At 38.5% G+C, this 72089-nt stretch overlaps 4 protein-coding genes across 4 annotated transcripts; 2 read left to right on the plus strand and 2 right to left on the minus strand.

Moving 5' to 3' along the window:
• Nucleotides 1-24213: 24213 nt before the first annotated feature.
• LOC113303143 (histidine kinase 4-like) lies at nucleotides 24214-30830 on the minus strand. The gene is made up of 11 exons (XM_026552140.1): nucleotides 29481-30830; nucleotides 29048-29281; nucleotides 28790-28959; nucleotides 28115-28333; nucleotides 27830-28016; nucleotides 27677-27728; nucleotides 27338-27567; nucleotides 27011-27109; nucleotides 25986-26704; nucleotides 25097-25603; nucleotides 24214-24814 (listed from the first exon to the last, which is right to left on the minus strand). The coding sequence occupies exons 1-11, from the start codon at nucleotides 29820-29822 to the stop codon at nucleotides 24565-24567; spliced, it is 3009 nt and encodes a 1002-aa protein (XP_026407925.1). The 5' UTR covers nucleotides 29823-30830; the 3' UTR covers nucleotides 24214-24564.
• Nucleotides 30831-33858: 3028 nt separating this feature from the next.
• On the minus strand, nucleotides 33859-38853 carry LOC113306066 (pentatricopeptide repeat-containing protein At5g24830-like). The gene is made up of 6 exons (XM_026555053.1): nucleotides 38764-38853; nucleotides 38419-38624; nucleotides 38271-38322; nucleotides 38076-38111; nucleotides 36546-36956; nucleotides 33859-33987 (listed from the first exon to the last, which is right to left on the minus strand). The coding sequence occupies exons 1-6, from the start codon at nucleotides 38851-38853 to the stop codon at nucleotides 33859-33861; spliced, it is 924 nt and encodes a 307-aa protein (XP_026410838.1).
• Nucleotides 38854-45310: 6457 nt separating this feature from the next.
• LOC113306067 lies at nucleotides 45311-46384 on the plus strand. The gene is made up of 2 exons (XM_026555054.1): nucleotides 45311-45930; nucleotides 46015-46384. The coding sequence occupies exons 1-2, from the start codon at nucleotides 45311-45313 to the stop codon at nucleotides 46382-46384; spliced, it is 990 nt and encodes a 329-aa protein (XP_026410839.1).
• A 97-nt stretch (nucleotides 46385-46481) lies between these two features.
• Nucleotides 46482-48343, plus strand: LOC113306068. Its single transcript, XM_026555055.1, has 4 exons — nucleotides 46482-46964; nucleotides 47054-47290; nucleotides 47390-47854; nucleotides 47966-48343. The coding sequence occupies exons 1-4, from the start codon at nucleotides 46482-46484 to the stop codon at nucleotides 48341-48343; spliced, it is 1563 nt and encodes a 520-aa protein (XP_026410840.1).
• Nucleotides 48344-72089: the final 23746 nt, after the last annotated feature.

Genomic DNA, 72089 nt, shown 5'->3' on the forward strand with positions numbered 1-72089 from the left:
GTATGCTTTCTTGGGAGATGAAGATGAGCTTCCGGTGATTATTGTAAAGAACCTCACACCGGTACAAGAAGACCGTTTGCTTAGAGTTTTGAAAGAGCACAAAACGGCTATTGGGTGGACAATTGCGGACATCAAAGGCATTAGTCCATCCGTGTGCATGCATAGAATTCTAATGGAAGAGAACGTGAAGCCGGTACGTGATGCTCAACGTAGGCTTAATCCTCCCATGATGGAGGTTGTGAAGAAAGAGATACTCAAATTGCTAAGTGTGGGGTGATCTACCCAATATCCGATAGCAAATGGGTTAGTCCGGTACAAGTGGTACCAAAGAAGTCCGGTGTTACGGTTGTTAGAAATCAAGACGATGAACTTGTTCCTACAAGAGTTCAAACCGGTTGGAGAGTGTGCATTGATTATAGAAAGCTTAATTCCGCAACTCGAAAGGATCACTTTCCTTTACCTTTCATTGATCAAATGTTGGAGCGGTTAGCGGGGCATTCTCATTATTTTCTTGGACGGTTATTCGGGATACAACCAAATTGTTATTGCACCGGAGGACCAAGAGAAGACCACTTTCACTTGTCCGTTTGGAACGTTTGCATATAGACGGATGCCGTTTGGTCTTTGCAATGCACCGGCTACTTTCCAAAGATGCATGGTAGTATATTCTCGGACTATGTGGAGCGCATCATCGAGGTATTTATGGATGATTTAGTGTTTATGGCAATTCTTTTGATAGTTGTTTAGACAACCTTGAACTAGTTCTTAAACGATGCATAGACACAAACCTCGTCCTTAATTGGGAGAAATGTCACTTTATGGTAAACCATGGCATAGTACTTGGTCACATGTGTCCTCTCGAGGGCTCGAAGTGGACAAGTCAAAGATAGATTTAATAAGAACTTACAATATCCCACTTCGGTGAGGGAAATCCGTTCATTTCTTGGCCATGCAGGTTTCTATAGGCGGTTTATCAAGGATTTCTCCAAAATCTCCATGCCGATGTGCAAGTTATTACAAAAGGAGGTACCTTTTGACTTCAACAAGGAATGCAAGGATGCCTTTGACAAATTGAAGGCAATGTTGACAAGTGCGCCAATTATCAAATCACCGGATTGGAATCTTCCATTTGAATTAATGTGTGATGCTAGTGATTATGCGGTTGGAGCCGTTTTGGGTCAAAGAGTGGACAATTGTCCCATGTTATCTATTATGCATCGAGGACCCTTAATGATGCACAAATCAACTATTCTACCACGGAGAAGGAGTTATTGGCTATAGTTTTTGCATTGGAAAAGTTTCGATCATACTTGGTGGGCACAAAGGTTATTGTATATTCCGATCATGCCGCACTTAAATACTTAATAAAGAAGAAAGAAGCTAAGCCAAGGCTAATCCGATGGATCCTATTGCTACAAGAGTTCGACATAGAAATTCGAGACAAGAAAGGTGTGGAGAATACCGTTGCGGATCATCTCAGTAGACTTGTTATGTCTCAAGAAGAACTTCCATTACAAGACCGCTTTCCGGACGAACAACTTTTCTCCTTGGAAAATTCTACACCTTGGTACGCGGATATAGTGAATTACTTGGTGACAAGGAAGGTACCTAATACAATGTCTAACTTCCAAAAGATGAAACTTAAGAAGATAGCCAAGCAATATGTGTGGGATGAACCATACTTATGGAAATATGGCGTGGATCAAATGATACGAAGGTGCGTGCCTAATTCCGAATTTCAATCTATTCTCTCTTTTGTCACACTCTTGCTTGTGGTGGCCATTTTGGTTCTAAACGTACCGCTCTCAAAGTTCTCGAGAGTGGATTTTATTGGCCCACCTTGTTTGAAGATGCACATGTGTTTTGTAAATCGTGTGATAGATGTCAAACAACGGGCAATCTAGGTGCTCGAAATCAAATGCCACTCACACCAATTCTTGTCGTTGAGATTTTTGATGTGTGGGGAATCGATTTTATGGTCCCTTTTATCAATTCAAATGAAAATTTTTATATACTTCTTGCGGTGGATTATGTTTCGAAATGGGTGGAAGCTAGAGCCACCAAAACTAATGATTCTAAAGTTGTTTGTGATTTTGTAAGAGAAAACATATTCACTAGGCATGGTACACCAAGAGTGGTGATAAGCGATGGAGGCTCACATTTCAAGAAGGCTTTCCACGCTCTCCTCAAGAAGTACAACATTACACATAAGATTGGTACGCCTTATCATCCACAAACTAGTGGACAAGCGGAAATTTCAAACCGGGAAATCAAGTCCATTCTTGAGAAAACGGTGAATACTACAAGGAAAGATTGGAGCTTTAAGCTTAATGATGCACTTTGGGCGTATAGAACGGCGTACAAGACACCAATTGGAATGTTTCCATATCGGTTGGCTTATGGTAAAACTTGTCATCTTCCGGTTGAACTTGAACATAAGGCTTGTTGGGCGATAAAGAAATGCAACATGGAGTATGATGAAGCGGGGAAGCAAAGAAAGTTACAACTACATGAGCTAGAGGAGATACGTAATGATGCTTACGAGAGTGCCCGATTTACAAGAAAAAGACCAAGCTTTTTCATGACAAGATGATTTCTCGGAAAAGTTTTGTTGTGGGGAAAAAAGTTCTTTTATTTATTACTTGTCTACGTTTATTTCCGGGTAAGCTTAAGTCCCGTGGGGTGGGACCATTTGTTGTTACTAATGTTTATGATTATGGTGCAGTTGAAATTGTTAGCGACAAAACAGGACAACCTTTAAAAGTCAATGGCCATAGGTTGAAGCCATATTATGAAAACTTTCCAATGGAGCATGTGGACGTGATTGGACTTCGAGATGTGCTCCCTCTGGAGGAGTAATGTGAAGCAAAAGCTAAATCGGCCGTCGACTTTAAAACAAGCGCTTAATGGGAGACAACCCATAGGTTTTGTATTTCTTACCTTTTACTTTTTATTTTTTTTGTTTTTTTTATTTATTTTTTTCTTGTTCCATATCATACTAGGATTTCCCACCTTGACTTTACTTAGACGATTCAATTACATTGAGGACAATGTAAGGTTTAAGTGTGTGGGAGTGGTTATGCATATTAAAAAAACAAAAAAAAAATTGGAGTCACTAGCATACTTCTAGGTATGTTTACATAGAGAATTCTGACCGACATAATTGAACTTGGAAGTGTTAGGGAACTACGTTCGGATTTCTTGCTTGTTAGAGTGTTAAATAATGGATTTAATCATGCCAGTGATGCAGATTAGGAGCAGGGATACATGCCTTATTAGAGTTGCTGATCAATCATTAGTGGAGACTACCCTATTTATATCATGCGAGGCACCGACCAGATTTTTTTATAAATAACTAAAGAGATTTTTTTTGACTGTGTGTCACCGTACGTTAATTCCGGGTAGAAAGGTGAGCTACCCAACCTCCCACCAATAGAAGCACTATTCTTTGATCTCTTGAGTGTTAATTTTTTCAATCATGAGAGTGACGTCTATAGATGAAAGCCTCCTTCTTGTAGTTCGATTTGCAGTTAGCACCATTCTCTCTCTCGACAACAACGGATTCATAGAAACACCATCATCATCAGCAAGGGAGCGATATCAAAATCTACAAGGAAAGCTGAAAAAGTTCAAGATTTACAAGCAACGGAACAAGAAAAGAGAAAATTTCATATCCAAGTAAAGCAACATATAATGAGCGGATTTTTATATATACATGTTGAAGACTTACATATGAGGAGCATAATTTTATATACATGTTGAAGACTTATTTACAAGACCAAAGAAAAGCAAAAGGTGAGAATTATTGAATTTTATGATTTCGAGACGATACAAGTTGTGCAGAATCAAGCGGTAAAGTACTTTTCCCACGGCCATGGTTTGTTTTTCTTTTCACTTTGTTTTGTATTTTATTTTTCTTTTCACTAAAAAAAAAGGAAAAAAATGATGGCAAGAAAATTCTTTGTTTTTATCTTTTATTTAATAAGTCGTGGGGAAGGAAAATCTATAAAGAAGTTTCAAGCGACAAGGACTTAAGGTAAAGAGTTACAAATTGTCAAGGATCTACGAAGTTCGAGAGTTTATCATCAATAGTTGAAGCCGAAGACGAAGACCAAAAAGATAAAGACGAGGAGCGAAGACGTTTCTATTGGATGCCGTGAGAGTGGTGTTATCATCATTGGCGATCGGATGTGAAGGTGAGTAAGTAATCTCATCCTCGATAATAGTGGTTGATTTCCTTTCTTAGAGATCGTCAGAAAAATGGTTTTTCAAAACGTTAAAAGATGTGGGTTTTTAAAATATTTCGGAAGTTGTCCTTCCCACCATTCAACGTGTTGCAGGAATTCTCTCTTCATTCCTACCTGCACACATGTGAGAACCATAAAAAGTACGTCTTTTGAGGGCAATTTCATAAAACCCTTTTTGGTGAGGCATAAGTCAAGGCGAAATGCTTATTGATCGCTCTCAAACATGCGTTCTCTCATTATGGTGTGGTTATTTCTCACTCAACATTTAAGAATGAGAACATGTTCTTTGGTATTTCTAACTTATTATTACTAGCATGCAGAAAGTTTATGTCCTCATAACTCTTTGGATGCTTGCGGCGCTGGAAAGATTTGAAGTTGTATGTTTTAGTTTAATTTGCTCGAGGACTAGCAAAGTCTAAGTGTGGGGAAATTTGATAGGGTGTAGAATACACCTTATTTACTATCTGTTGGTTATGCTTTCTTTGTTACTTTTCGTGTGAATTATGTATATTGCGTGTGTTTTTGAGTTATTAGGTACTCTGAAGTCACATGGAAGAAAAGAAGAAGAAATCATCCAAAATTGAAAAAAGAAAGGACAAAAAGGTCATTTCACTGCGAGCAATATTGGCAGCCCATCTAAGGTAAGGGGCAACCCACATAAATGCTAAAAGCACCCAGCAAAAGACTATGAGACACCCAGTCTGGGGGAGGATCTTATCCCTGGGGTGTACCAAATCCAACCCACCTCATAACCCTACATGAGAGACGACTTTCCTCTCATTCATCACATTTCAGTTTCTCTGAAATTGAGAAAGAACAGTCCAGCGGCTGCTATTGCCGTGAGATTGAGATCCAGGGAAGAATCAGATCGAGAATTAGAGTGGGTTTTGGTCAAGTTTTAAGCAGAAAAGAAGATGGTGGAATTTCGTTGCTACAATTGTCCGAGAAGAAAGAGTTAATGGGTATGAGGTTGTGGTGGAAGATTGAGATCGAGAAGTGGAAGATTTGTAAGAAGACATCGATGGTGTTGCTGCCAAGATTCAGAGAAGAAGAAATTGGAGATTAGAAGGGGGATCTGGTGGCTGTGATAATTAATGGGTAATGTTCAGATTTCGATTTGGTTCGAGATGGGTTCTGTTGGTATGATTTTGGGATTAAAAAGATTGAATCTGGCAGAGAGATTAATAGAAGAAGCAGCTGCTGGAATGGTTTCTGCTGTTGGATTGAAGGTTCAAATCGAGAATTTGTAAAGAAATTGGAGGTGTTGGGAGGCGATGGATTTGGATCTGAGATATGAATAAATGGGTTCGAGTGAAGAAGGGAACCTGCAGGTCTGAATTGTAGTTGAAGGAGATGGAATTGGTGGTGATTTCTGGTGAAGGTTTACACTCGGATTGGAGTTTGGCCGTAGTGCTGAAGCGTAGAAGAATTGATAAAATGGGAATGGTTGTTTGTCAGCAAGAAGTGGAGTTAGTGTTTGAAGGGTTAGCGGTGTAAAGGTTGCAGGGAAGTGAAGTTGTAGAATGGAGTGTATGGCGTACATGGAAGATGATGAACCTGTTGTTGCTCAGCAGTAATGGGTGTGCTTGAATAATTAGATGTATGCTAGGATTTGTTACAGGGAGAAGAAAAGAAGGGCCTGAAATTGGCCGGGAATTGACAGAAATACAAACAGAACTCTGCCCAAATTTCTCCTCCAGCGAGTCGATCCAGACGAGTCCGATGACCGATCCAGCTTGTGGCTCAGTTGAGTCAGTATCCAGTAAGACCGAGTAAGATGATGACTCGGTGTCTGACTTCCTCTTCCTTGACCCGGTTGACTAACAGAGACTGTTAGTTTGACAGTTATATGGAACAGTGCCGTGATGGAATATTCTGTGGACGAAGAAGAAGATTCCAGCGACCGACAGGGAGATTTCCGGTGTCGTATTCCGATGGTACCCGTGAAGTTCCGGCGACGCAGTTAATGAAGAATTTTTTAGACTCATGGGTTTGAAGAATTGGGCTTGGATTTTGGAAAGAGAACAAGGAGGAATTTTACAAAGACAAGAATTTGGAATGTTGAGCTACAAAGGGAAAGAGATTCTGTTCCTAAGAGGAGTTGAAGCAATTTGAAGCCTATAAATAGAGAAGCTCTCTACACAACTTCCACAACTCTACACACACAACACTTGTGTTTTTTGCTTGCTTTCAAAATTCTTCTTTTAATTATTTGTGTGAATTTTAAAAATTCTCCCTTTAATTATTTGTGTGAATTTCAAAAACATGAGTAGCTAATTTTCTTATTGATTGAGTGCATATTTCTATATATTTTTCTTGGCATTTAACTCATCTTTTGTACATTAATTCTACATTTTCTCCCATATTCTGTATTTTCTTTGTTTTCAAGAATAAATATTTTTATTAATTAATTTTGCATTTTTAGGTAATAAATAAAGTTTGGATGAATAGCGGAGCGGAAAAGAGCAGAAAAGTAGTGAAAAGCCGGGAGGAATTACACAAGGAAGCCGCGAAGAATGTTGTGCACAAGACCAAAAGGCTAGAAGTGGGCTTGAAGAAGAAGAATTGTCCTTAAAGAAGATATGGGCTTGGCATACCCAAGGCCCAAAACCCTTACCCAAACCCATTTTCTATATCCATAACCACCTCCATTCTCAGCCGTTAGATGGGACTACATCGAAATCCTACGGTCGCTCCTTCGTAGAGCATCAAAATCTGAAGTCTCTGCAAAACACCACAGCGCTTAAATTCCAAGCCTTCAGATTAGATTGTAGTTGAATCCAACGATCGCTTCTTTGCCTGCGCATCAAACCTCGATACTTCCGCTTAACACTACAACACCTAACTCCATCTGGTGTCGTTAATTTTGTTGTATTGTATAATCCAACGGTCGCTTCAGGATCCACTTCATCTCACCGTCAGATTGATCTTTCATCTCCATATCCCACGGTCGAGATTCGCCAAACATCGAACTCGATGATCCCGCTACACACCATAGCGACCGAACCCTATGACCTAACCAAACATCCCATACCTCCAAATCGACCACTTCTTCTTCTTTTCTTTCTTTCTTCTTCACCCATCCCTGTTGCAGAACCACCACCACCTACCCTTCCACTGCCATCGCCACCACCTACTCCATAGCCACCTAAACACCACCAAACACCTAACCCTTCATCATTAGCACACTCTACACCTCCCTCAACAACCAATTTCACCTCCTCTCACGCCACAGAAATCCTAGGTGTGAAATAGGTGAAATAGGATGATGAGATGGAGATAATCAGAGGCATGGAGAGGAGCAGGAGACTAAGGAGAAGAATGGGTCGAAGTCAGTAGCGTGTAATCGCATCAATTTGGGTAAGAATTTACCAAACCCTAGTTCTGTCAATTTGGGGGTTTTTACATAAATCCTAATTAGGTTGAGATAGAGCATGGAGAAGATAAAGTGGGTGATATAGGGTAGGTAATTGAACCTAACTGTGATTTTCTGTCACATTAGGTAGAACCCTAATGTCTACTGTTTTGGGAATTTTTGGGTAAAAAGGGTGTAAACCCTAATTATGTAATTGGGTATAAAAAGGGGACTGTGGTGTGTGTAATGAATTATGCCTGGATTAGCCAGGTGTCACCCAAGAGCACTGGAATAGCCAGTGTCTCAAGGGTTAGTGTTTAATTTGCAACTATCTTTATGTTTATTCCATTACTCTTATTTAGTTTCAATTCAGTTCATGTTTTGTTTTATGTCTTCTGTGTTTGTTTATGATCAGTTCAATGCTCTGTTTAGTAATTGTTTGTTTTTGTTGCTGTATGTGAGCTCACATGTGTATGTGTATAGCTAGGCTGAGATGATGCCTTAAGTCACTGTTAGTGGTGGAATGCTAGGTTATAATTCATGTAAATTGAGTTGATTGAGTAATGAAGGAATTTAGTGCTCAACTGTGCTTGTGATTGATTGTGCTGTCAAAAGACAGTCAATGCTAGGAGTAAACAGTTGAGCAAGCTTTCTCCTTCCATTCCATTTATGTATGCCTGGAACATAGGCAGGCTTGAACCTTCACCTAGCTCCATTAGGGACAGGGATTTAACATAGAATTACACCATCTGGCTAGGTCACAAGGTGGATTCATAACCTAGTTGTGTTGTTTCTCTGTTGTGTATCTGTAATTTTGCTCCCCTGCCATTGCCCTTGGCTTAAGCCTTGGTTCCATTGTTCTTGTTTAGTTTCATTGTTCTGTCACCTGTTTTGTGTTGTATTTGTATCTGTTTCTTGTGTTTTTGTTTTATCATCCATTGTCTCATTATTTCACTACCATCTTCATTGCCATTGTAAATTTGCATCCTTTTGCCCTGTGTTGCTTCCATGTATATACCATTGTCACTTTTTCTTTGTACATGTCATTGTAAATGCCATCCTTGGTCCTGGTGATTTAGTGCCCTGTCTGCCTAGAGCCTGCTTTACCTTGTCTGCCTGAACAGCTCCTGCTCTCCTTTCCCTGCTGAGCACCTTCCCTTTGCATGCTGCTGCTGCAACTGAGCTTGGCTCAGCTAAGACCAAAGTTTAGTTCAAGGCCCAGCCCAGTTCAGGTTAAGGCCTAAGGCCCAGTTCACTGTTACCAAGCCCAATTCACATCAAAAGACCAAAAGCCCATAAGTTCACAGTCAATCCAAAAGCCCACTGAGCCCAAAACCATTTCATTGTTACAAAAACCCACTAAGCCCAAAGCACAATTAGAAGCCCAATAGCAATTAGAAGCCCAATAGCAATTTAGAAGCCCAATAGCAATTTAGAGCCCAAATAGCTAGAAACTCCAAAACACTCCCAGTCTCTGTGGATCGACCGTACTTGCACGAGCTACAACCGACGACCGTGCACTTGCGGTATTACTGTAGGCCAGCGTTTTCATTGCTTCAATTTTATACACTTTCCCGGGCCCACCAAGTTTTTGGCGCCGCTGCGGGGATTGGTGCTGTGTTTTTCTTGTAGTTTTATTAGCTATTTTTGCATTTCACTGCATAGCGTTTGCATCTGCATCTGCTTCACTTCATTTGCTGTTTGGACCTGCTGTTCTAACCAGTTTTTCCTCTGCTGGGACGCCACCAAGGAAAAGAACCAAAGCCCAACTGGGTTTTTGCAACAATATCAGAGCAGCTGGGTTGTGCTTAAAAGGTAACCCATTTAAGAACCCGAATGTGGGCTTCCAATTTTAATTGTGGGCTTGTAATATTAAAGCCAATTTTTTGGGCTTTTATTTTCTGTTGGGTTTGTAATTAATTTTTGTGGGCTTGTTTGTTAATTTGTGGGCTTGTTTAAATCTTTCATTGGACTTGTATTTTGGACTCTGGGTTTAAACCCAGCTGAGCTTGTAACCGATTGTGGGCTTGTTTCCACTCAAGAGTGGACCTCGAAACCAAAGTTTTAAAACAAACGACGGGCCTTAACCAACTGGGCCAAATTAAACTTTCAAAATTAAAACTTAGTGTTTCGTGGGCCGCAGCCTTCCTCCCATTCCATTAGAGGACCAACAGGGGCTGCTCCCAATCGTCCCAAAACCATAAAAAAAAAAAAAAAAAAAAAAACCAAAATAAATAAATAATAAAGCTATAAATTTTTCTCCCATTCAAAAACCAAAATAGTTTTCTCCCATAAAAACCAAAGTTTTTCCAAATGTTTCCCAAAAACCAAATTTTCTTTTTCCCATCAAAACCAAATTTTTCCCAAAAGTCCATTCCAATCCCATTAAAAACCAAATTTTGTAGATAATGTGTTAGTTCAATTTCCTTTGTATATTTTGTGCTCATCCATTGTGACTCCGAATATGTTGGAGTTTTGCCTTGGATAACGGAGTTTTAATTCTGCTTTCGCCGAAATCGGGTATTCTCTCTCCTTTTACTCTACTCAGCATGTCCCTTTCCATATATTGCATTTTAATTCTTTCCATATTTTTAAACATTGAGGACAATGTTTAGTTCAGGTTTGGGGGTATAGAGTAGATACCACGATAATATGCCATAATTGAAAACAAACTCCATCTTTTTGAAAAAATTGAAAATTGAAAAATTCCAAAAAAATTAGAAAAATGATAAAACATAAAAATGGAGCTCATTTACCTTGAAATGTTGACTCTTGTGCAAATATGTAATTATTAGGAGTCTTAGTCTAGATATTTAGGCACCCTGATTCTAGCACAATTCCATAGTGATAAAATTTGCACGTGCACGATCTACCAATACATGTATAGCCTCGATCTTCAAGGTGTTTGATAGGAAGTCACGATTGCCAATCACTTTAGAATACTGAACGAAACTTGACTAGCTTGTTCTTTGGTTGGTTGGGATAGAAGGTGGAGGTTACATTAAGAAAACAACCATCGAATTTAACTGGGTGCATCAAAAAGGGCTACCTCTTGCAAAGTGTCATGTAATCTTTTGTTTCCTTTTGTATATGTATCAAAAGTGTTTCCTTATCAAAAAAAAAAAAAAAAAAAAAAAATCATCAAGTATTTTCAATTCCATCATCTCTTGTTCCAAAAAAAGAGAGTAGTCAATGTAAATAAGAGTCTTGTAAATAGTCATTTTGTTGTTTCATTGTAATAAGCAAGGAGGGTGTATGCCATTGATGTACAACGTGAGTAATTGTGAAATACCTCCAACTCATTCACAATTCTCGTAAAGTCCGGACAGCTAGCTAGATTTCGACCTTGGTTCTTAGCCTGAGAAACTATCTCTTGGTGATTAGTAGTCATAACTTCAGATCTTTCTTTACACATGTGTAGATACACTTTACACTCTTATCACATGTCTTTTTTTTGTTATCAGTGCTAGGATTGTGCCTTTGATAGCTAGATTGACATCTCCATTTTTCTGTGAGCTTAAACTGTCTTGCACATGTCACATTTGATGGAATCTGAGCTTATATTTTGACCTAGAACTTTGTAGGTACGTTCTAAGCAAACCTTCACGAGACTTAACTCGTCCACTAGGGACACTTAATGGTTTAAAAGGCTTAGTGCATAAGCTAAATGCATTCGAGAGACCAGCAACAGTGGTATAGTTAGGATTTCCTTAGTTTTGTTTTACTTGAGGACAAGTAAAATTCAGGTTTGGGGGTATTTGATGAGTGCTAAAAAGTGCATATTTCTATATATTTTTCTTGGCATTTAACTCATCTTTTGTGCATTAATTCTACATTTTATCCCATATTCTGTATTTTCTTTGTTTTCAAGAATAAATATTTTTATTAATTAATTTGCATTTAGGTAATAAATAAAGTTTGGATGAATAGCGGAGCGGGAAAAGAAGAGAAAAGTAGTGAAAAGCCGGGAGGAATTACACAAGGAAGCCGCGAAGATGTTGTGCACAAGACCAAAAGGCTAGAAGTGGGCTTGAAGAAGAAGAATTGTCCTTAAAGAAGATATGGGCTTGGCATACCCAAGGCCCAAAACCCTTACCAAACCCATTTTCTATATCCATAACCACCTCCATTCTCATCCGTTAGATGGGACTACATCGAAATCCTACGGTCGCTCCTCGTAGAGCATCAAAATCTGAAGTCTCTGCAAAACACCACAGCGCTTAAATTCCAAGCCTTCAGATTAGATTGTAGTTGAATCCAACGATCGCTTCTTGCCTGCGCATCAAACCTCGATACTTCCGCTTAACACTACACACCTAACTCCATCTGGTGTCGTTAATTTTGTTGTATTGTATAATCCAACGGTCGCTTCAGGATCCACTTCATCTCACCGTCAGATTGATCTTTCATCTCCATATCCCACGGTCGAGATTCGCCAACATCGAACTCGATGATCCCGCTACACACCATAGCGACCGAACCCTATGACCTAACCAAACACATCCCATACCTCCAAATCGACCACTTCTTCTTCTTTTCTTTTTTCTTCTTCACCACCCTGTGTTGCAGAACCACCACCACCTACCCTTCCACTGCCATCGCCACCACCTACTCCATAGCCACCTAAACACCACCAAACACCTAACCCTTCATCATTAGCACACTCTAACCTCCCTCAACAACCAATTTCACTCCTCTCACGCCACAGAAATCCTAGGTGTGAAATAGGTGAAATAGGATGATGAGATGGAGATAATCAGAGGCATGGAGAGGAGCAGGAGACTAAGGAGAAGAATGGGTCGAAGTCAGTAGTAGCGTGTAATCGCATCAATTTGGGTAAGAATTACCAAACCCTAGTTCTGTCAATTTAGGGGTTTTTACATAAATCCTAATTAGGTTGAGATAGAGCATGGAGAAGATAAAGTGGGTGATATAGGGTAGGTAATTGAACCTAACTGTGATTTCTGTCACATTAGGTAGAACCCTAATGTCTACTTTTGGGAATTTTTGGGTAAAAAGGGTGTAAACCCTAATTATGTAATTGGGTATAAAAAGGGGACTGTGGGTGTGTAATGAATTATGCCTGGATTAGCCAGTGTGTCCCCAAGAGCACTGGAATAGCCAGTGTCTCAAGGGTTAGTGTTTAATTTGCAACTATCTTTATGTTTATTCCATTACTCTTATTTAGTTTCAATAGTTCAGTTTTGTTTTTGTCTCTGTGTTTGTTATGATCAGTTCTGCTTGTTTAGTAATGTTTTGTTTTTGTTGCTGTTATGTGAGCTCACATGTGTATGTGTATAGCTAGGCTGAGATGATGCCTTAAGTCACTGTTAGTGGTGGAATGCTAGGTTATAATTCATGTAAATTGAGTTGATTGAGTAATGAAGGAATTTAGTGCTCAACTGTGCTTGTGATTGATTGTGCTGTCAAAAGACAGTCAATGCTAGGAGTAAACAGTTGAGCAAGCTTCTTCTCCTTCCATTCCATTTATGTATGCCCTGGAACATAGGCAGGCTTGAACCTTCACCTAGCTCCATTAGGGACAGGGATTTAACATAGAATTACACCATCTGGCTAGGTCACAAGGTGGATTCATAACCTAGGTGTTGTTTCTCTGTTGTGTATCTGTAATTTTGCTCCCCTGCCATTGCCCTTGGCTTAAGCCTTGGTTCCATTGTTCTTGTTTAGTTTCATTGTTCTGTCACCTGTTTTGTGTTTTGTATTTGTATCTGTTTCCTTGTGTTTTTTGTTTTATCATCCATTGTCTCATTATTTCACTACCATCTTCATTGCCATTGTAAATTTGCATCCTTTTGCCCTGTGTTGCTTCCATGTATATACCATTGTCACTTTTTCTTTGTACATGTCATTGTAAATGCCATCCTTGGTCCTGTGTGATTTAGTGCCCTGTCTGCCTAGAGCCTGCTTTACCTTGTCTGCCTGAACAGCTCCTGCTCTCCCTTTCCCTGCTGAGCACCTTCCCTTTGCACTGCTGCTGCTGCAACTGAGCTTGGCTCAGCTAAGACCAAAGTTTAGTTCAAGGCCCAGCCACAGTTCAGGTTAAGGCCTAAGGCCCAGTTCACTGTTACCAAGCCCAATTCACATCAAAAGACCAAAAGCCCATAAGTTCACAGTCAATCCAAAAGCCCACTGAGCCCAAAACCATTTCATTGTTACAAAAACCCACTAAGCCCAAAGCACAATTAGAAGCCCAATAGCAATTAGAAGCCCAATAGCAATTTAGAAGCCCAATAGCAATTTAGAGCCCAAATAGCTAGAAACTCCAAAACACTCCCAGTCTCTGTGGATCGACCCGTACTTGCACGAGCTACAACCGACGACCGTGCACTTGCGGTATTACTGTAGGCCCGCGTTTTCATTGCTCTTCAATTTTATACACTTTCCCGGGCCCACCAAGTTTTTGGCGCCGCTGCCGGGGATTGGTGCTGTGTTTTTCTTGTAGTTTTATTAGCTATTTTTGCATTTCACTGCATAGCGTTTGCATCTGCATCTGCTTCACTTCATTTGCTGTTGGACCTGCTGTTCTGAACCAGTTTTTCCTCTGCTGGGACGCCACCAAGGAAAAGAACCAAAGCCCAACTGGGTTTTTGCAACAATATCAGAGCAGCTGGGTTGTGCTTAAAAGGTAACCCATTTAAGAGAACCCGAATTGTGGGCTTCCAATTTTTAATTGTGGGCTTGTAATATTAAAGCCAATTTTTGGGCTTTTTATTTTCTGTTGGGTTTGTAATTAATTTTTGTGGGCTTGTTTGTTTAATTTGTGGGCTTGTTTAAATTCTTTCATTGGACTTGTATTTTGGACTCTGGGTTTAAACCCAGCTGAGCTTGTAACCGATTGTGGGCTTGTTTCCACTCAAGAGTGGACCTCGAAACCAAAGTTTTAAAACAAACGACGGGCCTTAACCAACTGGGCCAAATTAAACTTTCAAAATTAAAACTTAGTGTTTCGTGGGCCGCAGCCTTCCTCCCATTCCATTAGAGGACCAACAGTGGGCTTGCTCCCAAATTCTAAAAAAAAAAAAAAAAACCAAATTTTATTTTCTTTTAAAATAAATAAATAAATAAATAAATATTTTCTCTCCCATTCAAAAACCAAAAATTTCTCCCATAAAAACCAAAGTTTTCCAAATGTTTCCCTAAAAACCAAAATTTTTCTTTTTCCCATCAAAACCAAATTTTTCCCAAAAAGTCCAATCCCATTAAAAACCAAATTTTCTTGTAGATAATGTGTTAGTTCAATTTCCTTTTGTATATATTTTGTGCTCATCCATTGTGACTCCGAATATGTTGGAGTTTTGCCTTGGATAACGGAGTTTTAATTCTGCTTTCGCCGAAATCGGGTATTCTCTCTCCTTTTACTCTACTCAGCATGTCCCTTTCCATATATTGCATTTTAATTCTTTCCATATTTTTAAACATTGAGGACAATGTTTAGTTCAGGTTTGGGGGTATAGAGTAGATACCACGATAATATGCCATAATTGAAAACAAAACTCCATCTTTTTGAAAAAATTGAAAATTGAAAAATTCCAAAAAAAATTAGAAAAATGATAAAAACATAAAAATGGAGCTCATTTACCTTGAAATGTTGACTCTTGTGCAAATATGTAATTATTAGGAGTCTTAGTCTAGATATTTAGGCACCCTGATTCTAGCACAATTCACATAGTGATAAGAAATTTGCACGTGCACGATCTACCAATACATGTATAGCCTCGATCTTCAAGGTGTTTGATAGGAAGTCACGATTGCCAATCACTTTAGAATACTGAACGAAACTTGACTAGCTTGTTCTTTGGTTGGTTGGGATAGAAGGTGGAGGTTACATTAAGAAAAACAACCATCGAATTTAACTGGGTGCATCAAAAAGGGCTACCTCTTGCAAAGTGTCATGTAATCTTTTGTTTCCTTTTGTATATGTATCAAAAGTGTTTCCTTATCAAAAAAAAAAAAAAAAAAAAAAATCATCAAGTATTTTTCAATTCCATCATCTCTTGTTCCAAAAATAAAAAGAGAGTAGTCAATGTAAATAAGAGTCTTGTAAATAGTCATTTTGTTGTTTCATTGTAATAAGCAAGGAGGGTGTATGCCATTGATGTACAACGTGAGTAATTGTGAAATACCTCCAACTCATTCACAATTCTCGTAAAGTCCGGACAGCTAGCTAGATTTCGACCTTGGTTCTTAGCCTGAGAAACTATCTCTTGGTGATTAGTAGTCATAACTTCAGATCTTTCTTTACACATGTGTAGATACACTTTACACTCTTATCACATGTCTTTTTTTGTTATCAGTGCTAGGATTGTGCCTTTGATAGCTAGATTGACATCTCCATTTTTCTGTGAGCTTAAACTGTCTTGCACATGTCACATTTGATGGAATCTGAGCTTATATTTTGACCTAGAACTTTGTAGGTACGTTCTAAGCAAACCTTCACGAGACTTAACTCGTCCACTAGGGACACTTATGGTTTAAAAGGCTTAGTGCATAGCTAAATGCATTCGAGAGACCAGCAACAGTGGTATAGTTAGGATTTCCTTAGTTTTGTTTTACTTGAGGACAAGTAAAATTCAGGTTTGGGGGTATTTGATGAGTGCTAAAAAGTGCATATTTTAATATTTTTCTTGGCATTTAACTCATCTTTTGTGCATTAATTCTACATTTTATCCCATATTCTGTATTTTCTTGTTTTCAAGAATAAATATTTTTATTAATTAATTTGCATTTTTAGGTAATAAATAAAGTTGGATGATAGCGGAGCGCGAAAAGAGCAGAAAAGTAGTGAAAAGCCGGGAGGAATTACACAAGGAAGCCGAAGAATGTTGTGACAAGACCAAAAGGCTAGAAGTGGGCTTGAAGAAGAAGAATTGTCCTTAAAGAAGATATGGGCTTGGCATACCCAAGGCCCAAAACCCTTACCCAAACCCATTTTCTATATCCATAACCACCTCCATTCTCAGCCGTTAGATGGGACTACATCGAAATCCTACGGTCGCTCCTTCGTAGAGCATCAAAATCTGAAGTCTCTGCAAAACACCACAGCGCTTAAATTCCAAGCCTTCAGATTAGATTGTAGTTGAATCCAACGATCGCTTCTTTGCCTGCGCATCAAACCTCGATACTTCCGCTTAACACTACAACACCTAACTCCATCTGGTGTCGTTAATTTTGTTGTATTGTATAATCCAACGGTCGCTTCAGGATCCACTTCATCTCACCGTCAGATTGATCTTTCATCTCCATATCCCACGGTCGAGATTCGCCAAACATCGAACTCGATGATCCCGCTACACACCATAGCGACCGAACCCTATGACCTAACCAAACATCCCATACCTCCAAATCGACCACTTCTTCTTCTTTTCTTTCTTTCTTCTTCACCCATCCCTGTTGCAGAACCACCACCACCTACCCTTCCACTGCCATCGCCACCACCTACTCCATAGCCACCTAAACACCACCAAACACTAACCCTTCATCATTAGCACACTCTACACCTCCCTCAACAACCAATTTCACCTCCTCTCACGCCACAGAAATCCTAGGTGTGAAATAGGTGAAATAGGATGATGAGATGGAGATAATCAGAGGCATGGAGAGGAGCAGGAGACTAAGGAGAAGAATGGGTCGAAGTCAGTAGCGTGTAATCGCATCAATTTGGGTAAGAATTTACCAAACCCTAGTTCTGTCAATTTGGGGGTTTTTACATAAATCCTAATTAGGTTGAGATAGAGCATGGAGAAGATAAAGTGGGTGATATAGGGTAGGTAATTGAACCTAACTGTGATTTTCTGTCACATTAGGTAGAACCCTAATGTCTACTGTTTTGGGAATTTTTGGGTAAAAAGGGTGTAAACCCTAATTATGTAATTGGGTATAAAAAGGGGACTGTGGTGTGTGTAATGAATTATGCCTGGATTAGCCAGTGTGTCACCCAAGAGCACTGGAATAGCCAGTGTCTCAAGGGTTAGTGTTTAATTTGCAACTATCTTTATGTTTATTCCATTACTCTTATTTAGTTTCAATTCAGTTCATGTTTTGTTTTATGTCTTCTGTGTTTGTTTATGATCAGTTCAATGCTCTGTTTAGTAATTGTTTTGTTTTTGTTGCTGTTATGTGAGCTCACATGTGTATGTGTATAGCTAGGCTGAGATGATGCCTTAAGTCACTGTTAGTGGTGGAATGCTAGGTTATAATTCATGTAAATTGAGTTGATTGAGTAATGAGGAATTTAGTGCTCAACTGTGCTTGTGATTGATTGTGCTGTCAAAAGACAGTCAATGCTAGGAGTAAACAGTTGAGCAAGCTTCTTTCTCCTTCCATTCCATTTATGTATGCCCTGGAACATAGGCAGGCTTGAACCTTCACCTAGCTCCATTAGGGACAGGGATTTAACATAGAATTACACCATCTGGCTAGGTCACAAGGTGGATTCATAACCTAGTTGTGTTGTTTCTCTGTTGTGTATCTGTAATTTTGCTCCCTGCCATTGCCCTTGGCTTAGGCCTTGGTTCCATTGTTCTTGTTTAGTTTCATTGTTCTGTCACCTGTTTTGTGTTTTGTATTTGTATCTGTTTCCTTGTGTTTTTTGTTTTATCATCCATTGTCTCGTTATTTCACTACCATCTTCATTGCCATTGTAAATTTGCATTTTGCCCTGTGTTGCTTCCATGTATATACCATTGTCACTTTTCTTTGTACATGTCATTGTAAATGCCATCCTTGGTCCTGTGTGATTTAGTGCCCTGTCTGCCTAGAGCCTGCTTTACCTTGTCTGCCTGAACAGCTCCTGCTCTCCCTTTCCCTGCTGAGCACCTTCCCTTTGCACTGCTGCTGCTGCAACTGAGCTTGGCTCAGCTAAGACCAAAGTTTAGTTCAAGGCCCAGCCACAGTTCAGGTTAAGGCCTAAGGCCCAGTTCACTGTTACCAAGCCCAATTCACATCAAAAGACCAAAAGCCCATAAGTTCACAGTCAATCCAAAAGCCCACTGAGCCCAAAACCATTTCATTGTTACAAAAACCAACAAAGCCCAAAGCACAATTAGAAGCCCAATAGCAATTAGAAGCCCAATAGCAATTTAGAAGCCCAATAGCAATTTAGAGCCCAAATAGCTAGAAACTCCAAAACACTCCCAGTCTCTGTGGATCGACCCGTACTTGCACGAGCTACAACCGACGACCGTGCACTTGTGGTATTACTGTAGGCCCGCGTTTTCATTGCTCTTCAATTTTATACACTTTCCCGGGCCCACCACAAACACGAGACCTTGCGGAGGGATTCCGTGGAGCAATTGTGTGTGAAAACAACGCTAGAAAGTGGACCAAGCGAACCGAGTTTCACTACTAGTACTAAACCTAAATTCATAAATATTAATGCGTTCGGGGAATTACATCTTGTAAGCGAACCTCAAGGTGGTTCTTTTGAATAGAATTTGATAACTAAGCGGACCTGTTACTAAGTGAAATAAGGAGTTTTGGGGTTAGCTAAGCGAACCTGCTATCCTACGGTTGGTGATAATCTGTGACTAATAACATGTGGATGGAAAACATAACTTGAATCATTGTTTTGCAACGAAGAAGGATTCCTTGATCTTGTCTCTCTTATTGATTTCAACTTTATCTTTTTAATTGCTTTGTTTATTTTCTTTTGCTTTATAAAACAAACCCCCCCTTTTTGTGACAGTTAAACAACTAAAATTCTTGCTCCTCGTGGGAACGAACTTGACTACACTATATTACTTGTTAATTAGGTGGAAAAATATTAATTAATTTGTTATGGTTACGACACGCATCAGTTATTGTGAGGTGACTAATATTTCTAGACTGCTCTTCGGGAGTGTAAAACCGGATTATTAGTTGGTTCATGTTCACCATGATTTTATCAAAAGACGGAACAAAAAACCGAATAAAGAATAGACATATATGTGGGAGACATATTTGTTTATAAGACTTCAACTTTGGGTCGTAGCAACTCTTAGTTGTGGGTGAGATCAACTAAGGGAATCAAGTACGCATGATCCAGCGTGGTTCTAGAGGCGTATGGAACGCGACTGTACTTTAATCGGTGTGAGACTTGGTTAGGGCTCAACTACATCCCAGTACGAAGTTAAATTGTAGTATGCTAGAGTCTGTAGCGGCTTAATACAGTGTGGTGTTCAAATATGGAGTAGGTTCCGAGGTTTTTCTGCATTTACGGTTTCCTTGTTAACAAAATTTCTGGTGTATGTGTTATTTCTTTCCGTATTATATTTTTATATAATTGAAATATCACAGGTTATACGTAGTTTAATCAGTTGATAAATCCGACCTTGTTTGTTGGATAGAACTTGATTGACACTTGGTCATTGGTTTTTGGTACCGTCCAAGTTATTTCTCATATCAATCAGGCTCGCAGATTTCTATCTGTTTGATTTGCTAATTATATTGAGAAAGAGACATAAACTCTTTGATTTAATTCTTGATTAAGTCTCGCTTTTAAGTTGGTGCTCTCGGAATTAAGTTGGAGTTTAGTCCATATAGATTTCCGAACGAATTGTTGAGTGTGGTTGTTATTCCCCCGCTTTTTCAGTAAAACTTCCGTGTTAGCTTGTATCTGTGAGTCAATCGCCAGAAACCGTTTTTGATAGCATTCCGGCCGAGTTTCGTTTATTTCTCAGTCAGTTCCCGGCCAAATTCCGGACTTCTCTTTCTTTGCTGCATGCCTACACATTCATCTATTTTCAATCCAAGCTTTCTTCCATTCAGCAACATACCCGTTACTTCTCATCTTTTAATTCTTCTTTGTAGGACATCAACGCCCCATGTTGCTTCTTGAATCACTGCACCATTCATTCAGTCTCTGTGTCACCTGTTGAAGTAGTCTGTTGCATTCAGTTCTCTAGATCACCTTCAGTTCCATCTCTTTATTCACAGTAACATTAACACAAACATCAACCTATGAAAATCCTAACTGTTATGTCAAATCCATCTCCTATCTCGATTGCGGTGACCGCCAACAACACCAACATCTTAAACGCACTAGAAAATCCACTCAAATAGCACCTCAGACCCAAATCAATCTATGACATTCTTCAACTCCACAGATCTTGCTACCCAATAATCCCATGGTATCAATTCATACTACACCGTCTTTGATTAACCCATTCAATCACTCCCAGATTTTACTCGAAACTCGATTGTGGGACAATCCCATCTTCCTAATCTTTTATATTCAATCAAAAGTAGCAGATCTCAGATCCCCTTTCTCAATTTGAAACAAGCCATATTAGTGATATCACCATCCCCAATCTTTCCTCTTAACCCTTACCATCTCACAGCATTCGATTCAAATCTAATCTTCTCAACTCGTATCCTTCAGCAATAGCTTCCGTGTCTTCTCCGATTTCTTGGTTTCAACTAAACCCTAACAATTCCCTCATCGGAACCTCATCTTCTCCTTAATGAATCAGTTTTATCAACTCCCCACTCGACATAGTTTTTAGGGTAAGAGTTAAAATGTGGATTTGAGCACCCCACTCTATAGTATAAACGGATTAACGGGTTGAACCCGCGGGTTTTACAGGCCGGTCCGGGATAACCCGTCTTCTATCAAGCCAACGTTTTTCCAACCCCGACCCTGCTTGTTTAGACAACCATCCAAGCCAGGCGCGAGTTTTTACGGGCCGTTCCGGGCCAACTCGCGGGATTTGAGCTTGTCTGCCAGCACTAAAGCTAGGGGATATAAAAGAGCAACTTCGATTCGTTGCAAAAAATGATAGGAAGATATCTAGATGGATTACCGTCGGAAGGATTTGATTATGAATCAATTTCTAGGGGTTCTACTACCATTTTGTTACACGATCATGCCATGACAAGAGAACCTGTTAGATTTTCTACTGCTAAAAGAGTCTCTGAGCTCAAATTCTTTACGGAAGATCTTATGATTCTTAACAGTTTCAATACCTTGGCTCACAATTTTAACAGAGGGTTTAATCTTTCATCCAGGGGATTTCTAACAGTGGTGGCGAAATAAGAAGAAAGAAGAAAGAAGAAAAGAAAGATTTAGGCTTAACAAATGTTTTCTCTAATAGATCAGGATTGGTCGTAGGCTAGATGGGTTAAATAAAGTCTTTGGATCCTATGTAAATATTAGGAAAGTTAAGGGTATGATGGTCTTTATTTTTAAGAAATAAGCAAAAGTTAATATTTGAACCGAGCCAAAGAAGGTCAACGTCGTTTCCAAGTACCAACCACTAAGTTGTACAAATATTAGTCCAAACACTACCAATACTATGTATAACTATACTCACAAAAATCTTATACTACCAATACTATGTAGAACGATTCTCAACAAAAATCTCTATAAGTTCCTTAAAAAGCACAATTTATAAATATAAATCCTAATGCTAGTAAAATATTAATTTTTCTAACCTAAATTCAAGATAAAGCAAATAACTAATATTACAAATGTCTATATATATCATATGTTCATCGATGTAGATGGTGATTTTCTGACCAAGGACTGACCGATTTGGTCCAGGCTCGTTTACCTAGTCAATTTGCATTATTTTTTTAAAGGCAAAAGAGAGTTATATTACATAGAAAACAAATTACACCTGGTACAGTTTATCCATGATATTTGCAGGAGGAGTTACATGCAATTCCTGGTTTACTACTTCTTCCAAGAAAACTAAGCTAAAAACGGCTTTCATATGTAAATTTCCAGCTAAAGACTTGGCTAGAAATTTCATATGTAAATGATTGTAAAAACGGCTTTCTGAAGTTTAGAAAATCCTTTTTTAAGCATGTAAATCGCAAATTTCAAGGTGCACTTAAGTCTTGCAAATAAGATTCAACTTCCAAGTTTTATAAGGCAAAGTTCTAACCTAAGCACAAGGCGACACTCATGCTCCAAACAAGAAGAAGGCAAAGCCTTGACCAAGTCAAAGACAAAGCTTAGGCTTAGCCTAAGCCAAAGGTCAACCATATACTTAATAAGAATCTCCGTCCTACACTCAATGTAAGACTCAAGCTTATAAAAAAAATTCATACCTAAGCTTAAGACAATGCGGGAAGCGCAAGTCAGGACTCAATCTAGCCTCTAGAAGCAATATGAATATCAGATGTTAAGCTCATAACATCTGATATTCATTCGATTTCTACAAACGTGTTCCTCGCCATTTCATTCCCTAGAGCTTACGAACTCAAAAATAGGGCCCACACATGGAAATTTACGATTTTTGTTGTCTTTAAAGATAGGTACTTCGTTTAAGACATACTTCAGGCCTTCATCTCGCCATAGACGAACTTCACTGCCTCAATACTCGGTGACGTCACCCCGCATGTTGAGCGCATTCAGGCGATAACCTCTCTTCAGAGCTGGCAATCCCTATGTTTTTCGCTCGTCGGAATGCTAGATTGACGCTCAACCTCATCCTTCTTCTTACGCCTATAATTGGACAACGACTCGTCACGTTCCTCTGGATGGACAAACTACACCAGGCATCAGCCTCTCTTCAACGTCGACCATATGATTCTTTTCTCCTAAGCAAACTACATAATTGGGTCATGCTTGAACTTAGTCAGGCTTGTGCTTTCCTCATGACACACACAACTATCACATGCCTCCATGAGCTCTCCACACGACTCATGTTGGCCTCCACATATAAAATATGAGTACTCCTCCATCTCGGTTACGACAACTCCGGAGAATACTACCACATCATACAACACATTACACATCACATACTAAGGTTGATTACGTCAAAATATGAGGATATTATTTTAAGGTTTTAGTCTGGCGCTTTATGTCACGCGTGAGTATCATCCTACTCACACAGGAAGAGAATAGTCGGTCACAGGGAGTCAGCTGCGGAGGATAGACTCAACTATCAATCTATCGTTATTTATTCTCGAAATTAAGGAGGAGGGGCTTATCTTACTCCTCGGGCTTGTTTCACCCACAAGAAATTAAGGTTTTGCATGGCTATAAATAAACGAACTCTCGGTCATTCTAAACAGCAAGTTCACAATTACAAACAATAGGTTTCCACAAAACTTTTTCTTGGAGAGCCTTCTCTACAACTCGAACTCTAATCTCATCTCTTTTAGTTTCTCTCCCTAGACAGGCCATAACTCTGTGTTATGTAACTGAAACAGCCTTTGAACGACCATTTCATTGGTTTAAGCAAGGACTCTTCATAGTCAACATTCTGGACTCGTGCAAACCCTAACCACTTTTATCTCTCCTACCCTTTCACGATTTTCATCATCTACAATCACACACTGCAATTATGACTCGTACAAACCCTAACCACTTTTATCTCTCCTACCCTTTCACGATTTTCATCATCTACAATCACACACTGCAATTATGGGAACCGATGAAGAACATACATGCTTATTTTAAATCTCATATCCCGCAGATAAAAACAAAGAAACAACCTCTATGGCCTGATAACTGGAGCTTAGCTGACAGTAGAGAATTCTTTTTATTAAAAATACAGACGAACTAGAGAAGTTCTATCGAAAAACAGGAGGAAGTGCAAAAAAAAAAAAAAAAAAAAAAAAAAAAAAAAAAAAAAAAAAAACTGGTCTAATGCTTCCCGCACGTTTTGTCAAGTACATTATATTACTGGATATACATATACAAGTAGAACTGGAGGTTAGGAAATACTATACACGATAAAATGATGTCCACTGAAACCAGAGTCGATTCCGATATATATAACACCTGATGCAGAAGCGATCCTCCCCAGAAATCAAACTCTTGATAGCCTAAATAACTCCAAGAGAAATAGCGAATTATTGCTGACATGTTCCCGAAAACTTCAATCCCATCAACCTGCTAAATTTTGACCTCATCACTACCTATCCTCCTATTCCAGGTGAGGTTGACCTTATCCTAATTAGAGCGCAATATAAAAGGCCCTGGGTTCCCAAAAGAACGAGTGGAAAATGATATCACACTGTGTCTGAGATGGCTTTAGATTCGAAGAACTTGGCAACAGATTTGTAAAGATTCTCTTCCTCGAAGGGTTTTGAAACATAACCATCCATTCCGCACTTGATACACTCCTCGTATGTCGCCTGAATCACATCAGCTGTCATAGCTAATATTGGCATGTGAAACTCTGGCTTCCCAGTAGATCCACCATTTTTCACCGCATTTGCTTTGCTCTCCATCCTTCGGATCAATCTGGTTACCTCAAACCTACAATGTAAAGTATATTTAAATATTTTTTGGTTAGACGTTACTTCTGAATTTTACAGAACTCAATCTGTATGCCTTTCAACCAAGCTTCCTAATCCTAGTTAGGAAAAAGAAGCTTTTTCATTTTTGTAAAAAATTATTTGATCGGGTGACAGAATTTCATGCTGAAAAGATTTAAACAAAGGCGAAGATGCTGTTTAGCTAAAAAGAAAAGTTGGAGCATCAGAGAGTTAGAAGGAATAAGATATCAAGGTAACATAAAAATTGCATTCTTATACGCACCCATCCATCTCTGGCATCTGAATGTCCATGAAGCAGGCATCAAAAGCACGTGGCAACTCAAGAAGAGCAAGAGCAGCTTTGCCGCTCTCAGCACACTCCACATTTGCTCCAAACTTCTTAAGTGCACCCGCAGCAACTCTGCGATTGACCCTATTATCATCAACCACCAATATCTTTGTTCCGTTTAAGATGCTACGAAGAGAGGAAGACCCATTATGTAATGGCTTCCCTTGCCACCTCTTGTTCCCAATGCCTAGGACCTGTTGAAGGCATGCTCCAACCATACTTGCTCTCAAAGGTTTCATAAGGACAGTATCAGCAAAACCTGCAGCTTTTGCTTTAGCTATTTCTTCAGGGCTGATACAAGTTGCAAGCAGAATCAATTTAGGGATCTCAAGCTTATGCCCACTATGTTTCCAATCTAGTAACCATTCAGCTTCGTGACCTTTCTCGTTGGAAATCCAAGAATCCTTCTCAACTAAAATCATATCTGGTTGTTTTCCGTCTCTGAAAAATTAAACAATGCAACTCAACTAAGCAAAGAGAATCAAAGGTAAGAACTGGATGCTGTTTCGTTGAGATATTTTCAAAGTAATAACATGTTTTATTATAGTCCTATAGCTGAAAAATAGGAAAGATTTAACATAAAAGTTAGTGCTCTGACTATGCAGATAGGTTTTGGGGGGTAATGCATGCAGATCAAACAGTAAAACATGGCTTATGGAGGCTTTGTTGATTATCTAGGACGATATACTCTAAATTCTTGTGATTTTTTCAAACTAAAGGGAAAGATAGAAGTCAAAAACAAATAATATTTTGAATTAGAAAAAAAGAAATTTGACATTCAGTAGTCAACTCCTTGGAAGTTTATTCCAATAGAAAATCTTACCCAGATCTTGAACCACAACTTAACCCAGAAACAGTACCAACTGCCAACTTCATACTAGCTGCCAGTTCTACAAGGATACCAAGTCTCTGTAGATGATACTTCGTCACAACTCCTCGAACTGGTTTTCCATCAACCACAATGGCTTTCAACCCTTTGAAAGTAACCGGTAAAGTCTCAGAAGGTGATTTTTTAAAGTTGTTCAACGAAGTTTTGTCACATCTTCTAAGGTTTGCAGTAAATGTAAACGTGCTTCCTACTTGAGGTCGACTTACGAAGCTTATCTGACCACCCATCAGCTCAACCAGACACTTACTAATGCTCAGGCCGATACCAGTCCCACCATAGTTTCTAGATGTTGAACTGTCTGCCTGCATAAATGGTGTGAAGACCCTGTCTTGCGCGTGTAAAGGTATCCCAATCCCTGTATCCTCGACACTAATCCTTAGAGTCACACTTTCAGGATCTCCATTGCCCATCATCCACTTACGAGAAACATCAGAGTGGAATACATCATTTGACATTAGAACCTTAAAGTTTTCCCAGCTATTAAGGTCATCAGCTGCCTCATAACCACTTAAGGTATTAAAACGACTACAACCTGATATAACTTCCATCCCATCCAATCCTCCATTCAAGCATATTTCAGTTTTCCCATCCATCATGAGCTGTACAGGTTCTACCAAATGGACTTGAACAAATATATGTCCACGTTCAGTGAACTGCAAAAAAGAAAAGGCAAATGAAGTGAATCAATCATATCAATGTTTACAATAACTTGAAGGGTGCCAATGAGGAATTCTTATTTTATATTATAGACGACTATTGCAAAATCTCAGAGGATGTTTCAGGGAAATTGGAAAAGTAGTCCTAAAGGAAATTTTTGAGCAGTAAAAACGGGTTTCGTCTGAGTATACCATATCTACATTATTGTGGTTGTGGTGGTGGTGGTGTGTGTGTGTGTCTGGGTGGGTGGGGGGTGGGAGTGGAAATAGTCTAAGAATAAGAAATGATGACCCAGAACTTACTTTAACAGAGTTCCCCACAAGATTGGTAATAATCTGTCTGAATCTTCCCGGATCACCGACCAAAATTTCAGGAACTTTATCAGAAACAAACACAGCAAGCTACACTTCCTCGATTGATTATGTGGCAGTAAGATGGAAAGGAACCCCGCATTCATGGATATCAAATGGAAAAAACAGTCAGGTCCAGCATGTCAATGAAACATTAAAGCCGAAGTCCATACACAGATAAGAACTGATTGAGTAGCTTGAGGAAAAAAATTGAAGTGCAAATGTAAAAACAAAAAGTTTTTGTCAATGGCAACAAATCGACTAAAAAGTTGGCCTCACCTCAATACGCTTGTCCCTAGACTTCCCACAGAATAAAGACAGAACATCATCTAAGATTGACCGTATATTAAAAGGAACAGCTTCGAGTTCTAATTTGCCAGCTTCGATTTTTGCTCTATCAAGCACTTCATTTATTAATGTTATCAATGCCTTCCCACAGGCTTGAGCAGTTTGCGCAAAATCCAACTGAGTTTTATTAAGGTCTGTGTCTAGAAGCATACTGAGCATTCCTGCAAATAAAAGCATCATACTAATCAACTTCAGTACTTGACGGTCTTAACTTCCTCCGAAATTCAAGACTATTGCAAAAGAAAAAGATAAAAATGGTTCTGAACATACCCAGGACACCATTCATGGGCGTTCTGATCTCATGAGAAACTGTAGCAAGAAACTGCCATCAAGCAGAGGCAAAAGGAGTACCAGATTGTTATGTTCAATCAATTAAACATAATTATCAAGTATGCAGATTTTTGCATGGGTTTCAATAGGAACCTGAGATTTGGCAACATCTGCAGCTTCTGCTCGAACTTTAAGCTCCTGCATTTGTCGAAAATCTTCTTCGATTTTGACAATGTGAATTCCTGCCCCATATACGATATACCCTATCAACAACGAAATCACAAAAAATCCTATGGCGGAACTGATTGCCATCCATGGTGTTGGGGGATTTTGAAGATATCTGTTCAGAATCCCAAAATATTTAGGCTACAATGTGCAACAAGACCTTTAGTATCAAGCATGATTCGGTGTAAGGGATCTAAAATAGAAAGTGCTTACCTACATCTCATTCGGTGCTTCCGAAATGGATCTCCAAAATCAAGCAAACTAATATGCGAGAGGGACATATCACCACCTGGATAAGGGGGGCCGTACATGATTAAAGGTTGAGAAGTATTGGTCACATCATAAACATTCACCACAATAGCCTGCTTCCCAGCAAGCTGCCCTAACAAATTTTCCACGAGTGATTCGACATCGAACGCTCCACCAAGATATCTGTATTCAGTCAGTAACTCATTCAACAATCCAAATCAGTCCACATTGACGGAAAAAAAAAAGCTACCAAAATCTTTTATAAGAAGATATCAAAAGGAAGTCTCCAGTGAAATGGGAAAGGAGGAAACAGACATAAGAAAGATTTTAAGATGCTAATTTTCCTGGCAGTATAGCTATGTGTAGAAGCAAGCAACTTTTGAAATCTCAACATCAGTCTTGACAAACAAATGGACCTAAACTATTGAGACAGTTCAAACGGTTTGATGGAAACACCGAAACATGCCATGCAGTTTCACAAGATATGATTTTTTAAGTAGCTTTGCCCCTAGCAGTTTTTTTTCTTTCTTTCCAACAAGAACATGCAAATTCCAGGCTAAGAAATTCCAAGCAGTCATTAGAACAGCAGCTGAGGTAACAAAACATGTGTTGTTTACAGTTAGGACAAAAATGTCTCACCCTGAAGTCGAATGAATGCGTTCTTCAACTGTCGCATCAGCTGAAAGACTGAGACTGTACACAGGGAAGGTTAAAACAACTCCCAGATGGTGAGAGCCGAGTAACCTAAACGGGTTAGTAAGAACAGCCTTGCCAGTAGCCCTAGCCCTCAAAATATTTTCTCGATCCTCCTGCACTCAAAAAGGTCATATATGAGTACCAAGAAACTCTGAGAGCCAGACATTTCAGTCAACATACAAAACCAAACAGAATGATCACCTCGCCCGACATCATATCAAGAGACTTAATGTATGAAACAGTCTGTTGTGAGAATATAACTGGAGCGTATTCATCTCGTGGGGGTGAAGGAACATTCTCCATGGTCTGTATCATCCAACCTTGTACCTTCTCAAAATGCTCTCTCTCAGAATGGAGGACTCTCTGTGCATAAGCCACCCCACTTAACAATGGCCGCTCAAATGCGGTCCTACCTGTATACTGGGCAAAAGTTTCCTGTATTTCACACCATTACCACCTTAAATCAGCAACAAATATTGGAGAAATGAAAGAAAAATAAAATCCTATCCTATAACAACTAAAAATTAACCCAAGAAGCAAACTACGGAACAATTACACTCGAAATGTAAGAAACTGACAACCTTAGATCTATCACCAGAAAAGAAAAAATATTGAAATTTGTAAGAAGAGAAACCTGATCAATGGCAGAAGGATTCTTGTAGTAGTGAAAAGTAGAGACAAGGATAGCCAGGGCGTGAACATGATTGACGCTAACACTGAATTGATCTTGAAGCATCCTAGCCCTTTGATCACACATACTAACTAAAACTTCCTTTCTTCTAAGCAAGTTCTCATCCTCCATATTCTTGTAAATAAAAACAGAAACAACACCCATGATAAAGATCCAAAGAAGTAACAAGCTAAGGAGTCTTCCTTTGGTAAACTGAATAAATTTGGTAGCCCTTTTGACAGCCAACCTTTCATTTAACCTCACAGCCACTGTATGGTGGCTCTGCATCTTTAAACTCGTCACCATTGGCAAAACTTCAACTTCTCTCTTTCTACTTATTCTTCTCCTCTCATCTGCATTTCTTAAGCTAAAACAGAAAGATACCCAACGACTAGAAAAATTAAAGAGAAATACTTTTTCAGAGATTGTCCAGTCAAAAGCCCTTTACTCAAGAAGTAAAAAGATGGTCTTTTTTCTCTCTTTACCCTATAATGACAAATTTGAGCATCTATTCAAGCATGAAATAAAAATTAAGCAAACCCAGAACTAATAACAACAATTCCACTTAACTTCTGTCCTTATATTGTCTTTCCTTGGCTGCTCCCTCTGTATCCCCTGTTTCTCCCACAAATTAGAGGAGAGAAGAGAATCTTAGTCTTCAATAACGAAACCCCAAGTTAGAAAAGAAGAAACAAGAGGTCTGGCGGAGTGGGTTTATCTCAAAAGAATGAAAGCTAGCTTCAAATACCAAAGAACATAATATTATTGAAGAAGTAGCAGTATAGAATAAGTTCCTTTTCTAATCATATATCCGCTTCAAGCGTGGGTTTAGGTTAATACTTCGAGATATAGAAGAAGCACGTTCACTGTTTTCACCCTATTCTTTAAGAAATTTGACTCAAAATGAAAGATTTAGTAGTATTAGTTTTATGAGAAACTCCAACACCAGTTATTCTTCGCACCCAATGTAGTAGAGCCATCAAGAGTGAGTGAGTAGCAAAGGTAGGAGTTTGATTGATTGATAGTAGGGTGATTTCTTGTTACTTATTCTTCTTGTTGTTGGCCTGAGTCACACAAAATCTTGATCGGACACCTCTATTGTAATGGGAAGAAGATATTCGCTTTATTCATCCATCCACCTTTATCAAAACAACTGAATCGAATTTCTAGATATCTCAAGATACGTTACTGTCCTTGATATCATTAAACTATTTGCCCCTCCCCCCTCACACTTTTCCTTATTCTATTCTATTCCCTCCTCTCCTCTTCTTTACCATTGTTTAACATCGGTCTTGCCTTCTTCTCTTTGACTTTGTCTCTCTAAAACAATAACAAAAAAAAACTCTCTTTTCCCACTCCACTGTCTTAAAACAAAACAAAACCCAACCCCACTAATTTGTAATTGAAATGCATATCCCGTATTTCAAGGATTTTTCCGGAAATCTTTTGATCAATCAAACCTCAGTCTGAGCCTCATACTTCAACCGATCCATCCACATTAATAGTCACATCACCGAGAAAAAGGAGATGGGGGTACCTTAGCTCTGTAAATCTGAGTTGATGGAATGTGATGATGTAGATAGAAACCTAACAAGAAAATAATAATAGTCGAAATGAAACTCAAACAAACAAGACTTTAAATCTGTTCTTGTGGTTTCTGAATAGGAGCTTTTTTTCTTCTTCTCGGACTATGTAATAAAACTTCAAAGTCGAGTACATAAATCATCACTTTTCATGACTACTTTTTCTGGTTTAGTGTGTTAGTGGGAGCCAAGGAAGATAATAATGAGATCTGAAGTAAGCTACGGAAATTCAATGAGTGAAGTAATTTAATTTCACTCCAGGAACAAGGTAATAAAAAAGGATTTACCTTTATCTGAAGTAACTGTGAGACTTGAGGAAAGAAAATAAATTTTGTTGCAACGGAACAGAAAAGGGAAACGAAAACAAACCCTAAAAATCGCTGTCGAAGATCCTCTGGATAGTGACATCCCGACAGCAACCGGATTTCATTTTATTTTTTACAAAAGACACCTGATTATTTTTATTTAACTACATAAAGTGCCACGGCCACTTCTTTGGTTGTATACGTATGGACTATGGAGACCGGAAGGTCCCGGGCATTAAATTCGGTATATTAGAACAAGTCCAATGGCAACGGAACACATCTAATTTGATTGTTGAGAAACTTAGGCGTAGGCCTAAAAAAAAATATTCTCATTATCAGACCCACGATTAATTTTAGATATCGTGACACCCATAATTATCCGAAATTATTAAAGGACAATTAGGTTAAGGCCCCATCCATGGGTTACCATAATACGAGACCCTTAATTAAAAGAAGTTCAGATCTAGGCCCCGAATTATTAAAAGTCACTCATACCTTTATGTATATTGTCAGACCCTTAATTAAATAAAATTTAAATTTAACCCCAAATTATGTCCCCACCACCACCACCTCCACCGCCCACCCCCACCTCCGACCACCAACCGTCGCCACCGACCACCACCACTGCCTCCCACCACTACTACCTCCAAACACATCCATATGGCATGTGTAAACTCCATATGTCATATGTAATGAGAAGTTACACATTTGTATGGTATGTGTACCCAAAAGTTACACACTCATATGGCATGAAACAGTTACATATGGGTATATGGCATGTGTACTTAGAAGTTACACATCCATAATTAATGTGTATCCAGAAGTTACACATGCACATGGATGTGTATCTCAACAGTTACATGTCAAAAAAGAAACATATATTCAATTGTTATTGAAACAATAATTTCTTTGTTTATTAATTGTTATTGAACGCAATAAAAGAGCTAAAATACGAAATATATAAAACGAAATCCTAGAAATGTTCCCTTCATTTTTTGTAATTATCTATTCCAAAATGCTTGCATATCTGCGAAAAAAAAAAGCATTTATGAGATTAGCATAATTAAAAGAACAGTACAAACATCACATTACAAACATCAATGCATAAATCACCTTTGATGAGATTAAAAGAACAACACACACATCAATCTCATGCATCTAAAAATAGCGTAATTAGAAGTTACACATGCATCTGGGTAGTGTAACTAGAAATTACACATGCATCTGACTGATCTAACTTAGAGTTACACATGCATCTAAAAAAATCGTAATTAGAAGTTACACGTGCATCCGTATAGTGTAACTAGAAATTACACATGCATCTGACTTGTGTAACTTAGAGTTACACATGCATATGGCATATCCATTATTCGCCATGAACTTGCATATATAAAGTGTAATTAGGAGTTACAAGAAAAGTACCTTTTCACACTTGGTGAGAAGTGTTCAATGACTGACGAACCAAAAGGTATCTATATCCACCAAAGACGACACCTCCACTTAGATCTTTTGGATATAATGATAAACTAGTTAGTGTCAAAGCACCTGCCAACCAATTTTAGCTAGTAAGAACCACATTTTAGAAAGAAAGTAGAAGAAAGATAATTATTTCACAAATAAGCATGCAAGCCTGTTCTATTAACATAAGTGTAGCATGTTAATTGTTAACATTTTATAAAAAATTACATCTCAGCTCAGGACATCACACTTTGAACTTAACATGAGAAAGTTACACATGCTAATTAAAAAGAAAAAACACAAACTCAAGCCTGAAAAATCCTGGATCAAGTATACAAACTATATATATGTGTATATGAAAGTTATACATGGTTACTCGGTATGTAGAAGAAAGTTACATATGCTAGTTGAAAGAAAAACAGACTCAGAATTGGAAAGAGTTATATTTATGTGTAGGTGAGAGTTACACATGCTAATTGAATGTGTAGAAGAAAGTTACACATGCTTACTGGATACGTAGACGCAAGTTACACATGTTAATTGAAAGAAAAAACAGACTCAAAACTGGAAGAAGATATATTTATGTGAAACTGAAAGTTGCACATGCTAATTGGATGTGTAGAAGCAAGTTACACATGCTTATTGGATATGTAGACGCAAGTTACACATGCTAATTGAAAGGAAAAACATACTCAAAACTAGAAGAAGCTATATTTATGTGTAACTGAGAGTTACACATGCTAATAGGATGTGTAGACGAAAGTTACACATGTTGTGCATCATCATCAAGATGAGAAACTCAATCACATTGAAATATTAATCAAATTATGAATGAAAGAACAGTAAACTCAAACCATGAAGTTTATACAATTCCAATATGATACATTCAAGCCATAGAGTTTAAACAATTGAAGTGGACCTTAACAATTCATGCATTATGAAAAGCTAAAACATGAAAATTCAAATGCAGTGCCACAGACCTGCGTATCAGAGATGTTATGAATCTGTTTGATGTTTTCCATTAACACCGTTACTAATTTCTGTAATCAAATCATCACTAGCCGGCAGAATATCCTTGGATTGAAAATCATTCATACTCAATTCTTCTTTTACCACAGAGCTAACCTAAACAGATGGATTAACATATATAATTAGATTTAAAAATGAAAGTATTGTGTTTTCGAAATTATTTGATGGGTAATGAAGATTTAAGTTTACTGATTATGAATTTGAAATCAGATTTAAGATCGGGATAAACGTTTGGTAGATCGATCAAATCTCATAGATAAACTCTAAAAAATTCACTGAATCTTTTTCCAATAATTTTTAGGTAAAAATGAAAACAATGAAGAGATGATTACAGATTTAACTTCCGATCGCGAATCGGATAACAAACTTTATGGGAGATTGAAGATTTTGCTTCTTGAAACGGTAAAGTTGATAAAAAATCAAAATTAAATGAAGAAGAAGAAAAGAAGAAGAAGAAGAATTACAACTTATCTCTGTTTCTCGGTGAATCATTTGATATAACTTCGACTGAATCTATATCCTTGACAAACACTAAATAAAATCGAATCATATCTTGGATCAGCGACGAAGAACCCTAGAATTTATTTCATCGACATTTCTTCCTCCATTAGAATTAGATCTTGAAGAATATACACTATTGATGTTCATCTAATCTATTGAATCAAATCGAATCCTCTTCTGTTATGAAGCAGTCGAGAGATAAAGATAATGGAGAAGAGAGAGAAAGAAAAGAGAGAAATGAAAATATCTTCTAATATTCCTCTTGTATATATACAAAGGGTAGTGTTGTAATTATTAAAATTCGTAATAATTAATTATGGGCCAGATCTGAAGAAAATTTGATATTTTGGGACTAGTAATAGCATTTTCCTAACGTATGGAGTTGACAATGAATGATCCATTTAGTGGAGGTTCTATATGTTGACCCCATATAGAAGGGGGTTATAGTATTTTTCACTTATTAAAAATGTCTGGATGACGGGTTATGCATACTATTTTTTCAGGGATAACTCGTTATGCCAAGGTTGTGAAATCGTAAATCGCAACGTGAATCGTTTTTTTATTTTGTGAATCTAATCGCATGTTAAAGCGTGAATCGGAGATTCACGGTCTATTATTAAATCGTATATTCTCTTGTAAATAATAGTGAATTATGCAGAGTATTTAATAAGGTTCATATTTTTTTACATAATTCTGTTCTTTGATTCAATATATACCAATGAAGTTCGCTAAATAACAAAAAAACAGATTGGAACACTGGTTCGAGGATACTCTCATGACACAGGAGGTCATGAGTTCGAACCTTCCCATTTTCATTTTTGAAAACCCATATTTGACTTTAGAAATCAGTCAAGAATCGTAGTCAAAGATAGTTGACTGTACGATTTATAAGAAAAACGATTCAAGTGTACGCTTTGAATCGAGTTGGATCAAAATGACGCGAATCGTACGAGTCAACTCGTGACTCGTACGAGTTTAAAAACCATGCGTTATGCATCCTAATTTTTCAGGGGTATAATTGGCAACGCAACTTGGATATAACATATCTAAAAAACCGCGCCTTGGAATTTAACAAATCTATATCGTTGGAAATCTTTTAAAGAGAGATATGCAACGAGCACAAACAATAATATCAAAATTTTGTTTTTCACGAAAAAAACGAAGGTGGTCATCGTTTTAGGGAAAATTTTCGAATACTGACTACATATTCGTCATGCAGCCTCCAAAAAAAATGCATAACACAATATGCATACACAATAAAAGATGCATAACAAGTTATGCAAACATATTTTTGTTCATGCATTAATTATTTTGGTTATGCAGCCACTAAAACGATGTATATGCCTGAATCCAATAGAAAAAGCGGACGCATAACGAATTATGCAACCATTTTGTCAACTGCATAACAAGTTATGCATCTATAACAGGTTATGTAACCATTGTTTTGGTTGATTTTAGTGTATACAGATAAAATCTATGCATAACATATTTTCGGATGCATAATAGGTTATGCATCAATTTTCATGACTGCATAACATGTTATGAAGATATTATTGTAGGTGCATGACAAGTTATGCAGTCTTTGTTTTTGTTGGTTTCAATAATAAAAAAAAAAGTTGATGCATAATGTGTTATGTAAACATTTTCTGGACTGCATGACAAGTTACGCAACAACTATTCAAGATGCACATTTTCATAATTGCATAACAGGTTATGTATCCACTACTCCACCTGCAAACACCCATTATGCACACACCCATTGCAAGCCAACAACAACACCATCATTGGGTTCCAAACCCTTTTATTGCATTTCATGGAAGACTTGAATAGCTTCATCCAATCTATCATTCATGCAGTACCCATTAATCATCGAATTATAAGTTACTACAGTAGGCTCTATGCCTAATTACTCATAAACTCAAAGACCCAACATTCGCCTCTCAGTATCCCTGCTTTACAATAAGAATATATTAATACAGTGAACGTTACTATGTCAGGTGATATCCCTATACCCACCATTTGTTCAAAATACTCTCTCGCTTCCATTAAAAACCCATATTGACACAAAGCATGAATTAAACATGTATAAGTGACAACATCAGCTGAAATTCCTCGACTCAAAATCTCATCAAAGACTCTCATGCTTCACTTACCCGTTCAACGTTACAAAACCCATGTATCAACGAATTATAAGTGATCAAATTAGGACTACATTTCCATTTCACCATATTTCTATGCAACTCTAGAGCAAGATCAACTTCCCCAATTCTACAAAGCCCATATATAACAGTTCCACATGAAACAACATTCGGCCGAACACCCCCGTCAGCCATTTTCTCAAACACCTTTATCGCATTCCTTACCAGTCCCTGCATACACAATCCCTTAATCAGAGTGGTATAAACTACAGTATCAGGCTCATAACCCCTCTTAATCATTTCACCAAACACATAAAACCCACAATCAACATCACCTAACTTACAATAACAGTTAATCAGAATGCACAATGTAAACAAATCCGGCTGAATTCTGACCATATTCATATAAAATCGCTGGCAGTAGATCTGCAACAACAAATAATTGAAGTGATTAATCAATATGAAGCCGAGCTAATTCATATCATATGAAATATGAATGATACGTAGATGTTCGTTCAATTTCATCCACAGAGGGTAACCCAAATTAGGCTAAAACCACCATGTTTCTGTTTTTCATAGAAAATCCTTAAATGGGTTTGTAAAACAAGGTTTTATAATCATAGATCTACAGCTAAAACTTGTTTTCAATGAAGAAATCTCGGATTTTTATGAAGTCAGATTGAAATCAGCTCGGATATGGAGATGGAGGAGAAAGAGAGAAGAAGAAGAAGAAGAAGAAGAAGAAAAGTAGCATGAACATATAAAATCTCACGATAAAATTTAATTTCAATAATTTTGGTTCCGAGAATAATTTTTCCCTAAAAAATGGGTGCAACCTTCAGATTTCAGGGCGTGGGTTTCACAGTGGAAGAAATCTGAAAAATGGGTCTCCCTGTAGTTTTCACTTGATTTTTTACTTGTCCATGCGGACGGGAAATTCAATTTTGGGCCGTGGTAAACAACAAACGAACGGACGAATTAAATTACGGGGAAACTTATTTATAGTCCTTTTATTTATTTTTTTGTTTATGAGTAACCCATCATTAAGATTTATAATATCTGAAACCCGTATCCATATTAGTTTATCACTTTAATTTAGGGAAAATTAGGCTAAGGCCCAACCCATGGATACCCATAATATGAGGCCCTTAATTAAAAGAAGTTTAAATCCAGGCCCCGAGTTATTAAAAGACATTCATGCCTTTTATATATTGTCAAGCCCCAAATTAAATAAAATTTAAATTTAATCCCAAAATTATTAAAATATAGTGATGCTTCAAAAAAATAAATATAGTGTGAATGTGTAAACAGAAGTTACACATGCATACGCCATGTGTATCCAGAAGTTACACATCCTTATGACATGTGTAATACAAAGTTACATATCATAAAATAGACATCAAAAAGAACGCATAAAAAAATACACGTATTACTTTAGTATTCGTTTATAATAATTTCTTAGCATTACACACGCATCTGTCTAGTGTAATTGAGAGTTACATATGCATCTATCTAGTGTAATTGAGAGTTATACATGCGTCTGACTTGTGTGTTCAGCGTCAACTCCAGTTCCAGCGAGACCTAAAATATAACGACAAACAATTAGTTTTAATAAGATTAAATGAAAAAAAATGTATATTCAATTTCACATACATCTGAGTAGTGAAACTAGCAGTTACCCATGCAGCTGACTAGTGTAACTAGGAGTTAGACATCCATATTGGAATTCAACACACGAACCAATAAAGGCAAGAACATAAGCATGATTACCAAGTGTATAATGTTCAAACCACTGATTTTTGCGGTAAAGCTATGAGTTAAAGGTTCAACATTTCCGGGAAAACGAAGAATAGAAAACAAAATATAGACTGAGGCATGCTGGACTAACCTTGCAGTAGTATCAAGCGCAATTTCAGTGATGGCATTCACCAATCTACCATTCTTTTCCACTCGATAAGTAAGTTCAGCTCCATCTAGACTTGCATCAATATACACGGTAGATTTCTCATCAATCTCCTCTCTTATAAGCATCTTTGATAACTCTGTCACCACTTTATTCTCTAGCCACCTCCTAATTAGCCTAGCGCCATATACCTGTAAAATCGACAAAGAATATTTTGCAACTTCTGTAAGCAACAACAGGAATATAAGAATAACCTCGCAAAAAACTTTATAATCATAATTTATTTCGTTATTCAGGACGAAAGAGCACATTGCTGAGTAGATCACATACCAGATCGTAGTTTTCAGTCAATACGATGTCCAATGCAGCATCGGACACATCTAGTGCAAATTGCCCTCTCAGCCAAGCGAGATGCCACATCCTTCATCAGAAATCTAGTTACGTTCTTTAGTTGGATATTTTCATGAAATAAATGTAAAAGAACATTTTGAATGCTACAACAGTTAAAAGAAGTAAAAACAACTAAAAAAACCTAGAAAAAGTTCATACACAAGCAAATTGTTCTACATGTAATCGGCAGTTACACATGCATATATCATGTGTAATTCGCAGTTATATATGTCATAGGCATGTGTAATAGGCAGTTACACATGCATATGACATGTGTAAGCCGCAGTTACACATCAGTATTGTGGCTTGTATACTTGGCACATATACTATGTTAGCTATAGAAATCGAAATGAAGCAACTACAACAACCCCTACAATCACTTTCCAATTTGGAAAAGTAGATATCCTCAAACCAAGCTTTCAAGGATGTCATGATTCATGAACAGTTACATCCTTAACTTCTATTACACCCACTCATATATTTCTAAACGGAAAACTTACAAAGACAAATAAGAATACTGGAATTAAAGGACTCAAATCATTAAGCAAAGGCAGGAACTCAATATATTATTCATATATATAAATGCTTAGTAATCTATATCAAACAGCAGGCACACACACCATAAAATCAATCAGATTCTTAGCTAATAAACACGATAACACAGTACAAAGTTCTAGTTTAAGCAACACAAATATTGGATTAAACCTACTAATAATCTGAACTGAGAATCATTTTCAAAGAAATTCCTCTAATCATTGTACAAGAAAATAATTTCCTTGTATCATATTCAATTCAATTGGCATGTGTATCTATAAGTTACACATCTAATTAACATGTGTAACTAGTAGCTACACATCTATTTAGCCTGTGTACCTAAAAGTTACACATCTAATTAGCATGTGTAACTAATAGTTACACATCCAGAAAAGGTCAAATAACTTACAACAAATCAGTAGTTAACCTGATTAAACTCCGGCAAGTCCCCAGCTTCTAGAGCTAAACTGCCATGGGTTTCATATACCTGGAACCACAAGAAACATGGCGTGAAATTAGGGAATCATACAAATTTTGGAAAGGGCTGTATATTTTAGAAATTTTCTCTTTGAAACAAGTAATGCTGATTATTCCTGGTTTTAAATCATGATAATTTTATGATGCAGAGTATCAGAAATATCAACAGGTGCATGAGAACATAAGCTATAAGCTAAAAGATTAAACTGGAATTGTCACATCGATTTCAAATCTTTAGAGTAAGGACGTACCTTCATTGTGAGCTCATTGATAATACGTTGAACTGTCAAATCTTGATTGTGTGAGCTCATTGTTCAACTTCAAAATTCAACCTCATCATTCTTGCAATCTGAAATTCAATTCAATTATCACTGCAGCTCATCCTGCTGCCTTACTAGCTTGCACCTGAGCTTTGTGACTGAAACCTAAGCATACATCTAAGCTCGACACCAAGTCCATTCTGCAGCTTCAATTGCAACCACCATCATTTTCACTGCCTGAAAATCAGCATAGTCAACTACAAACATCTCAATCCTCTCTTCTCTGCAGCCACCAACTGTAACAATTCTCCATGGCTTATACTCAACACCAAATCCAATATCAAAACCCTAGTGTAATTCCATTCATCTATGCTTTGTTATTCAATGCATCTACAAACCCATTACAACTCTAGTAACATCAGTAACGACACCATCTACTTATCTTGATTTCAAAGTCGATAAAGACCAAAGTCGAACCTTAACTTGTCTATGCTCCCTAAATGCAATTTACATTATTTCCTTTTGAAATGTATAGTTTAAGAGAAAAATCATATATGCTCCCTAAATGCATGTGTAATCTGCAATTACACATCCAAAATTCAAGTGTAACCATCAATTACACATCCTAAAAGCGTGTGTAACTAGCAGATACACATGCTAGAAAGCATGTGTAACTAGTAGATACACATGATTATAGCAACACAAATTTCATCAAAGATATGTTCCTACCAACAGAAGGTTACATACTTTTCCTATAATTCTATAGCAATTAGCATATAGCGATATGAATAGTTACAAATGATAAGACACTCAAAGTTCTTGGAGTTCAGTTTTTACCTTCAATATTTGTACTGCAGTAACTGGAACCTAAACCTTAAAACGTCTAGTGCCAACAATCTCCAAATGTAAAGAAGAGTATGGACTTGTCACCCCCAACAGAAGGTAGAACTTGTTCAAAATAGCCACTGCCTTTTTAATGTCCGCCAAGTAATCTGCAATAAGTGCGCTACAAGCTATTATGAATGAGTTATAGATAAATTCCATGTTATTATAACACCCATCCGATAAAACAAATTCAAATCATTATGCTACAACCTGCCACACCCATATGATACATGTTCCTCCAGCTCCATAATCCTCTTCTAAAACCTGCACCTGCACCACCATCACCTCGTCCAACTAAAAGTGAAAAAATTTACCTATACATTGGTTAAACAAATCAAAGTTTTATAAGTATCATTAGTATTGCATTAGAAAACAAGTTAAGCATACAAATACCATGGCTAGTAGCCAACAAAACCATTTTAGTAAAGGTTTCTGCCAACATATGGAACTTCTAATGAAATTGAAGGCAAAGATGATACATAGTTCAATGTGATGATACCAAATTCCTTATGTTGTTACTATTTAAACAACTTAAAACACATTCCATGAAATCTATCATGAATGGATGAAACTCAAAATCAAACGATGGGTAATAAAATTGATGAAATATAGAGCTTCAGAGCAGAATATCATCAAAGGAAGAGTAGTCAGCAGATACACATACTTAAATGCATGTGTAATCAGCAATTACACATCCAAAATGCAAGTGTAACCAGAAATTATACATCATGATGCAAGTGTAACCAGAAATTACACATACAAAAATGCAAACCATTATATAGGCATAACAATAATTTTAGCTTCACCTCAACTGCAGTTGCAGATCAACTCTGCCATTCATCAAATCAATCCTAAACATTCATCTAAAGTTCAATAGCTACAAGACAACCTGAGCACCACCAGAACCACCAACTCCATTTCTGAATCTTCTGCACACAGCCACACCAACAAAACCTGCAGAAACCCATTTCTTCCTCTCTTCTACAGTTTTGAGACAAAAATAACGAAATCAAGATCAAAATTCAAAAGTGCAGAGAGTATAATACAGATTTATTATCGTTACAAACACATCTTCTTCTTCTAATAACAAACTTATCATCGTTTTTCTAGATCTAAAATAGCAAATGAAAAATAAATCAGATCGACTGAAAACAATTCGTTCAAATACATGAGATGTGTTTGAATCAATTGAGAAATCCAGATTAAATGACTTACATCAAATCGATCGGTTGATTAAGTTGTTAATCATAATCTATAAATCAACTGAAACACAAAAATGTTGTATATCTGAGATGTAATCTATGGAGAATAAAGAAAACCCTAGAAAAGATCGAATTAAAATGATTGCAACAGATTAACACAAACAAAAAACTCATCCAAAACAGATCTCCTCGATCATGAAACAAGTCTGATGATTTCCGGTGATGAAGTCATCTCGATCTTTCATTGTTGATGAATGAATTTGAACAGAGAAATTTCGCCGGAGCCGAGAGAGAATGAATGGAGAAGAGAGAGAAAAAAAAAAGAGAAATGAAAATATCTTCCGGTATTCCTCTTGTATAAATAGTAAAGGGTAATGTTATCATCATTAAAATTCGTAATAATTAATTATGGGCCATTCTGAAGAAAAATTGATATTTTGGGCCTAATAGTAGCATTTTCTGAAAGTATAGAGTTGATAGGAAGGATCCATTTTGTGGGGCTTGTATATGTTGAATCCATATAATAAAGGGGTTATAGTATTTTTCACTTTACTAAATTAACCTTTCGTAATTTATTATCTATATTTAGACTCAGTTGTTTAAAAAATTAGCTTATTATATGGGTGGTGAAAAAAGTCACACAGCAAATATATAGGAAAATTCCCCAACCCGAATCATGTTATTCTTGTGTATCACCCTGTCATCTTCTCCTCATTTCATTCTTCACGTTGCACGCCACCAACATTCACGGCACCACGTGCATTTGCAGGTAATTCACTGTTATTTTAATGATTCTTTATACAAAGTCGCATATAGCTTAACCTGCATATGGGCTGATCCTGACGAAAAATGTTCAATGTTCAGAAATTTACGACTATCACAATATATTTTTAGAAATCTGCAATTATCACTATTTAATGATCATAAAATTAAAATTATCACAATATAGTGTTAAGAAATTTGCAATTGTCACTACAGTATTCCCTCCGTTCCTTTTAATAGGGTGGTTTCTATAAATAAATGTTTCAAAAAGGTTTCCTAATAGGGAAAGTCAAAATGTTACTTTAATTTTCTGGGACCACTTTTCTTTTAACTTCTTTTGATGACAAGTGTCATGTGGACCATCTCACTTTACTTCTTTTGATGACATGGGTCATGGGGATCATTTCACTTCACTTCTTTTATTGACAAGTGTCATGAGGACCACTTTCAATGATTAGTTCTCTTAACTTCCTTAAATTTCTCTAAAAATAAAACTGGTCTATTAAAAAGGAACGGAGGGAGTACTAAAAAAGTTACAATTATCACAATATAATTTTGAGAAAACTGTAATTATCACTCCACAATTTACGAAAATTACAATTATCACAACATAGAAAGTTTAATTGGTAGTACTTATTTTTTTGAGAACGAAGGTTTTTGTAAAAAAAGGATGATGCATCTGGTATTCGAACTCATGTCCACGACTTTACAAGACGGTGTGCAAGAGTTGTTCATTCCAATATTTCTATCGTCACTGGATATTGCTGCATTTCAACTTTGGTGATCACCATTGGAGACACTATAATTTCTTTAATATTAAAGGCACAATAGATATGAATCCCCTTCAAAGTGCAAAATCGATAATATTATTTTACGTCACATGCCAAGATAGTGAATCCCCTTCGAAGGGAATAATGGCTTCAACACTCCCTTCACAACCTGGTAAATAATTTAAATTGAAAAATGCCAGCACAATCATAAAGAGCGTTGTATGTGAAAATTATAGATTGCATGAAGCGGTGAAAACAACAATTATCACGACATGTGATAATTATAATTTTCGGTGATAGATTTAAATATCACACATAGATAAACCCAAAAACCAAAAAAAAAAACAAAAAAAAACCAAAAAAAAGAAGAAGAAGTATGCCGAAAAAAGAAGAAGAAGTACGCCGTGTGTTTGTACCCTATTCAAAATAGCACTCGTACGTATCGCATGAAGCTTATAATGGAAGCTTAAATCCGGTTTATTGTGGAAGCCGGTTGGTTTATTAGGGAAACCAGTGGATTTGTTTTGGAAACCCACAAGGCTTATTGTAGAAGCCTGGATTGGTTTATTATGGAGACCGGAGGGTTTATGGTAGAAACCCACTTGGCTTAATATGGAAGCCCAAATTGGTTTATGGTAGAAATCCACCCGACTTAATATGGAAGCCCAAATGTCCATGGGTAAAAAGATCTTAATAGAGAGGTTAAGATTTTTATGGAATAATTATTATAGATAATTATTAAATATTATTTAAGATAAATCCTGATGGAAGGAGGATAATTATCTTAAGTAGTAATTATTATTCAAGATAATAATTATTTAGGATAAATGTGGATTATGATAAATATTAGGGTTTATCATGAATCCGGTTGTTATTTGGGATGAGTACAGATGAGGGAGGTTATTTGGATAACTATTGAAACCCTAAAGTTACATCTCTTTCTGCCTATATATAGAGGTTAAATCTCAACCCAAAGGAAAAGAACGATTCTTTTCACCACAATATACTTGCATAGAACATCCGCTGACTTTAGCATCGGAGTGTTTTTGCAGGTATCCCCACCACTCTGATCAATTCCTTGGAGATTCTTCGTCAATGGCAGCGATTGGATCAACCTTCCCGCATCTCGGAGATTGTTGGAGTGAATATTTTTGCACCAACATCTTTTGGCGCCGACTAAGGGGACTACGAAGAAAAGATCGTGCTCCCCAATTGATAGAAGTCGTTCTCAAGTGATTTTCGAAACTAGGGTTTCAAAATCATTGTGAACAAGGAGTTACAGAAGGTTTCACAACCTTTATAGAAGTTACAGGAAGTCCCAGCGACGTAACAGAAAGTTGCAGGAGCTTTTGAACACTTTCAGAAAGTTACAGGAGGTTCCAACAACGTACCAAAAAGTTGATGTTTTTCCAGCGACGTACCAAAAAGTTGCTGTTTTTCCAACGACGTACCGAAAAGTTGCAGGGATTACTGAACACTTTCAAAAAAGTTGCTGAAAGATCCAGAACTTTTTCAGAAGGTTGCGGGAAGGTCCAAAAACGTCGCAGAAGGTTCTGCCAAAGTTGTAAAAGAAAAGTTTGAAAGAAAAGAGAAACGAATGGAGGCATCAGGAGCAGATCGACATGAGATGGATGTAGATCTACCTGCTGGGAATCAATCGAATCAACAAGCAAATACTCGAACTTTGAGAAGCGCTGTTGTCCAAATCTTCAACGAGAGGGATGGGAGATCGGCGTCGGTGTCATCAACAACATCAGCTTCTCGTTCACGTTCAGAGGGGTTTGTTCCTAGGGTAAACTACGTGTTGGTAAACAGATCTCCACCTCCTACCACCAGCAGAAGAGGCCGTCGTCAAGGAGAATCTTCAGGCCAACATCCGAGCAACCAGGTCCTTCGAGAAGGGGATATTGCTAGAAGAGGTGTGCGTGCTCGAGCTAACAATCCACCTGTTAGTCAAGCTAACACCACACCAGCCGTACAGACCAACGTTCCACCTACGGGAAATAACCCGCTGGTGATGCCTATCGATTTAACAGTTCGTGAACGGCTGCAGGAACTGGAAAGAGAGAACAAACGACTCAAAGTTTCTTTGGAGAAAAGAAGAGAGCTTGAAGCACCAGCAAACTCACGTTCTGGAAGTGGAAGGACAAATCGTCACCGAGGTCCAGATAGTCCACGGAGAAGAAACGAAGTTATTGATGATCGTTGGCGAAGTAGGTATGATGGAAGAAGAGTTGACGATGAAAGGGACCGTTTACAAAGTCGTAGTTGACGAGGAAATAACCTTTATGAACGTTATAGTCCAAATGATGATTATTATTATGGAGTTGAAAGAGGTAGTCAGGCAGGGACCAGTAGAAGGAGGAAGGGACTGAGAATTGATCAAACCAATGATGGGTACTCAAAGAGATCAAGGCGTGAAAGAGATCATTCCAAAAGGAGAACAGACCTTGTTAGGAATGAACGAATTCGCAAGGAAACGGAGGATGACTCGGAGAAGGACGAAGTGCTTAGCAGAAAGAAGCTTAGCGCCATGATTGATGAGTTGTTAACGCAAAAGCAATCTAGAGATGAAGAGCAACAAATCTTATCCATGAAAAAGTCAATGGATTCTCCATTTGTTGGGAAGATAAGGCGATTCCGCCCAGCCTCAGTTCAAAGAATTTTTTGACGGCAAGAATGGGAATCCGGTGGAGCACGTCCAGCGTTTTCAAGCCTCGATGAGTTTGTGGGGATACAGTGACGAACTACTTTGCAGAACTTTTCCAATGACTTTGACGGGTAAGGCTCTAACTTGGTTCTCACATTTAGAGTCTAATTCAATCAAGGATTTTGGAATGTTGTCGGATGCCTTTTTCGAGCAGTACAAGATTAATCTCAGGAGCAAGAAGGGAAGCAGTCATTTATTCCTCTTGCATAGGGAACCTGGCGAAAGTCTAGGTGATTTTAATATAAGGTTCCGTCAGGAAGTAAGCGAAGTTGGAAAAGTTGATGAGAGTTTCGTGATAGAAGCATACAAAAATGCAATGGAGTATGATGAATTCGGAATTTACAATTCATTAACAGTCCAACCAGTTGGAAGCCTCAGAGAGTTGTATGACAGGTCTGATAGATATGCTAAGGCAGAGAAAGAAAAGAAAGCAAAGTTGTCGCGAACAGCAAGAAGGACAATGGTCGAGGGACCGGCGAAACCGAAACAACAATTTGAAGGTAATACCAAAAACAAGAGCCATGAAGGTCCAACAAGGAAGGTGAGAAACGATGAAGATTCACGTAAGCCGCAAGAAAAGCAAAGAGTAAAGTTTCCAAGCTGAATATTGGACTTGTGGAACTTTTTAAGAAGATTAAAGACTCGCTGCCCATTTCGGAGCCCCTACCAGCGGAAACAAGGGATAAGAGAGATAAGAATAAATATTTTGCTCATCACAAAGATCATGGGCACAATACAGATACTTGTCGTGCTCTCGCAACGGAAGTCCAGAAAATGATTGAAGAAGGAAAGCTGCAGCAATACGTGAAGAATAGTCCGGCACAAGTCAACACACTGCCCAACACTCTAGATTTACGAGAGATTAGAGTGAGCCACGCAAGAGTTAACACAACTTCGATAAAGTCTTAGGAGAATGCTACACGGTTGAAGTTACGTCATATTAACGATTGGCGAGTATCGAACAAGGTCGATTATGCCAGTCTGATTGGTACGGAGACCTTGGAAGAGGGGAAGACTGAGATTTCTTTTTCGAAAGCTAATCTTTCTGGAGTATATCAACCACATAATGATGCGATCGTGATTCTAGCTCTCATTGGGATGTATAAGGTACGTCGAGTTCTGGTTGATACTGGAAGTTCAATTAGCGTCATATTCTCGGGAGCATACTCTTCAATGAATTTGAGCGAGATTCAAGTTGAAGCAGATGATAACCCTATCATTGGATTCAGTGGAGAAACGATGACAGCAATAGGAAGGATTAATATGCCTACGATGATAGGAGGAAGGACGGTTATGCAATATTTCTCGTTGCTAGATTGTCGTGCACCCTACAACGCTATCTTAGGGCGTGATTGGATCCATGCAATGGAGGTGGTAACTTCCACTGTCCACCAGTGCTTGAAGTTCATTACTTCAGCAGGGGTGATGAAGGTTAGAAGCGACCAGGTGGCATCTCATAAATGTCACGAAAGCGCAATGGAGGAGTATAAAAAGTCAGAACTAAAGGGTTCAAAAATACTCCGGGTGGAAAAGAAATTGTAGCAATCACGGTGCTTCCCGACCTCTTATCAAGGAAGAGGAAAGGAAGGGCCACCAACTATTGAGGATTTGGTGGAAGTGCAAATTGGGGATCAGAAGGAGCAGACAACGTTTATCGGAGCAGAATTGCCGTTAGGCGAAAGTGAAAGCTTGATCACCCTACTGAAAAATAATAAAGATGTATTCGCTTGGAGTCTCAGGGACATGCCAGGTATTGACCCCGACATCGCATGCCATCGGTTGAATATCAGTGAAGGATTTAAACCAGTGAGGCAGAAGCCACGAAAAATGGCTCCGGAACGGAAGGCAAAGGTTGCTGAGGAGATTGACAGGATGTTAGAAGCAAGAATAATAAGACCCGTCAAGTATCCAGATGGTTAGCAAATATTGTAGCAGTTCCGAAGAAAAATGGGAAAATTCGGGTATGTATTAATTTTACAAATTTGAATAAAGCATGCCCAAGCGATCTTTACCCCATATCCAGGATCGTTGAGTTAGTAGACGCTACCTCGGGATTTGAAAGATTGGCATTCATGGACGGATATTCTGGTTATAATCAAATTCCATTGTATGAGGAAGATCAAGAACATACGGCGTTCATAACAGACAAAGGGATATATTGTTACCTCGTTATGCCATTTGGTTTGAAGAACGCGGGAGCAACTTATCAGTGTCTCGTGGATGAAATTTTCAAGGATATGATCGGGAAAACCATGGAAGTTTACATCGACGATATGGTGGTCAAGTCCAAAAAGAAGGAATCTCACCTTATGGACTTGAAAAGAACCTTTGATCGGCTCCGGCAATATGGGATGAAGTTAAACCCATCGAAGTGCTCTTTTGGACTCACATCTGGGAAGTTCCTTGGGTATATGATGACACAAAGAGGAATTGAAGCCAATCCATAACAAATTAGAGCAATTTTGGAGATGTCATCGCCAAGAAACAAAAAGGAAATACAAAGGCTTACAGGGAGATTAGCAGCGTTGAATAGATTCATTTCTTGGTTTTCAGACAAATGTAAGTCCTTTTTCTTAGCCTTAAAGAAGGCCGAAAATTTTGGTTGGAATGAGGAGTGTGAGCATGCATTAACGAAATAAAACAGTATTTAATCTCACCGCCAGTCCTCACAAGTCCAAATACTGGCCAGACGGTCTACATCTATTTGGCTGCAAGTGATTATGCTGTTAGTGCAGTATTGTTTGTTCGAGAGCCGGAGGAGAGGCCAATCTATTTCGTTAGCTAATCACTAACAGATGATGAGACTAGGTACTCAAAAATAGAGAAAATGGCATTAGCTCTTATGCGTGCAGCAAGGCGTTTAAAGCCATACTTCGAAGGACGGCGACTTGTGGTTTATACTGAGTACCCGTTAAAGAAAGTATTAGGGAGAACTGATGACTCCAGCAGGATGGCCACATGGGATAATTATCTCGGTGCTTACACCATTGATTACGAGCCAAGAACAGCCGAGAAAGGGCATGCAATAGCATCGCTGATGGCGTACTTCCCAGTAGATGACATTCCAGTTTCAGAATCCATACTCGAGGAAGAAATCTTGCATGATACGGAAAGTATACTGCCTATCCCGCTACCGTGGGAACGCATAAACGTTTACAAGAAGTCTTCAAAAGCAACTGGGGTGCAAATGGGTAATAAAGACTCGATGATGACACCCAAAGGTGATAGTGGAATGTGGAATATCTACACAGACGGATCTGCAAATACCGACGGGGCAGGTATTGGGTGTGTGCTGATTTCACCCGACGGATTACGGATTGAGAAGGCTGTCCGATTGGGATTTACAGCCTCAAACAACCAAGCTGAATACGAGGCTGTAATTTCAGGCTTAAAAACTGCTATTCACTTGGGGGCGCAGAAGGTTAAGCTGATAACGGATTCAAGACTGGTAGCAAACCATTACAGTGGCACATATAAAGCCAGAAATGAAAGGTTAGCATCTTACTTGGAATACATACATGAATTAGCAAAGGAATTTGAGTTGTTCGAAATCGAGCAAAAGCCAAGGATAGAAAATAGGCATGCAGACGCTCTTGCTTACGTGTCGGCAGCCGTTGTGTCATACACAACACGGTATATTGTAGTCGAATTCCAAGAACTTCCCAGCACTCACAGCACCATCGACGTTGCACGCAAAGTTTGCACCGGTGAGAATAATTCTTCCTCACTCGAAATCCCTGAAGATTCTATGGATACCGATGAAGTAGATAACATCCAACCTAAAGATTGGCGTCAACCATACATTTGTTTCCTGCAAACGCGAGAGCTTCCACAGGATAAAAATTAAGCCGGGAAGATAACAAAAACTACTGGGAGATATGCTCTTATTGAGGGAGAGCTATACAAGAAACCGATGTCGATGGAACCATACCTGCAATGTGTAACTCGAGAGGTAGGGAAACAATTTCTAGCAGAAGCACATGAGGGGTAATGCAGAAATCATTCTGGAGGAAGAAGTCTGGCGCAACGGTTGCTGTCTCAAGGATATTTTTGGCCTTACATGCAAGATGACGCGAAGGAATATACCAAAAGGTGTGTGGCATGTCAGCTGCATGGACCTCTAATAATGAGACCAGCAAATGAACTGCATCCAGTCATGAGCCCATGGCCATTCAACAAATGGGGTTTGGATATTGTAGGTCCATTCCCCACGACACCTGGGGGCGTCAAATATTTGCTGGTCACAACTGATTATTTCACGAAGTGGGTAGAAGCTGTGGCACTGGTAAGAACGGAAGCGGTTCATGTCCGTAAATTCATATGGGAGAACATCATTTGTAGGTTCGGCGTGCCAGCAATGATCTTTTCCGATAACGGGAATCAGTTTGATTGTGAGTCGATAAAATCATTGTGTGAAGGGCTGCATATTAAACACAATTTCTCTACCCCATACTGTGCACAAAGCAATAGACAGGCCGAGGCGACTAAGGGTTATCTTGGATAACCTAAAGAAAACCTTGGACAAAGCCAAGGGAAGATGGACGGAATTCTTGCCTGGGGTTTTGTGGGCATACAGAATCACACCAAGACGATCGACAGGATTTTCACCGTTTACACTAGCATATGGTACGGATGCAGTACTGCCTGTGGAACTATTGGTTCCAACCACCAAGACACTAGCGGAACGGTCGGGTCAAAACTCAGAAATTCTTTCAAAAGACAAGGAGCTGATAGAAGAGGTCAGAGATGAAGCTTCGAGAAGGTTGGAAATATACCATCAATCCATGAAGCAGTAGTACAACAAAAAGGTACGAGAACGGACTTTTCTTCCTGGAGAGAAAGTCTTGAGAAGGGCAAGACCTAAATCGTTAGACGGAGGCGGTGGAAAGCTGGGAGAAAATTGGGAAGGACCCTTCCTAATTGATAGACCCACTAGTGGTGGTGCCTATTGGTTAAGGAATATGAATGGGAGGGAAGATCCCAAGCCATGGAATTATTTCTACCTCAAAAAATATTTTCATTAATGTAGATTTAATTTCGTATTAATGTAGATTGTATTTCTTCAATAAACTTTTTTCCTACAAATAAAGTGTACTTTCCAAGAGTTGGGGCGAATAATGATTACTGCGCCATAGTAAGATTTGCAAGCATGAGATATAAGCAAGATTGTCGAGGGCGCCTACATCCGAACAAGGTGTCTTTCCAGAAAAGATTGCTGGTCGACGAGCTAAATATCAAGGTATCAAATGACAAATATTGTATAAGTGTCAACGTGGAATTCTCCAGTCAAAGTGAGAAGTTAGAGAAAACAAGCAGACATTCCGTTAAAGAAGGAAAAATAAATTAAGAGTGACAACTGGTCGCTAGGTCCTTAAGAAGTAGTAAAAGGTTCATTGGTGCGCATCTACGGGAAGGGAAATAAGTAGAGCTAATAAGGAGCGCAAAATTGAAGCATCAAAATGGATGTCTAGAGTCCTATTCTAGCCTAAGAAGAATGGCAGGGAAATTTCTAAAAAAAAAAAAAACGCAAGCAACTACTCTTCATTCCTCTTCCGGGTCGTAGAGTTTATCGTCAACACCGTCAACGGCTTTTTCGACATCAGAAGGAACAACAGTATAACCTCCAAGGCCTTTAACCTTAATGTTGGCACGATCGCGTTGCTTACACATCAGCTTCATAGCATTGTCAGCATCACGACCCTTTACGTGGAGGCCTTCGATCTGGCGCTTCAATCTGTCATTCTCACGCTCGAGACGGTGCAAGGCAAGTTCATGAGATTTTTGTCTCCTGGCTAAGGCCTCGTAATGGAGCTCACCAACCTTTCGAACAAGTGAAAGACCCTGCAAGGAGATAGGTTAAACATTGCAGAAGAATTCGGAATTCAACAAGTAAGCAAGATGTATAAATTAGTAAAACACTTACGGCGAAGTGAAATTGAGCTGCACGGTCAAGAGCTTGATCTATGTCAGTCATCTGGTCGTAAAAATGACGATCTACCGGCAGCATACCGGAGAGCATAATACTGCGAGCTACAGTTGGGTTCTGAATGGCAGAATCACCAATAGTCACCGCAGAGCCTGTTGACCTGTACAAGCCTGGGTGAAAAGGAGCATCTTCGAATGGCAGACGAGGTTGTTTTGGTGTTTTTGAGGGAGGTGTAGCAGGGTTGTACTCAGGCGACGAACAAGGATCGTTGGCTCGATTGATACTTCCAAGCTCGTCGTCACTTATTGCCACTAAGAAAGGTATTTTGCTTCCCACCTCAGCAGTACCAGCATCTGCATTAGGAATAGAAGTTTTGTCCGCCTTGGTGGCTCCGTGGAAGTTGAGAGGCCAATCCCTGACAGCTGACGGGCGTTTGGTGGCGCATCGTTTGTGACCATCTCCTTGAGCTCTAGTTTTCTGACGGATTGGCCCGACATCTGTCGAATTCCCTTGGCGGTTAGTAGATCGCTTGGGAGAAGTCATGCTACGGGTATTCAGTGGACCAGACGCTGGTTCTTTAGAAGATTGTTAGTGCTGCAATAGAGACGAAAGAGTCAAGGGATGATCAGTTAGTAATCTTCGACACGGAAGACGCTTCAAAGGGAAAGAAATAATCAAATACGGGATTAACTGATGTATCGATGTCCCATGCAGCGCAAAACAAAGCAAGAGAAATTAAGATGGCTCTGCAAGTTCGAAAGCTAATGTACTAGAACAAAAAAAAAAAAAAAACAAAGCCGCACTTACCCAAGGGAGATGGCAAGGGAAGAGGGATAGCTGCAGATGTGATTTTTCGACGACTATTCACCTATATTTATACAGAAACATAAGGGTGGACGGTTGAAGTTTCAAAATAAATCAAACTCTTTGTTTGAACGGAGACTAGATTCCTGCTGGCTATAGGTACGCGGTGAAGGAATATCATAGCCAGATTTCTCGTTGTTGTATAGGCTTAGAATTTAAATGAAAACGAGATCTCTTAGAGTTCTAAGAGCTTTCAAATTCATTAGTTCTGTATGGAGTCATATTCCTCTTGGCAACGGTAGCCGTTGATGGAATATTGCTGTAAAATATTCGGTCAGTAATGAAGCCAAGATATGTGATGTACGCGGCAAAGCAAAGGCACTGGCGTTATCTGGAAGACTTGACACTTATCGGAGAATTGGCGAGAAGTGAAACCTGGAGAAGACGTGTCTCTGTGAGGTGAAACATGTGGGCTTAAGTCACAAGTGTTGAGGTTATAAAGTTCCAAGGGACTATTGGAAGCCCATAACCATGATTGGCTTGTGGTTTAGCAAGGACGTACCCATACTTGACAAGCTGCATGTTTAGGTGACGAATTTCAGGTACATATCATGTTTTTCTAAGAATAACAAGATAACATTCTTCAGTTTTCGTAGGAAAGGTCATGCATGATTTGCACTACTATGAGTCATGGATCGACTTTAATATTCTTAACTCTTCGAACAAGTCGAGAGTTAAGAGGGGGCGATGTTTGTACCCTATCCAAAATAGCACTCGTACGTATCGCATGAAGCTTATAATGGAAGCTTAAATCCGGTTTATTGTGGAAGCCGGTTGGTTTATTAGGGAAACCAGTGGGTTTGTTTTGGAAACCAACAAGGCTTATTGTAGAATCCTGGATTGGTTTATTATGGAGACCGGAGGGTTTATGGTAGAAACCCACTTGGCTTAATATGGAAGCCAAAATTGGTTTATGGTAGAAATCCACCTGGCTTAATATGGAAGCCCAAATGTCCATGGGTAAAAAGATCTTAATAGAGAGGTTAAGATTTTTATGGAATAATTATTATAGATAATTATTAAATATTATTTAAGATAAATCTTGATGGAAGGAGGATAATTATCTTAAGTAGTAATAATTATTATTCAAGATAATAATTATTTAGGATAAATGTGGATTATGATAAATATTAGGGTTTATCATGAATCTGGTTGTTATTTGGGATGAATACAGATGAGGGAGGTTATTTGGATAACTATTGAAACCCTAAAGTTATATCTCTTTCTGCCTATATATAGAGGTTAAATCTCAACCCAAAGGAAAAAAACGATTCTTTTCACCACAATATACTTGCATAGAACATCCGCTGACTTTAACATCGGAGTGTTTTTGCAGGTACCCCACCACTCTGATCAATTCTTTGGAAATTCTTCGTCAACAACAGCGATTGGATCAACCTTCCCGCATCTCGGAGATTGTTGGAGTGAATATTTTTGCACCAACACCGTGCATGATTAACAGTTTGAGTGATTCATTTTAAAGGTATTCTCCTTGCATGAAATATTATGTGAATCATACAAAAACGATATGAAGGAATATAAGCTGGTTGCAGTAATAGATAAAATGATTGATGCATCAAACCTAGAGTTTAACTGATTAACTTCCAACACCCCTTGCCAAACCCAAACCCAAACCCTTTACAATTGCAGATGACGAAAATGAAGAAATAGAGTTTACGTGGACATGATGCTCCGATGATTTTTTTTATTGGTAAATAAAAATCAAAACCCAAACACATGCACTGGCAGCAATTTTAATTCCTTGGTTGTTGATCTCCTCAACTAAGAGGATATAGATGATGACCAAAACCCTTATGTAGAGACAATGAGAATAGTGTAAAAAAAGGATGGTGACGAAGAATCTCCCGTAATTGCTATCATCGGTCGTTTTCAAAATCTTCTAAAAAGGGAATTACATAATTGCTTGCTTTGATATGCTAGATGAAGGGGAAGATAGGATTAAAGAAGAAACTGCCCATGTGATAATTAAAAATTTCAGTGATAGATTGAACTGTCACACGTTGACAAATGCTAAAACTCATGAAAAACAAAAACATCAAAGTAAATCATGATTAACAGCTTGATTAATTGATTAATTCGGAAAACGTACTTGTTGCATGAAAAGATTCTACGAATTGTAAAAAAATGAAGGAATATGGGCTACAGTAATAGAGGTAAAGATTGATGCGTCAAACCTAAAAAAAGAGTCTGTCTGATTATCAAAAAAACTTCTCAAACGCTTACCAAACTAAAATCCTTTGCAACTAAAGATGAAGAAGATAAGACAATAGAGATTACCTGAATATATGCTCCCGTGATCTTTTTTACTGGTAAAAAAAAAAAAACCCAAAAAACGACAACAGTTTCTCCAGTAATTGCTATCACTTGGCGTCTTCAAAATCTTCTAAAAAGGGAACAAAATCTTATTTTGATATGCTAGATAAAAGAAAGTGGAAACGATGAGATTAAAAAAAAAAACGGCCCACAAAAAACTCCACCTAATTGACCATTAACCAAATCAACGCTATTTATCCAAATCAACGAACTTTTTTTATAAAAATAATTTTTTAATAATAATTAATTAACGTAGGCTAATTAAGTCCATCACAAAATGTGGAATTACAAATATGATCTAAAACAACCAATTTCTACCGTAGATCGTATATTTTGGGCCACGCATATATATCATCTTAATGATGGGTTTCTGAAAAAAAGGACCAGACTTGGGTTCCTCAGAAATTTCCTCATTAAATTATTGGAACCCGTTTCTATATAAACAAATATTTTTTAAATTTAGTGGGTCATAATCTATATATAAGAAAATTTATTAAAAAATCTTATAAATATATATATATACAACTAATTTAACTAATTTTCACATTTTTTAATAGGTTATGGTATCCAATGGAGACGACCGGCTAAAGTTGAGCCGAGCCTCGTCTCAATTGGAATCGGTCATCTCAGATTGAGTCGACCTAAGACGCAATGAACAAACCCCTGTATATGCAGGTTTTCTCATCCGTTTTAATGGTTTGTCAGTCTTACCGTAGGTGTATAATGGACAAATTTACTTGTTTATTGTGCTCATTGGAGTTGCTCTTATCTATATGTATTAGGAAAATACGTTTTGGTCCATGAGCTCGTCCAAAAATACTAGTTAGTGCAACCCGAGTAAAAAAAAAGGTATCGTGCAGGACCCAGAGTCCCTCATACACTCTACTGCTCTAACTGTCCTGGATTTTGCAGGAAACACCAATGAGATTAGAGAATATTCAGGATACTCAGAAAAGGGAGGTGCAACAGAAGAAGCGGACCTAGCTTTTAGCTGGGCCAAAGAGATACATCATACAAAATTAGAAATTCATGTTGAATCTATGGAAACTCTGATCAGATTTAAAATGCTCTACCACAATGCAGTTCAAGGAAGATTTCATCTAAGTTACCATGAAAGAAGTAGCACAGATTTTGAAGAGGAGGACGACACAAACATACAAGTTATCTCCTTTGTTCTAACTAGACTCAAAATTATCCACAAAATATATAATTTGGATAGTTTTTTATTTAGCTTTGGCTCGTGAGAATTCGAATTTTAGGGGTGGTGGCAACAGTTTTGCTGCTAACTCTGGTATGTTGATAAGTGCATGATTTACGATTCTTTTGTTATGAATTCCATGCTTTTATTTGCTATATTTTTTGAAATATACCTTGTATTACTATTGTTTTTTTTTTTGTCTTATTTAGGTAGAATCATCCAAAAAGAGCGAAAAGAGTGCTAAAGCGGACATAAAACGTGAAATTGGACTAAGGAACAGGAGGAACTCGACCAATTTCAGGAGTATTTAACTCTATATTGTAGATAATGGAGAGACGAAAAGAACTCAAAAAGAATGAGGTCATTCCGAGTTCGAATGCAAAAGTTATGGGCAAAACAGTTCGGGATCAAGTAAGAACCAATTCTTACTTATGTGTGTAACCGATCCATACCTCAAAGAAGTGATTAAAATACTTGCCAAAATTAGTTTTTTTAGTTTCGAAGTATTTCCAAACCCAAATATTCTTGGGGATATTTAAGGATACTTAAAAATATTTTCCAAGGAGTTCCGGGTTCGAAGAAAAGAGATTTTATCAAGATACGAAATTGAAGATAAAAAGACAAGGAGCGAAAGCTTGGGTTTGGGGTTCTTCTATTACCGAAACTATTTATCTTTTATTTTATCATATGTATCATGGGTTTCACCAATTCCATGAGTAGCTAAACTCCTATTTGATTGAGGATGAATTCTAAGTTTTGAACATGATTTGATTTAATATATGAATCTATTTTGATTTCTTCATATGATTATCAGTTGTTTCTACTATATAAATATTTATGATTGATTGATTTAGTAGGCCCACTAAACTTATCCTTTAATTGATCTACTGCTAGTAACGGGTTAGGATTTCCATAATTGTTGAATAACCTTACACAAGCTGAAAACGTGAGACCTTGCAGAGGGATTCTGTGGAGCAATCGCATGTAGGAACAGTACTAGTAAGTGAACCTATTGTACTGAGTTTAACTGCTAGGCCCAAACTTATATTTATAAACCTTAAAGCATTCTATTAAGTTACATCTTGTAAGCGTACCTTAAGGTGGCTCAGACGGATAGAATCCAAAATCTAAGCGTGCCTGTTATCAGGTGATATTATGAGTCTTGGGGGTAGCTAAGCATACCTGTTACCCAGTTGGTGATAATCTATGATTAATGACGAATAGATAATTATATTACTTTGATGAATGTTTAGTAACGAAGAAGGATTACTCGATCATACTCCTCATCCTTGATTACATCCCAATTTATTTGCTTTATTATTTACTTTGTTATATTTTCAACCTACTAACAAAACCCCCCATTTATGACATTTGATAACTGAAAACTCCCTGCTCTTCGTGGGAACGATCTTTCCTTCCATTATACAGTAAAAACTCCATATATTAATAGAAAATCATGGTCCCAACTTGGGCCAGTTATAAATAGTAATAAATTCCATATTTTAATATTAATAAATTTTTCTAGTCCCACCATAAGAAATTTACCTCCATATATTAATATAATCTACATAATCGGAAATTATAGATATTGTTATATCAAAATTTAAGATAAAGAAAAATATGTATCTATAGTTGTTTGAGCAAATGATGTAATTTTTTGGATTGTTATCGCATCTTTTAATTTGTGTATGCGTAAGACCTCGTTACCATGTGCACCTTCTTGTTGAAGCCAAAATATTTCCAACTTGTTGAGCTTGTTTAAAGTTATTGTAGCAAATTTTTCTGGTATACCTCCCTATATTAATAAACTCCATATTTTAATAATTTTGTGAAGTCCCAAGGCTATTAATATTTGGAGTTTTTACCGTATCACCAGTTAATTGTGTAGAAATAAGTGATTTAATTTGTTTCACTCACGACACACATCAAATTTTGGCGTCGCTTCCAGGGAACAGTTGGTAGCTTTTAGTTGTTATTTATTTTTATTTTAGTTGTTACATAATTTTCATTTTCTTTTATTTTAATTTCTATTTATTTTTCAATTTTTGTAAAGGTTTTATTGTTAGTTTTTTATATTGATTTCTAGATTTTTTGTTTCAGGTGTTTAATCTCTGGCTCCCGGTTATCGCGCTGGTTATAAACAATGTGGTAAGCCGATCCCGCCTACATTGGTAATTACTTGGAATAGTCACATCCTTTTTTCGTGCGCCCGGAAGACGTCGACGTTCCACCCTAAAAAAAACCTCACGTTCCAACTCCTATAGAGGCACCACCTACGATGACCCAACTTAATTAAGACCATTGGATTGCTAGTAAGTATTGTTAATTGCTTAAACGTTTAATGTACACATAATTTTATATTAGCATATATATACTAATTATGTGTTGTATGCATGAAATTAGCAGCGTCGGCTTGGCAAGTTGAAGAAGATGTTAGGTTGCAAGTACGAGGAAGGAGAGGTGCTATCCATTTCATCCTAGGAAACAATTTTATCAAGCTTTTCCACGACTTCCTTCATTTCTTTACTACTCGAAGCGGAACAATTCTACAAGATCCTCCGTTAGAAGAAATGGTGAACGAAAATCCTCCACTTCCGGAGAAGAAGTTGAGAGAATTGACATCTTCATGCTTAGATTCGCAACCATTGTGTATTACCTTGACTGACACAGTGGAACTAAAGTCGAATTTGCTTCACCGTCTACCAAGGTTCAAGGGACTTCCAGGTGAAGATCCGAATCGACATCTTACAGTATTTGAGAATGTGATGACAAGTCTATGGCAGGGTACCGAAGACAAGAAAACGACTATGTTGCAAGATTTTCCATTCTCATTGTTAGACCACGCAGATTTGTGGTTATATTATTACAACCTGGTCCGACATGAAGAAACTCTTCTTAGAGAAGTATTTTCCTGCTTCTATAGATGCAGCAATCCGTTAGGAGATCAGTGGTATTTGAAAAAGCGGGGGTCTAACAACCACACCCAATATTTCGATTAGAAATCTGTATGGACTAACTCCAATATACTTTTAAGAGAATCAACTAAACAGTCAGACTCAATCTTAATGAATGTATATCAAAGAGTTATATGTCTTTTTCTCGATTCAATACTTACTCAAGCAAATAGAAATCTACGAGTCTGATTGAATACAAGAGAAATCACTTGAACGGTACCAAAGACCAATGTTCAAGTACCAATCAATTTCAATCAACAATCGAAGGTTGGATATCCCAATTGATTGATTCAAACACACAATCTGTGATATTTCAATTATATAACAAAATATAATGCGGAAAATAAATAACACAGACACCATAAGTTTTGTTAACGAGGAAACCGCAAATGCAGAAAAACCCCGGGAACTAGTCCAGATTGAACACACACTGTATTAAGCCGCCACAGACACTAGCCTACTACAAACTAACTTCGGTCTGGACTGTAGTTGAACCCTAATCAATCTCACACTGATCCAAGGTACAGTTGCGCTCCCTACGTCTCTGATCCCAGCAGGATACTACAAAATTGATTCCCTTAGCTGATCTCACCCACAACTAAGAGTTGCTACGACCCAAAATCGAAGACTTTAATAAACAAATCTGTATCACACAGAAAAGTCTGCGGTAACATATAAATTTGTCTCCCACGGAAATACCTACGAGTTTTTGTTCCGTCTTTTGATAAATCAAGGTGAACAGGAACCAATTGATAAACCAAACTTATATTCCCGAAGAACAACTCAGTATTATCAATCACCTCACAATAATCTAAATCGTATGATGGAGAAACTAGATATTGTGGAATTACAAACGATGAGACAAAGATGTTTGTGACTACTTTTATATCTTGCTTATCGGAGAAATCAATCTCAAGTCAATCCTTACGATTGTACTTAGTACGATAGAAACATCAAGATCAGATCACACAACTACGAGAAAGTAGTATCGGTCTGGCTTCACAATCCCAATGAAGTCTTCGAGTTGTTAACCTACAGGGTCTCGGCAGGAACCTAAGGTTAAAGGAGAATCGACTCTAGCTAATACAACTAGTATCACACATGAAGTATGGGGATTAGGTTTCCCAGTTGCTAGAGTTCTCCCTTATATAGTCTTTCAAATCAGGGTTTGCAATCAATGTTAGCTTAGTAATAAAGCACTCAATATTCACCGTTAAATGAAAACCTGATTGGATTCAAGCTAATATCTTTCAACCGCTAGATCGAAACTTAGCTTGTTACACACAAATGAAATGCACGTTTGTAGGTTTGTGTAACCGTACCCAAACTTGTACATTTAGTTGGTTCAACAGTAGTTAACCAAATGGTTAGCCGTATGAGCACTTTCATATCAACCGTATTCTTCTTTATCACAACTAGTTCAAATGACTCAAATGAACTAGTTATAGAGTTTTTCAATTTCTTAGATCTTTATAATAGACACTATTAAAACAAAAACGATTTGATTTACTCAAATCGATTCATGAACTTTATAGCCACGGTTTGCAAACTTGCATTCCTTAGTTTATATAAGTTTAAGTTCACGAATAATCGTTTTTAGAAAATAACCAACTTAAGTACGCGGACTTAAGTACCCAGAATAAGTTTGTAAATAGTTAACAAACTCCAGCAGATTTTCTCAGGAAGAGAACCTTCGACAGTACGCGGACTGGGTTCGCGGACTCTGTTCCGGTTTTCCTGATCAACATAGTATGCATACTTTGGTTCAAGGAATAAGGACTTATGCATGTATAAGTTACCACACAATGTTTATATCCAACAATGGTTATATAATCTGAAATCTCATTTCAATCATTGAAACATTCTTAGAGGACGTTATATATTTGTTGTTCACAAACCATTTTTCGTCAAAGCCATTTTCAAGTGATTGAAACTTAACATAACTTCCGTCACTAGTAAAGATGAACTTGGCCAAAGCGAAAGCTTACCAACATATATTTTGAGAAATAGATAAGCGAGATAAACTCGGCTCGAAATAGAAAATGTGTATAATCAAAGTCTATATAGAAAAATGACTTTTGTCTCAAGATAGGAGATAGAGTAGATAGACTTTTGAGTGATAGATAATTTCAAGTCTCCACATACCTTTTAGTCGATGAAGTTCCACCAGTTCCTTGAGTAGTTCTTCGTCGTTGTATGATGATCGCCATGGAGTCTTGAGCTCAACTACACTTTTTATCCTAGTTCGAGACTTAGTTATAGTAGACTAGAAATCAAGACTTATAGTTTTGATCACTAACATTGAAAAACATGCTTGAGATAGCAACACATGCGAGTTCGACCGAGCAGTGTTCTAACAATCTCCCCCTTTGTCAATTTTAATGACAAGACTATCAATACATATGGAATACAAAAATAGATAAACAAACTTTTGTAGCTTCTCTTCCACATGCTTGATCTTCTTAGTTCTTCAACATTACTCTGAATCTTCGTCACTTCCAAGTACTCCAATGATCCCAAAGGTTACAAGTTTAGTATCACCGTTTTTGAAAATTCGTAGTCATAACAATGAGAAAACATGAATTCTTAATCATTGTTATACAATGTCATAATATACAACATCAAAGTTCAATTGTATTACAACTTCGACAACAATACTATGGTGATATGTATCACTCCCCCTTAGTCAATACTCCATCTCACATGGAAACCACTCCCCCTTACATAGTGATCCGAAAACCATATGTATTTGTAGTGTGAACTACACATTAATTCTCCCCCTTTTTGTCAATAAAATTGGCAAAGGTACGAAAACTAGTGGGATCCTAATGAATTTTCCATAGAGACATTTCATGACCAAAAGCAAGCACATATCAACTTTTTAGATGCCATCATGTAGCCGAAGCTAAATTCACTCATCAAGGAGTTTATTAAGATACAAGATAACCCCTATAATATTCCACAGCCGCACTCCCCACAAAGATTTGGAAATTAAGCACAAGTTCAATTAAGAACTCTCCCCCATAAAATGTCATTCCCGAAAGAATAACAAGAGCGACCTTACTTTCATAAGAACAGAAGGATTTCTTTGGACATAAAAAATCACATACGAATATGATTTTGAATCCAAGAATACTCAATTAAATTAACCACAAGAAAACCCATGATTAATTTAATCGGAATACACAACTAAATTACCACAAGAGTGTGATCAATTCAATTGGTCATGCTCGACATAAGAGAACTTACAGAGCCGTACAATATATACATAAAATATGGATCAGGGAAGATCAATACTGTGTAATATACAAGGATTCATTCTATTTTCCATCACTAATTTTCAATTGTACACGGAAAAATTAGAGCAGCCTCTCCAGTTTCTTGTTGTTGTGCAGGCGTCTTAGTCGCAAATTTTCGGGTTTGAGTTTTCTGTTGCGCTAGTGCCGCACGTTTGGGTTGTTGATAGCCGTTACCCAGATGAATTCTCTTTCCACCCTCACTAGAGATTGTCTATAGGTTGGATCTTTTATTAGAAGGACTTTTGCTTTCCTGAACATCTTTACGAGTTTCTTCATTCTGGGACGGTTCAGATCGACTGAGTAAAGCAGCAATGGATCTCTTAACAGCTTCTGATGCAATATGGAAATTGATTTTCCAGGAAGCACGCTCATAATGAAATCACCTTTTCATTGCGAGGTCTCTGATGAGAACGTGATAAATCCCACGAGTCTTCTTTCTGAGTTTGAAGAAACATCTCTCGATCTTCATGAGCAGACACGTTAGGTTGGTGGCTTCCTTTCCATTCGACGTGACCATATGCTTCATCTTCCTCACAAGGAATAGGAATATGAATCTTGGAAGAAGGACTACTACCATCAGTATTGATCCAAAATGAATTGTTGGTGGCGTTTCTTTCAGAATGAATGTGCGTTGGCTCCTTTGATAGTTGATCCATGAGGACTTTCAAAAGCGAAAATACTCCGTCCTGCGTCTTGACAATAGTAGCTTGACTCCTGACAATATCTTTCAGGATTTTCATCAAATCATGAATAGTTGTTAAATATTGATACTTCATAGCCTCGACTAGGGTTTTGAATAAAAGAACAGATTCAGGAATAACGTGTAAAGTATCGTCAGTGCTGGGAGAAGTAAAATTGGGATTGAGAGTTTCTGAACCATTCCTAAGATAAACCATATTCAGAAATTTAGGAAATTGAAAACGGGATAGGGGAAATGATTTTTTGCAACCGAGAGATCAATCTCCCACTGTGGTCGCCAGTTGTTTGAGGGTAAAAACTGATTCTGCTGTTTTTGGTAAATTTGGGTGTGTTGATGAGAAACGAATTCAAACCCTAAACAAATGTACTGCACATGAGTACTTTTGAGTTCGAGAGATTAATCTGTAAGACTCTGGCCTAAACCAAGAAATGGCCGTTCCATATTCAATTCGGTCACAAGGTGAAGGAGAAGGGTTGATCTTAGGGAGGGAAGCGAAGAAGGTGTTTGAGATCATAATGTTGAATTATGAAGGTATGGCTGTTTTATGACTTGTATCAGAAAAATGGTTTCTGGCTATTTGTGTTGATTGAAATAGGTTGAAAACCTATTTATATAAGTCATTGAGCGCACCCTGATCTCATAGGAAGCGGAGGAAATTAACTAGTGGAGAAGTGGAGTTGTGCGGAAGGTGGTGATCATCGTGTTTATGTTATGAAGGAAGATTGATCACGTTTTCACCCACTACTCTCATTATTATTAATCGTTCGTCTTTCCTGACACTTTCTCATAATGGGCACGCTGCACGCCGCACACTGTAAACCGCCATACCAATACCCAGTGAACATCCCCTAGTTTGTGACAGGTTTGATGTCTCGAGTAAGTGGGTCGAGTCGTGAGACTAGTCGTTGAAAGCAGCACACGGTGCTTTTAGGTCAAATAATAAATTATTTGTGAAACCAATATAAAACATCACTTATAATCGATGTGTATGAAGCATCGCTTTTAAACAAGCAACTGAAAAATAATCGATGTGCTAAAAGCGTCGTTGTTTTAGAGCTAGATTGAATCAGCCACGAATTGACCGTCTTTAAGAAGTAGCACGACCGGCCACCTTTGGGTGATCGTTTGAGGGCCCTGTGGGCGAGCTATCACTTGGTCGATCACTCCCTGTGGAGGAGGGATGACCGATGATCACAATGCTATCCTGTTGTTTTTCTGAAAATAAATCTACACCATCCAACTAGGCTAGCGAAGTTGGACGGAAGAGATGATTTGCGACAGTTACATATTGTCGTTGATGTAATTTAGGGTTTAGGGGACGCACGGAAAACCCTTTTTGGGCGAGCGATTCAAGGCAATGAACGTTAGTTCGAATAGGCAAATTGATCATGTGCAAAGACGGGTCACCGACGATCATGTTGATTCCTTCGGGGACGTCTAAAATTGAATCTAAGCCACTCGATCTGGCCGAAAAAGATGGATGGTCCCGATCGATTTGCGGCAGTAGCATATTGCCACAAATATAAATTAAGGTTTTAAGACGGCTGCGTCCACCCTAGTTCAATCGACCAGTTTGATGCGTCATTGACTTCCCATGAGAAAGTCGGCCGATTGGGAATGAAATTGGGCCGACGGTGAACGCATTGGCACCTCTTTGATCGTTCGAGACGCGATCTAATCTGTCCAACTAGGCCGGCTAAGTTGGACGGATGCGATGGATTTTGATACTGTTTTTGTCGGTCTTAGCTCGTTTGAGCTATTTTTTATACAACGCGATCACCCATGTTTTGGTGAGCGTTCAAGGATGTAGCGGACGAGCTAAAGGAATTTCGACCGGTCGGGATGTTAGTGGGCCCGCTAGCATTTATCATGACGATCACCTAGTTCCGTTAGGAGTAGGCGAGGCTGGTTGAATTGCGTGGCCAAATCGTGTGGCCATGATCATATTTTAAGACTGATATGGACAGTCTAGATTTTCCTTAAGGAATTAAACGTGTTCGATCGCACTGACTTTTAGTCAAAAGGTGCATAAACACACTGATCTCTTTGTCTGAGGGTGGTGTAGCCTGTATGAGTGTTTTCATGCATGTCTCAATACTAACACTTCGGGAGATTTATGCTACTCCGTTGCGAGTGAACATTAATCGTCATGTCATGTCAATATTGAGAGTTCAGCTGAGAACATATCATAGGAAAACACTAGGCAGGCTCCGACATTAGTGAATAATGTAAGTAGGAACTTAAATACTCATTAGGCTCTGTACTAATGAACAATTCATCAAGGAGCTTGAGTTTCAATATAATGTGAAGAGAGATATAGGCACTCATCAGATTCTGATATATTATCCAAATTCCTTACAAAATATAGATATATCAAGGTCTACTACTTCTGATGCCAGTTCAGGTAGACAGACTTTTACAGTTTTCGCCATAATCTAAAAACCACCATCAACATTAAGTCCCCTGCTTAGCAAGTAACAATGATATTGTATCGGGGTATGCACTAGATGGTGACAGGTGAAAAATAAAATTGAAAAGACGAAGCAGGTAGATATTACCAGGGAAATCCAAATCGACCTTCAGCAGTGGGATCATGCGGCCAGTAGATTTCGTAGTAGCGTGTTGCTAGCTCAGTTATGGGGTATGGGTGTTGTGAGCTCAGTCAACCATTCTCGTTCATGGAGCAATAAGGAATACTTCGTCTGTTCAAACTCTAGAAACTCTGTTCGTATGAAAAAGGGGTATCGAACCTCTTCTGTTTTTGTTACTCGTCTGGCTCCGTGCTTTTGTCTGCAGTGGCCGTCTCCTCTTCATCACTGTCAGCAGCTCGATCATAAGCGTGCCAATCGTCAGCGGCAAGGTAAGTTCATTTTGTTTTCGTATCTTAGTTGTGAGTGTAATATCCATGGGTGGTTGATCAAACTTGGATATTTATCTCGGTGTGAATGACTTTATTTGTTAGAGGCAGTAGAGCGAGCGTCAAAGGCAACAAAGCAATCCCCAATAGTTATAATCAGCAGTAAGGCGATCCAGGAGAACTCAAGGTAGGTACTCTTTTCAATTTTGCGCATGTAGCCATCCAACAGTACCACCGATCTTCTCCAGAATGTGTAATAAAGTTCTGACTCCAGAAGTATGAGTATCTAACTTCTCCAGTGGGTTTCGAAATTTACCAAACTCCATTGCGCTCAATTGTATGAGGCCTTGACTTTAAGTTGCTTAGTGTCTGGACTGCTGAGTTGCAATTGAAATGTTCTTTATACTCTTGAGCATTGACTGGCACGCAATTGTATTTATTCTGACTCTTTAGCTCATAGACCTATTCTTTCCTTTCTGATTGCGATTATGACATGCTTGGAAAGCTTGTATGGGTAAGATCTTCCGGAGCCGTTGAATGAAGTAGATGAGTTGAGAGGCGTTCCATTGCCGACGTGCTGCTATCAATTCTTCAAGTAATTCGTTCCAAGCGACATACTTTGAATCATCTTCTGAATCTTGGATTGTTGTATGGAATGGGATGCGATAAGCAGTCCCCAGTTACACTTATGTCTGGTCACTAGAGCTATAATTTTGAGTCGGGTTTGGAATACAATGTGGTCTTGTAAGGAGGTGTAGATGTGTACTAGATCCAATGGCGTGGCCGGATACGTGAAAATATCTCTGTGGCGTACTTTGGAGTCTTTGATGCAGTATACGACTTCATGTTGAGAACTTCATGCGGCTCGTAAAGCTTTGACAGTGATGATGTTATATCATAAATAACCTGGTTGAGGGACGTGAAGGCATCCCGTGATGGCAGTCCCCATGTGTAATTATCCTGAGCCTATTTTCTCTTGAAAGACGTACTTCCATTGCATTTGCTGGTAAGGTGGTTGACGAAATGATGAAGGCGGCAATCTTTTGGATTCGTCACTTGTTGATAAGAGTCGTGTTTAATAGATCTCTATTGTATCCAAACTTTTGGCAGCTCATGCACCCCTTCCATAGGAAATTGGAAATCTAGAAACACCGATTCTGATTTTGTCGGTGATGTGGCAGACATGATGCAGTTGGTCTATGTGGCTTGCTGAGGTGTTGAAGCGGCTTCGGCCTCTGAAGAGAGCGCTGAAGCAGCTTCGGGAGAGAGTGCTGAAGAGGCTTCGGGAGAGAGAGCGTTGAAGCGGCTTCTTCTAGAGAGAGCGTTGAAGCGACTTCAGGAGAGAGCTTGCGTTGAAGCGGCTTCTGGAGAGAGCGTTGAAGCGGCTTCAGGAGAGAGCGTGTTAAAGCGGCTTCTGGAGAAAGCGTGTTGAAGAGGATTCTTATGGAGAGAGAGAGTTGAAGCGGCTTCAGGAGAGAGCGTGCATTGAAGCAAATTCTGGAGAGAGCGTGTTGAAGCGGCTTCAGGAGAGAGAGCGTTGAAGCGGCTTCTTCCAGAGAGAGCGTTGAAGCGGCTTCAGGAGAGAGCGTGTTGAAGCGGCTTCAGGAGAGAGCGTGTTGAAGCGGCTTCTGAAGAGAGCGTGTTGAAGCGGCTTCTTCTGGAGAGAGCGTGCATTGAAGCGGCTTCTGAAGAGAGCGTTTTGAAGCGGCTTCTGGAGAGAGAACATTGAATCGGCATCTTCTGGAGAGAGCGTTGAAGCGGCTTCAGGAGATAACTCCAGTGAGGGCTCCCTTAACCCTTGATTTCGAAAAATGAGTTCTTTCATTCTTCTGAAGCGATAAGGTATGACAGATGGGAAGACGACACACAAATAGTACTGGTTGTAAAGTCGCGTTTTCTCCTTGTGGGAAAAAATACTGTTTCTATTGTAACATCTCAACGCATGCAACACTCTCTCTGGTGATTCGAAATAGGGGAGATAACAATAATGGTTAAGGATTCGACCAACCTTCAGTTTGATTTTCCTTTGCGAATTACATGCTTCTTGATTGACCGTATCTCTTGTGTCGAAGAAGTCCTTGACTGACGGCGAAGGAATTTCATGCCGAGTCTCAGTCCTCAGTTTACGTGGTTCTATCATGTATGGTTGATGGGTTGACCATGATGAAGGTATCACCCCATTGCATCCATGTTGATGACTATGTACAAAACAAGTTGGATGGATCTTGGATGGCTACGATGAAGATCCTTGACAGGAACGAGTTATGACTACATGCACAAACCTTGGGAGTGACAAGTGGTGGTTACGACCATGGATCTTGAAAGGAAAGAGCGACAGCTACGAGCACGAACCTTGGTCGGCCACGAGCATGAATATGAACGGGCTTTGACAAATCACGTATGTGAGTTTATATTGCCTTCTTTATTTTTGGTGAAGCAGCTCCTCCCTGATTCCCTGCGTGCAGAAACTCGCCTATTGTTGCTTGCATGAATGCTCCATCATGGTCTGTAGGGTTTCGTGGACGGAGTCCCCAGAAACTATGCAACTCATGACCAGAAGAGGATCTCTGTGCACTCCTTCAATGCTTAGTTGAAGTTCTCGTGCATCCACCTTCTCTTTGAAAATGCGTTTCAATTTGTTGCAATCGCTGGTGGGGTGATGGACGAACCTATGATAACGGCAATATATATTTTGGATTTGCCATTTCTTCTTCGGTTGGAGGACGTCTGTTAGGAGGTAGCTTGATGAAGCCATATTGAATCCACGATTCTAGGGTTTCGATTACCTCTTCAATTGTACACGGGAAAATTAGAGCAGCCTCTCCAGTTGCTTGTCGCTGTTCAGGCGTCTTAGTCGCAACTTTCCGGGTTTGAGTTGTCTGTTGCGCTAGTGCCGCACGTTTGGGTTGTTGATATCCATTCCCCAGATGCATTCTCTTTCCACCCTCACTAGTGATTGTATGTAGGTTGGATATTTTATTGGAAGGACGTTTGCTTTCCTGAACATCTAAACGAGTTTCTTCATTCTGGGACGGTTCGGATCGACTGAGTAAAGCAGCAGCGGATCTCTTAGCAGCTTCTAATGCAATATCAGAATTAATATTTTCCGGAAAGGACGCTCATAATGAAATCACCTTTTCATTGCAAGGACTCTGATGAGAACGTGATAAATCCCACGAGTCTTCTTTTTGAGTTTGAGGAAACATCTCTCGATCTTCATGAGAAAACACGTTAAGTTGGTGGCTACCTTTCCATTCGACGTGACTATGTGCTTCTTATTTCTCACCAGGAATAGGAATATGAATCTTGGAAGAAGGATTACTACGTACCACCAGTATTGATCCAAAATGAATTGTTAATGGCGTTTCTTTCAGAATGAATGCGCGTTGGTTCCTTTGATAGTTGATCCGTGAGGACTTTCAAAAGCGCAAATACTTCGTCATGCGTCTTGACAATAGTAGCTTGATTCCTGACAATATCATTCAGGATTTTCATCAAATCATGAATAGTTGTTAAATATTGAGACTTCATAGCCTCCACGAGGGTTTTGAATGAAAGAACGGATTCAGGAATAACATGTGAAGTATTGTCAGTGCTGGGAGAAGTAAAATTGGGATTGAGGATTTATGAACCATTCCTAAGATCAACCATATTGAGAAATTTAGGAAATTGAAAACGGCATAGGGGAAAAGATTTTTTGCAACCGAGAGACCAATCTCCCACTGTGGTCGCCAGTTGTTTAAGGTAAAAACTGATTCTTCTGTTTTTGGTAAATTTGGGTGTGTTGATGCGAAACGAATTCAAACCCTAAACAAATGTACTGCATAGGAGTACTTTTGAGTTCGAGAGATCAATCAGTAAGACTCTGGACTAAACCAAAAAATGGCCGTTCCATATTCAATTTGGTCACAAGGTGAAGAAGAAGGGTTGATCTTAGGGAGGGAAGCGAAGAAGGTGTTTGAGATCAGAATATTGAATTATGAAGGTATGGTTGTTTTATGACTTGTATCAGAAAAATGGTTTCTGGCTACTTGTGTTGATTGAAATAGGTTGAAAACCTTTTTATATAAGTCACTGAGCGAACCCTGATCTCATAGGAAGCTAATTAGTGGAGAAGTGGAGTTGTGCGGAAGGTGGTGATCATCATGTTTCCATTATAAAGGAAGATTGATCACGTTTTCACCCACTACTCTCATTACTATTAATCGTCCGTCTTTCCTGACACTTTCTCATAATGGGCACGCTGCACGCCGCACACTGTAAACCGCCATACCAATACCCCAGTGAACATCCCCTAGTTTGTGACAAGTTTGATGTCTCGAGTAAGTGGGTTGAGTCGTGAGACTCGTAGTTGAAAGCAGCACACGGTGCTTTTAGGTCAAATAATAAATTATTTGTGAAACCAATATAAAACATCACTTATAATCGATGTGTATGAAGCATCGCTTTTAAACAAGCAACTGAAAAATAATCGATGTGCTAGAAGCGTCGTTGTTTTAGAGCTAGATTGAATCAGTCACGAATTGACTGTCTTTAAGAAGTAGCACGACCGGCCACCTTTGGGTGATCGTTTGAGGGCCCTGTGGGCGAGCTATCACTTGGTCGATCACTCTCTGTGGAGGAGGGATGACCGATGATCACAATGCTATCTGTTGTTTTTCTGAAAATAAATCTACACCATCCAACTAGGCTAGCGAAGTTGGACGGAAGAGATGATTTGCGGCAGTTACATATTGTCGTTGATGTAATTTAGGGTTTAGGGGCCGCGCGGCCAACCCTTTTTGGGAGAGAGATTCAAGGCACCAAACGTTAGTTCGAACATGTTGATTGATCATGTGCAAAGACGGGTCGCCGGCGATCATGCTGATGGATTCGGGGCCGTCTAAAATTGAATCTAAGCCACTCGATCTGGCCGGCAGAGATGGATGGTCACGATCGATTTGCGGCAGTAGCATATTGCCGTAAATATAAATTAAGGTTTTAAGACAGCCGCGTCCACCCTAGTTCAATCGAACATTTTGATGCGTCCCCATGAGCAAGTCGATCGATTGGGAATGAAATTGGGTCGGCGGAGAACGCATTGGCACCGCTCGAGACGCTATCTAAGCCGTCCAACTAGGCAGGCTAAGTTGGACGGATGCGATGGATTTTGAGACCGTTTTTGTCGGTCTTAGCTCGTTTGAGCTATTTTTTATACAGCGCGGTCACCCATGTTTTTGTGAGCATTAAGGATGTAGCGGACGAGCTAAAGGAATTTCGATCGGTCGGGATATTGGTGGGACCGCCAACGTTTATCATGACGATCGCCTAGTTCCGTTAGGAGTAGGCGAGGCTGGTTGAATTGCATGGCCAAATCATGTGGCCGTGATCATATTTTAAGACTGATATGGACAGTCTAGATTTTTCTTAAGGAATTAAACGTGTTCGATCACACTGACTTTTAATCAAAAGGTGCGTAAACATACTGATCTCTTTGTCAGAGGGTGGTGTAGCTTGTATGAGTGTTTTCATGCAGGTCTCAATACTGACACTTC

Source organism: Papaver somniferum, chromosome 8, assembly GCF_003573695.1.
Source record: "Papaver somniferum cultivar HN1 chromosome 8, ASM357369v1, whole genome shotgun sequence".
Classification (NCBI taxonomy): Eukaryota; Viridiplantae; Streptophyta; class Magnoliopsida; order Ranunculales; family Papaveraceae; genus Papaver; species Papaver somniferum.

What these genes read in the sequence shown, in the direction of transcription:
- LOC113306068 (XM_026555055.1), top strand. Translation starts at nt 46,482, where the DNA reads ATGACTTTGACGGGTAAGGCTCTAACTTGGTTCTCACATTTAGAGTCT. An exon ending in ATGAAGGTCCAACAAGGAAG is followed by an intron (nt 46,965 to 47,053) that starts GTGAGAAACGAT and finishes GAACTTTTTAAG; the next exon opens with AAGATTAAAGACTCGCTGCC. An exon ending in TAGATTTACGAGAGATTAGA is followed by an intron (nt 47,291 to 47,389) that starts GTGAGCCACGCA and finishes GTATCGAACAAG; the next exon opens with GTCGATTATGCCAGTCTGAT.
- LOC113306066 (XM_026555053.1), bottom strand. Translation starts at nt 38,853, where the DNA reads ATGTGGCATCTCGCTTGGCTGAGAGGGCAATTTGCACTAGATGTGTCC. An exon ending in TGACTGAAAACTACGATCTG is followed by an intron (nt 38,625 to 38,763) that starts GTATGTGATCTA and finishes TCGATTTTACAG; the next exon opens with GTATATGGCGCTAGGCTAAT. An exon ending in TTATGTTCTTGCCTTTATTG is followed by an intron (nt 38,112 to 38,270) that starts GTTCGTGTGTTG and finishes GTTATATTTTAG; the next exon opens with GTCTCGCTGGAACTGGAGTT.
- LOC113303143 (XM_026552140.1), bottom strand. Translation starts at nt 29,822, where the DNA reads ATGGTGACGAGTTTAAAGATGCAGAGCCACCATACAGTGGCTGTGAGG. An exon ending in CAGATGTTGCCAAATCTCAG is followed by an intron (nt 27,729 to 27,829) that starts GTTCCTATTGAA and finishes GCTTGATGGCAG; the next exon opens with TTTCTTGCTACAGTTTCTCA. An exon ending in CTAGGGACAAGCGTATTGAG is followed by an intron (nt 27,110 to 27,337) that starts GTGAGGCCAACT and finishes GAGGAAGTGTAG; the next exon opens with CTTGCTGTGTTTGTTTCTGA.
- LOC113306067 (XM_026555054.1), top strand. Translation starts at nt 45,311, where the DNA reads ATGGAGGCATCAGGAGCAGATCGACATGAGATGGATGTAGATCTACCT. An exon ending in GATGATCGTTGGCGAAGTAG is followed by an intron (nt 45,931 to 46,014) that starts GTATGATGGAAG and finishes TGAACGTTATAG; the next exon opens with TCCAAATGATGATTATTATT.